Here is a 72,089-nt window from a genome sequence, read left to right as displayed (position 1 = left end):
CATTTTCAAAATTTTATTTTGAATTCTCTGCAGAGCTTTCTTCCTGGTATTACAACAGCTAGTCCATATTGGTACAACATACAACATGGCTGGCCTGAAAAATTGTTTGAATATCAAAAGCTTGTTCTTAAGACAAAGTTTTGATTTTCTATTAATAAGGGGATAGAGACATTTTACATATTTATTACATTTGGCTTGAATGCCCTCAATGTGATTTTTGAAAGTTAAATTCTTATCTAGCATGAGCCCTAGATACTTAACTTCATCTGACCAATTTATTGGAACCCCTCTCATCGTGACAACATGTCTACTTGAAGAGCTTTTGGTTTATGTGGGAATATTATTAGTTGAGTTTTGGAAGCATTAGGAGAAATCTTCCATTTTTGCAAGTATGAAGAAAAAATATCCAAACTTTTTTGCAATCGACTACAGATGACACGCAGGCTTCGTCCTTTGGCGGAGAGGCCTGTGTCATCCGCAAACAAGGATTTTTGACATCCCTGAGGTAACTCAGGTAAGTCAGATGTGAAAATATTGTATAATATTGGTCCCAAAATGCTGCCTTGAGGGACACCAGCTCTTACAGGAAGTCTTTCAGATCTGGAGTTCTGATAATTAACCTGAAGTGTACGATTTGACAGATAACTTTGAATTATTCTAACAATGTATGTTGAAAAATTAAAGTTTTTCAATTTTACAATCAAACCTTCATGCCAAACACTGTCGAATGCTTTTTCCATGTCTAGAAGAGCAAGACCAGTAGAGTAGCCTTCAGATTTGTTGGAACGGATCAAATTTGTTACACGTAAAAGTTGATGAGTGGTCGAATGTCCATGGCGGAATCCGAACTGTTCATTGGCAAAAATTGAATTTTCGTTGATGTGGGCCATCATTCTGTTCAAAATAACCTTTTCAAAAAGTTTACTGATGGAGGAAAGCAATCTGATTGGACGATAGCTAGAAGCTTCTGCAGGATTTTTGTCTGGTTTTAAAATTGGAACAACCTTAGCATTTTTCCATTTGTCAGGAAAATATGCTAATTGAAAACATTTGTTAAATATATCAACTAAAAATGATAAGCTACTTTCTGGAAGTTTCTTGATGAGGATGTAGAAAATTCCATCATCGCCAGGAGCTTTCATGTTTTTGAATTTTTTAATAATAGTTCTCACTTCTTCCAAATCAGTCTCCCAGGCATTTTCGAAAACGTTCTCTTGATTGAGAATATTTTCGAACTCCTGAGTAACTTCATTTTCAATTGGACTAGTAAGTCCTAAATTAAAATTGTGCGCACTTTCAAACTGCATAGCGAGTTTTTGAGCTTTTTCGCAATTAGTTAGTAATAATTTGTTTTCCTTTTTCAATGCCGGTATTGGCTTCTGAGGTTTTTTCAAGATTTTAGATAATTTCCAAAAGGGCTTAGAGCCAGGGTCCAATTGAAAAATTTTATTTTCAAAATTTTTGTTTCTTAATTGAGCAAAACGTTTCTTGATTTCTTTCTGCAAATCCTGCCATATAATTTTCATAGCAGGATCGCGAGTGCGTTGAAATTGCCTTCTCCTCACGTTTTTAAGACGGATCAAGAGTTTAAGATCATCGTCTATAATCACGGATTCAAATTTTACTTCACATTTTGGAATTGCAACGCTCCTGGCTTCAACAATGGAATTTGTTAAAGTTTCAAGAGCATTGTCAATATCAATTTTAGTTTCTAAAGAAATGTTAACATCAAGATTAGAGTCAACATACGTTTCATATATATTCCAGTCGGCTCGTAAATAATTGAAAGTGGAGCTGATAGGATTGAGAATCGCTTCATGCGATATTTGAAATGTAACAGGGACATGATCAGAATCAAAATCAGCATGAGTAACTAATTGGCTACAAAGATGACTAGAGTCGGTTAAGACCAGGTCAATCGTAGATGGATTTCTAGAAGAGGAAAAACATGTAGGGCTATCAGGGTATTGAATTGAGAAATATCCTGAAGAGCACTCATCAAATAAAATTCTGCCGTTGGAATTACTTTGAGAATTATTCCATGACCGATGTTTGGCATTAGAGTCACCAATGACAAAAAATTTTGACTTATTGCGAGTCAATTTACGCAAGTCAGCTTGGATCAAATTACCTTGCTGTCCAGAGCATTGAAAAGGCAAATAGGCAGCTATGAAAGTATATTTACCAAACTGTGTTTCAACAGAAACACCTAAAGTTTCAAAAACTTTAGTTTCAAATGACGAAAACAGTTGATGTTTGATACGACTATGAATGATGATTGCAACTCCCCCACATGCCACATCAAGTAGATCGTTACGATAAACAAAAAAGTTAGGATCTCTTTTGAGTTTAGATCCAGGTTTTAAATACGTTTCGGTAATAACTGCTATATGCACGTTATTAACCGTAAGAAAATTAAACAGCTCGTCCTCTTTACCATTCAGAGAACGAGTATTCCAATTTAAAATATTTAAATTATTATTTGGATCCATTAGAAAAACGTAATCCAATAACAATTTGATTTGTAAATTTTACACCTACTTGGACTGCTTCAGTCATAGTGGTGGCTTTGAACATTGCATCAATCATTAGATTCAATTGTTCAGTTAGAAAATTAAAATCAGAGGCAGACATGTCATGTGATTTCCCATTAGAATTTCCGGTAGACGAAGATGCGGAGTTACCTGTGGCGGTAGGGTTTTTTCCATTTGATTTGAAACAAGTAGAATGGGTACCCATGGATCGAACAGGGGAGGAGTTCAAATTTCCTGCTACGATATCGGCAAAGGATTTACCGTGGGTAGATACATTCGAAATTGAAAGATTCGAACGGCTACCCGACGGATTAAAATTAGTTTGTGAATGAGCATGATTATGATCTTCCTGGTGGGTATGATTCATGATCAAGAGATCGTTAACTGAAAAATGAGCATTGTTCGATACTCTACCAGGCAAATTCCGGAAACGACCGTTATCGTAACGGATATTATCTTTCATCTGCCTGGCACGAGCCTCAATGACCCTTTTGCGTGAAGGACAATTCCAAAAATTGGACTTATGGTTAGCCCCGCAATTACAGCATATGAATTTGGCGGTATCTTCCTTCACTGGACAGACGTCTTTGGCGTGAGAAGAACCTCCGCAAATCATGCATTTAGCATCCATGCGACAATTTTTTGTACCATGACCCCACTTTTGGCACCGACGGCACTGAGTGGGGTTCTGGTAATTTCCTCCAGGTTTCTGGAAATGTTCCCATGTCACACGGACATCAAACAAAAGTTTTGCTTTTTCTAAAGCTTTAATATTATTTAGTTCTTTTTTGTTAAAGTGAACTAAATAAAATTCTTGAGAAAGCCCTTTCCGAACAATGCCAGATTGGGTTCTCTTTTTCATAATGATTACTTGAACTGGGGAAAATCCAAGTAAATCATTTATTCCATTTTTGATCTCTTCAGGTGACTTATAGTCACTTGAGAGACCTTTCAAGACAACTTTGAACAAACGTTCAGTTTTGTCGTCATAAGTAAAAAATTTGTGCTTCTTCTCTTCAAGATGTTTGAGAAGAAGTTCGCGATCTTTAAGAGTTTCCGGCAAAACGCGACAGTCTCCTTTCTTTGCGATTTGGAAGGAAACCTTGATTCCCCTAATGGAGTTCAAGATCTCCTGTCTAAATCCCGCAAATTCGGAACAACTGACCACGATAGGCGGCACTCTTTGCTTCCTCACTTGAATCAAAGAGCCTGGGCTAGAGGCTGCTTCGATTTGGTGTTCGGAAAATTTGTCTAGTGCATCGAACTGATTGCTCATTTCAATACAATTATTCATTTCACCCTTGGAAGAAAGTTCGCATTCCGGAGAAACGTCCTTTCTTCCATTCTTGCCACGTTTAGTGACAGTTTTAAATCCCACATTTTTGGAAGGAAGTTGAGAATTCAGAGATTCACCCTTCCTTTTATTTGTTGTTGCAACCATGTTTAGTGAATAAGAATACGTGACCTTCGAGAGGTTTTTTCCCAAGACGGTGTCCAAGAAGGATTACCACCGTTAGCTTTCGCCAACGGGTCCAACGAAAAATCGAAGGCACGGGTCCAAACAAGGATCGTAAAGGGATCAATAGTAGATAGTAGTGTTTTATTGCTTTAGGTAGTTTTTAAGAAAACTTCCAAGAGCAGAGAGAATTCGTGTACGCACAGCACGAAGGTACGATGCGCACTGATGTAACAGAAATAATGTTAACACTTGTCCGCCTAAGACATTCGCCACTTACACGGACGACGAAGCCTCAAAATCAGTTGGAACGCTAAATTCAACCCGCTATATCTCGGCTGTCCTAAGCCCGATTTCAAAAATTTTAGCACCAATACAAATGTATGGGCTTCTAGATTCATGTCAGATTTTTGAAATATTTTTAGGATCTACTGTTTGATTTGTAGTACTAAAAACACCGGAGCAAGTCCTAAAAAAATTGAAATTTTGCCATTGTTTGTACACAATTTGAAATTTATCGCAATAACCTATAGATTTTTTGGTTGAATGATGATCGTTTTGGTGTAACCAAACAATTTACATTCAAATTTTGGTTGTTAGCCCTTTAAAGAACTACAATATATTCACAAAACTGCGTAAAATACAGAAAAAATACATTTTCTACTAAAACTTGAAATTTATCGCGATGACCCATAAATTTTATGAATTTAAAATATTCTCATATTTAGGCTAACAAATTTGCAGAACACAGATAATATCTTTCTGTTGGAAAAACTACAATATTTTCACAAAATTGTGAAAAATACAGAAAAAATACACTTTTTCTACAGTAATTTTATATTTATCACAATGACTTATCAATTTTATAACTTTAAACTCTTTGTATGTTCATGAGAAACAAATTTGCTGAACATTGTTGATAGTTGATTGTTTAAAGAACTACAATACTTTCACAAAATCTTGTATAATACAGAAAATTCTTAAATTCCTTCTGCAATTTATTGATTGCTTTCTAGATCAAATAAAAAAATTTAAGTATTTTTAGTTATAAAAATAAATATATTTACAGAACATTTTTGATGTTTTTCAAAGAAAAATAACAGTTTCACAAAACTATGAATAATACAGGCAAATTACGATCCTAACAACAGTTTGAAATTTATTGCAATCATCCATGAATTTTGTGATTTTAAAATATTCTCATATATAGGGTTGTCAAGTTTGCACAACATAATCGATAAAACTTTATTGAAAGAACTAAAATATATTCATAAATTACCGTATAATACAAAAATATTCTGTTGCTACCGAAGTTTGAAAATTTTATCACCTATATAATTTTTTAAATCGTTGTGTATTTTCAAGAAAAATAAGTGTGCTCAAAATTACTAGAAGCTGTTTGTTCCAAAAACTACAATATTTCCACAAAATCATGTATAATACAAAAAAGAAAAAAACATCGAATTATTTATTCTCTCGGAAGAGAATCATTCTTCAAAGAGCTTTTCGTTCCCTGTAAATTCTCACCTTTCGACGTTTTGTCACTCAACTACAAAAGACGATGATGAATCCAACCAGTTTTTGCTGAATCAAAAATGAAAGTTTTTCGCCTAAGTAATTCGCTCAAGGGAAAAATGGTGGGAAGAAATTTATCATTTCAGTTACACCATTTTTAAACAAAACACGAGATGTGTTTTTTTGCTTAATAAATTAAATGGTTTCAAGTGAATATTTTGTAGTGAAAACTAGATATATACATTAGGTTCCAAAGTGTATTAACATGTAAACATGTTTACATATTTTTGCTTGGACATATTCTAGCAATATTAACAACTTTCAATTGAAGTCGTCCGACTTTTTTTTTATGTGATAAAATTATTTTTCATATTAAAAACACAAGGCATTATGTATACTAATTCTGAATCTGAGATATTATGTATACTAATTCTGAATTGCTGAAGTAGGTATAATTTGACCATATAAAATAGTAGGATAAATAACAAAATTCTAATTATGTAATGCTTTTAATTCAGTATGTTCGTCACGAAATCTGTTTACCGTGAGCGGAAATAGGAATACTTAGATGCAGTAAACATTGGTGTTAAACATTAAAATATCTGTAAGTTTTCCATAGCAATAGGAAAAAAAGTTTTTTCACTGTATTCAACATTCTATCGTGATTGTAGTTCTTTTAAGTATAAAATGGTAGCAGATTAAGTTCTTTTAAGAATAAAATGAAGCAGAATTTTAAAGATGTGTCATGTTCAAACATTTATTAAAGCAACGCTGGTTGAATCAATTCTTACAGTTAAACTTACTACATAGTATTTCAAAGTATATGCTATTAGTACAAAATAAAAATGGATTTGAAAAATTGGCATGAATATGGTTTTTCAATCAAGCCCTAGCTGAGACAGTGATTAGGGAAACTGCATATTTGAAATATTTACCTTTATATTTTTATTCTTAATTCTTATTATAGGTTATTAGACAGATGGCATCAAAAATGTCCTTGTTTTTTTATGAGAAAGTTTTCATTGTCATTGCGAAAATTGTTAAATTACAAAAGAGTTCTTAGTTTTGAATAAATTATTTATTGAAAATATTTTAGTTCTTTGAACTAACACGTATCATTTTTCATTTATATTCTTTTCTCGTGAACATGGAAATGGTTTGAATTATTAAAATCAATGCGTCATCGCAATGAATATCAAAATACACTAGATATGAGAAAATTTATAAATTGTAAAATTCATGGGTAATAGCGATTATTTTAAACTATAGCTGAAACTATTTTTTTCTGCCATATGCTACGCAGTTTAATATATATGTTGTAATTCGTTAAATATACAAATTACAATGAAAAATGTTTGGTAATATAAATTCGAACTTCATTGTTAGATAAGTTCCAAGTTGTGTACAAACAAACGCTAATTTTTTTTAGACTAGCTCCAGTGCTTGTAGTACTACAAATCAAACAATAGATTCCAAGCACATTTCAATAACCGCACATGAATCTACAAATAAGGACAAACTAGGATTGAAGCGATCCACTTTTTTTTAACACCGTCATCCATGTAAGTAAAATATCATTAATTGCGTTATTATTAGTAAATTAAAAAATGATGTCATTGTGACAATAATGGATTAGCTACAACTTGTAGTTGTAAGTCAATTTATGGTTTATATGTAATATGAAAAAATATAAAAAACGTGAAAATGATAACTCTTTGCCACAATTATTATACTGCAACGGAGATCTGATATATTTCTATTATAATACATAATAATACATACAGTGCTGTTCTGAATAATAGCAGCGCATGTCGATTTTCATACAAAATGCTCAACTTTGACATGCTGTAGTTTTGTTCCCTTTCAAGCAATCGAGTTGAAATTTTCTCCACAGAACTACAAATATGCCCAATTTTGTAAACACAAAATTTCAAAATTTTCTAAGCCCCTGCTGGAAAGTGGGATACTAGGTGAAATTGTTCGAAAAAATAGCAGTTTTAAAAATTTGAATTGACATTATAGTTTTAAATTGTATATCACTTACCATTGGAACAATCTCCTCCTACTCATCAAACCTACACCTAAACCGAAAATGTTTAAAATATTTGTAAAAAAAAAATTAAAATGAAAAACTGCTATTTTTTCGAAAAATTTCACCTAGTGTCTCACTTTTCGGCAGGGACTCAGAAAAAACTGAAATTTTTTAGTTACAAAATTGATCATATTTGTAGTTCTGTGGAGAAAATTTCAGCTCGATAGCTTGAAAGGGAACAAAACTACAGCATGCCAAAGTTGAGCATTTTGTATGAAAATCTACATGCGCTGCTATTATTCAAAACAGCACTGTAGATATGATTTGTGCAAATATTATCAATAAATAGAAATTGTTATATTACCAATTTTGTAAACTGTTTGTCGTGCTCAGAAAACAGAATTAATAACTGCTCTATTTTTTACATTTATTGCGTTGAGAAAATTTCAAATCGTATACACAACTACTATGAAAACGCAACCATAGACAGAGACTGTTCTGTATTATTCGTGATTTTGTGAAAATATTGTAGTTCTAAGAGCAAATAGCCATTATAACTGTTGAGAAAGTTTGTTTGTTTTTTTTTCAAAACTTTATAACGGTTTTGAAAAATAAAATCTATTAGTTATCTTGATAAATATGAAACAAGAGCAGAAATAGTATATTTTTGTATTACATGGTATTTTGTGAAAATATTTAAGTTTTCTAACGAAACTTCATAGGTTAATTTATACAAGCTTGCCAACTCTAAATGATAACATGTTATTAAACATTTTCAAATCATAAAATCCATGGAACACTGTGGTCAATTTCAGGTTGTTATTACGATATAACTTTTCTGGTGTTTTCAACAGTTTTGTGTAGATGTATTAGTTCTTTAGAAATCACCAAAAATGTTCTGTAGATATATTTACTTTTAGGAAAAGGGGTGGTAAAATGAACACCGTAAGGAAATCATCTTGTTTCTGATAGAAAAAACGAGGAATTCGTATAGTTCTATCGCACAACCTCAAAAATAGGGATGTAATCTATAGCAGCGACATGGATTCAGACTAAAATAGCTAAATTTTCACATATTTTCATCGCTATCAAAAAGCGATGCAAATGTTCATTTTACCTGCACTGTGTGGGTAAAATGAACAGCGATTGGTGGTAAAATGAACATCACGCAAAAAACGTGAGCAAAACAAATGTTTCTGAAAATTGTCATTGCCCCGCCGAAAATACATCCATTAATGATTGTAACCCATTCAAAAAGAATTCTAGAGGTATCAGATTTGACATCATATCATAACGATATTCACCTCACTGAAAAACCTCAAGTCTTCCGAGCTAAATGTTACGTCAGTTCTAATTTTCACGTGGTTTTCTAAAATCTAAGTTTTCATTTCAATTGACCTACGTATCAACTCGAACATCAGAGTTATGCTCTAAATCATCAGTGCGTGTTAAAAATTCATCGAAATTTGTTTTTTCTCGGTAAAAGGCACGGTGTTCATTTTACCATCCCTGTTCATTTTACCACCACTTCCCCTATATATAAGTATGATCCAAACCCTTAAAATGATATGGTCTGGAGGCAACCAGTGATTTGCAGTTGGCTGACAAAACGTCGAAGGGACAAAACGTCGAAAGGTGGGAATTGGAATAGAACGAAATGATCTTTGAAGAATAATTCTCTTCCGAAAGAATAAATAATTTAATATTTTTTTTCTTTTCGATGTGTTATTCCTTTCGACGTTATGTCATTCAACGGTTGTTGTGTTTTGATACGTTCTGTCAATTTATATGTGAATCTGAAAAATTTCAAACTGTGGAGATTATAAGCCAATGCGGCAATTTCGAAATTACAGGAGAAATTTTAAATGTTTCTGTATTATACATGATTTTTGAGCACACTTATTTTTCTTGAAAATTTACAACAATTTAGAAAATTATACAGATGATAAAATGTTCAAACTTCGGTAGCAACAGAATATTTTAGTATTATACGGTAATCACAAAACCCATGGATCATTGCAAAAAAAAATTCAAACTGTTGTTAGGATCGTATTGCTTCTGTATTTTTCACAGTTTTGTGCAAATGTTGTAGTTCTTTGAAAAACATAAAAAATATGTTTATTTTTATATCTAACAATTGAAGCATTGTCTTTAAATTGATAAGGTCTAGAGACAATCAATAAATTGCAGAAGAAATTTCAGAATTTTCTGTATTGTACAAGATTTTGTGAAAGTATTGCATTTCTTTGAACAAACAGCGATCAACGATGTTCAGGAATTTTGTTTCTCATGAACATACAAAGAGTTTAAAATTATAATACTGATGAGTCATTGCGATAAATAAGAAATTACTGTAGAAAACCTGTATTTTCCTGTATTTTTCAGTATTTTGTGAAAATATTGTAGTTTTTCCAACAGAAATTTATTATCAGTGTTCTGAAAATTTGATGGCCTTAAATATGAGTATATTTTAAGATCATAAAATGTTTGGATCATCGCGATAAATTTCAAGTAATAGTTGAAAATGTATTTTTTCTGTATTCTACGCAGTTTTGTGAATATATTGTAGTTCTTGGAACAAACAACGATCAACGATGTTTAGGAAATTTGTTTCTCATGAACATACAAAGAGTTTAAAATTATAAAACTGATGAGTCATTGCGATATATAAGAAATTACTGTAGAAAACCTGTATTTTCCTGTATTTTTCAGTATTTTGTGAAAATATTGTAGTTTTTCCAACAGAAATTTATTATCAGTGTTCTGCAAATTTGATGGCCTTAAATATGAGTATATTTCAAGATCATAAAATGTTTGGGTCATCGCAATAATTTTCAAGTTATAGTTGAAAATGTATTTTTTTTCTGTATTCTACGCAGTTTTGTGAATATATTGTAGTTCTTTGAACAAACAACGATCAACGATGTTTAGGAAATTTGTTTCTCATGAACATACAAAGAGTTTAAAATTATAAAACTGATGAGTCATTGCGATAAATAAGAAATTACTGTAGAAAACCTGTATTTTCCTGTATTTTTCAGTATTTTGTGAAAATATTGTAGTTTTTCCAACAGAAATTTATTATCAGTGTTCTGAAAGTTTGATGGCCTTAAATGTGAGTATATTTTGAGATCATAAAATGTTTGGGTCATCGCGATAAATTTCAAGTAATAGTTGAAAATGTATTTTTTCTGTATCCTACGCAGTTTTGTAAATATATTGTAGTTCTTTGAACAAACAACGATCAACGATGTTTAGGAAATTTGTTTCTCATGAACATACAAAGAGTTTAAAATTATAAAACTGATGAGTCATTGCGATAAATAAGACATTACTGTGGAAAACCTGTATTTTCCTGTACTTTTCAGTATTTTGTGAAAATATTGTAGTTTTTCCAACAGAAATTTACTATCAGTGTTCTGAAAATTGGATGGCCTTAAATATGAGTATATTTTGAGATCATAAAATGTTTGGGTCATCGCGATAAATTTCAAGTTATAGTTGAAAATGTATTTTTTCTGTATTCTATGCAGTTCTGTGAATATATTGTAGTTCTTTGAACAAACAGCAATCAACGATATTCTGGAAATTTGTTTCTCATGAATATACAAAGAGTTTAAAATTATAAAACTGATGAGTCATTGCGATATATAAGAAATTACTGTAGAAAACCTGTATTTTCCTGTATTTTTCAGTATTTTGTGAAAATATTGTAGTTTTTTCAACAGAAATTTACTATCAGTGCTCTGAAGATTGGATGGCCTTAAATATGAGTATATTTTAAGATCATAAAATGTTTGGGTCATCGCGATAAATTTCAAGTTATAGTTGAAAATGCATTTTTTCTGTATTCTACGCAGTTTTGTGAATATATTGTAGTTCTTTGAACGGCTAACAATCAAAAATTCAATGCCAATTGTTTGGTTACACTAATACGATCACCATACAATAAAAAAATCTGTAGGATATCGCGATAAATTATAAGTTATCTACAAATTACTGCCGGTTAGAAATTTTTTTAGGACTTGCTCCGGCGTTTTAAGTACTACAAATCAAACAGTAGTTCCCAAAAATATTTCAAAAATTTGACATGAATCTAGAAGCCCATACATTTCTGGAGGTGCCAAAATTTTAAAAATCGGACTTAGGACAGCTGAGATATAGTGGGTTGAATTTAGCGTTCCAACTGATTTGGAGGCTTCGTCCTCGGTGTGTTAAACAATCGTCCACGGTGTTGAGTGCTTTTATTTAGCAACCTTTCTATCTGAATTTCCATAAAAATCAAATAACATAAAAACTTTAGTCTTAACCGTTTAACATTTGGCGATTTACCCTACAGGGAATTTATCCTGATTATTGCATAGGGATCGTTCAAATATTACGTAACGCAACAGGAGGAGAGAGGGGGTCTTAGATAGTGTTACGGTCCATACAAAAATTTAAAATTTTCCAAACAAAATCTGTTACATGGGGGTGGGAGGGGGTCTTAAATTGACAAGTTTGGCATTACGTAATATTTGAATGAACCCATAGTATCATGCAAGACTATGCTGAACGAGGTGTGATCAAATCCTTGATCGGTCGACGATTTTTTCTGGTATGTTACATTTCGACTTCCCAGGGCCTCTAGTACCTTAGTGGTACAAATTTTTGCTATAACTTCATTCATTTTGGAGAAATATTTGAAACCTGATGAATCTATCCACTCTCAACTGTTGATTCAAAAACTACTTTGAGAATACTTAAATATTTGTTTAAGGATTTCCTTACAAATAAATCTACAAATCACTGCATACTCAAATTCAATTTTATCAGATTTTTAGAATAAAACATCCAAGGAAAATTTTGAAATTCAAGAATTTTCCGAAGAATTACTGAAACTTTATGACGAAATTTCTGACGGTATACCTAACAGTAAAGCTTAACTGGTTTTTGTAGGATTTACTACAAAGTGACTGGTTCTTTTTTCTTCATATTTTATAATGATGGCAGATGGGGCGGGGAAGAAAGGGGATTTTTCATTGAGGGCATTTGTATCTAACATCTTAGAAAATGTATTGCTAAATTCCAAAGCTTCATGATGTTGTGGCGAGCAGATTGATGTAGAAACCATTTTCCCTTCTTGCGGTATTCCATACAAGCTTAATTGGTAGGATTATTTTTATCTATTCTGGTTAATTTTAACGTTAAAATATTGGTGATATTTTTATAAAACATTACCAACGATGTCTTATGTTAAAATTCGTAATGTGAAATTATACTGAATTTCAATCTGGAAGGAACTTTTGGCAATAATTTGAAAATTTGTTAAGAAATGCCTTATGGACTTTAAGAAAGCAGGAACCATCATTATCAAAAGTCTGCAATTTTTTGGAATACAGTCAATCCTCTATGTGTCTCTATGTGATATCTGAAGGTGGATGATTACAGGATAATTTAAAATACTGAAATGAGTTGGGGACCTTCCTTAGCCGAGTGGTTTGAGTCCGCGGCTACCAAGCAAAGCCATGCTGAAGGTGTCTGGGTTCGATTCCCGGTCAGTCCAGGATCATTTCGTAAAGGAAATTTCCTTGACTTCCCTGGGCATAGAGTATAATCGTACCTGCCACACGATATACGAATGCAAAAATGGCAACTTTGGCAAAGAAAACTCTCAGTTAATAACTCAGTGGAAGTGCTCATAAGAACACTACGCTGAGAAGCAGGCTCTGTCCCAGTAAGGACGTTATGCCAAGAAGAAGAAGAAGAGTTAAAAAAAACTAATTTCTCAATAAGTTCTATCAGAATCTTCTTTAGAAATTATCCTGGAAACAAGCCTTGCTTCGATTTGACATATGAACTAGCAAAAGCTCATCTTCGGCTAGGTTTTCATTTGTAGCATCGACTCGTGATCACGCTCATAGAATGTGACCACGTACATTATTCGATAGTCTTGGTGACTCACCAGTGAGTCCAGTGGACTCGTAGATATTGGTAATCTGGTAGTAACTATGAACGCAGTTTTCACATTAGGTAAAGGCTCATGAGCCATTAACTTCAATTCAATGCACTAGTCAAATTGCACTGTTGATAATCAAGTTACAGCATAGTATTATAATAATTGTACTTAGTCATTGTAGAATGGGCTGTAACCCAAAGTTGATACAGGCTGGTAATTTATGTTTCGTTTAACCATCATAAGATATTAGAAAGGAAGGGTTCATGAGGAGATTTGATGTTTTGAATTCTTACGCACCTGTTATATAAAAAATGTTACTTTGTGGAGAGGTGAGAGTTGTTGAAAATCAAGAAAATTGTTCGCATTTTCATCGGATAGCTCCTAGTACAAGTTTTAAAGACGGTTAATTAATTTCCAGATTTCTTTTCGTTTCTGAGAGCAAGTAATGGCGTTTAAGCCTAGGCTCTATAACCAGGACACACGGGAGAAATCCCTGTATCCCATCCCAAGAAGTGGACCACAAACAACAATGGAGTGCGCATTAACATTCTAAGCTTCGCCACTCTCAACGATTTTGCCTATCTACCTATATGGAACGGTTGGTACGGTTGTCCTCGTTTCTTTTTTCACATAATTCTGTATCTGATATGCTACCAATATTAATTCTGGCAAGAAAATGCTGGAAAAAATTAGGTATTTCCAGGATGCTTTTCAATAGTGGAAGTGGAAGCACTAAGATTAGATTATATTAGATTAGATCAACTTTCAGCTGATATGACAGACATTGCGCAACTCTGGTAATGTCTAAAAAAAATCTTGATAATATCTCAAAGAAAAGACGAAATTTGACAAAATTCCTTGGAAAAATATGACATTGATTTCAGAAGATACATTGGCAGTATTCTTGATTCAATTCATAGAGAAATTACGAGTCTAATTCCTGTAAGAATTCGAGTGGAAGCATTTCATAACATCTGTAGATACAAAGCATATTGTTCAGAGGGTAAAATACAAAACAAATCCTGGAAAAATCTCTAAAAGAATCCCTGGATTTTTTCTGTAGGGTTTTCTGTTGAGTTCCTTAGACTAATACTTTCTGAGTTTGTGGAGAAACTCTGGAGTTTTTCCTGAAAAAAATACAAGTGGAATTTGTGGGAAGGCTTAGACCACGGAGACCCACCAGGTACACAGTGGTACCGACAAAACCACCGGGGGAATTTCGGTAACGTTAACGGGAAGAACACGGAAGGCACACAAAGTACTTTTGCTCGTCGCGGCGGTCGGTTTATTACTAATATTTACAACATAAACAACAAACAACATACATACGAATCACAGGGTCGGCGCAAGGCAATGATGATAAACATCCTCAACATAAACTAGACTGGTCCAAATTTACAAGAGAATTAATCTTAAGGAATTCTTGAAAGGACTGTATAGAATCCTTATAAATAATTTGGTGAAGTTTTCTGTCAATACGAATTCTATTATTCGAGTTTTCAAACTTTTTCATTCTGTAATTTTCCAAGCCATTGAATGGAGTGGGACTCCGCTTGGCTCACTGTGAAATCAAAAGGAGAGAAGATGTTCTTGATTGTTAAATGTTTCCAGTAAAAATCAATGGGTTACGTGATTGTGCGTTATCGCTTAAATCACTCACCCTTACCAAACAAAGTCTACTGAAAACAAAAATGTATGAAGCGGTTTTAGATGTTAAACATATTGTAATAGATTGTCTGAATTTAAAGTGGCAAGAAACAAATTCAAAAGTGAAATATTAAGCAATGGTAGATGAGAAGAAAATAAGTTTATTTCGTACACGACACTGAAGACGGCCTTACAGTTCAGGTCGAAATATGCGTATCTGTCAAATGATACAAACTCTAGTGGAATTAAATGGTATAGTACTAAATTCGGTTTTTTCATCTACTTATAGGTATTCTTCTAAACAGCTCGAAGATTTATTATCAATAAGTTAATTTTGACTGAGAGATAGTACAAATGTTTCTCTAATGAGCGGTTCCACGGAAAATGACAACTTTTTTTTTCCAAAATTTTATGTTTACTTATTTTTATTTGGATGAAATTTTGCACATGCTTTCTTTATACCCATAAATGCCTTTTTGCATCATCGGTTCGCCATTTTGACTCTAGCCTTACTTTTGAGAAGGGCCTAAGAAAAAAATCCTTAATAATTTTCAAAAAATTATAACTTAGAAACGGTTTGTCCGATCAGTTTGGTGTCTTCCGCAAAGTTTTAGGTTATTGTTGGGACTATCTGAAAAAAAAAATACACTGTAAAAAAATTGTTGTTATTTTTTATATTTCGAAAATAAAGCTTAAAAATCAATTTTCTCAAAAATCGTATGGTTAGTTTTTTTTATTTTTTTATATGTTAAAGTAGACAAAAAATGAAGTCTTTTGCACAGTGGGTCAAGATGGAGAAATCATGGACAAAAAAGTTATGATTTTTTTTTTAAAAGGTGAATTTTTAAAAATGGTCATAATAAACTTTTTAAATGTTTTTCAATCCGATTTTATGAAAGTACGCAAAATTTACAACAAAAAAGGTAATTGGGAAAATCAGGCTAACTTTTACCGTTTTAAAGATACAGCGATTTTAATACAAAATATGATATAATTTTCAATTTTCGTTCATTTTAGAATGTTTTTAGAGGCTCAAAAGCCTAGAAATTTGTTCGAAAACAAAAGCTTTATGGGTAGACGAGTAACGTGCCCAGTTGTCTCACACAAATATACCCGATGTTTTCTTAAAGTACAGCACGTTGGTATATTTTTGTGGTCAGACAGAAACGTACCTAATAGTTGATTCAAGTACCCATGTTAGTATAAAAAAGAGTTTATGCAGGAAAGACACAAGCAAGTGATAAACAAGCAAGTGATAGTCAAGTGAAAAGTAAAAGATAGTGTTGGGGACTAACCTCCTCTGGCTGGCGTTGATGTAGGGTGAACGAACTCTTGTTGCCGTTTGTGTAGGTTGAAAGGGAAACCCTTGTGATCCTTGGGTTCCAAAAGGGGTGCCAATTCCTTCCTGGGTTAGGATAATTTATCCACAATAGTCCACTTTTCTTTGGTAATTCAATACGCGACACTTATCACTACACAAAATCGTCTTTATTTGTTACACAAGACATTTATTCTTCTTACGACTACACATTTATTCTTCTTAAAAAACTAGGAGCAATTTGTCTTATTTGGTAGCTCTTATTGGATTCACGACCGTCCAGGTCAACGATCAGTTGGTGACTAGTCCTCTCTAATCCCCAATGGTTCCTCTCCGAAATTATGTGATGGCTCCATGTATATCCCACAGAAAACCCATGTAGGTAGTGTTATATCGATGCCCGCTTTGGCTCATTTTAAATCCGACAATTGACCACAGTTGATAAACCATGGGCTGCGTACGATTCGCCTCATTATTTTCTACCTAAACAGATAGCTTAGAACAATGAAGTATAAAATGAACACCATCAACAAAGGTTGTGTAAATGTGTATTTAAAAAAGTGTTCAAAAAGTTACCGAAATCTCACGGAAAGTAATGTTGCCAAATTAGTTGAACTAGGATTTGCAGATGAAAATCAGCTTAATAAACAATTTAAAATTTGCGATTCGTGTCGTTTACAATTGGCCAAAAGAACAGCATTATCAAGCAGTGATGACTTATCAAGTAGTGAAGAGGAAGCTGTTTGCATGGAAGAGGAAACAATAGAAACATCAGCATCAGCAACTTCAATACAGTCAACGGATTCCAATATGAATATTCTTAGTCAGGAGTCATTGGAAGCAACGTTAGCAACTTCAATAGAATCAACGAACTCCAACTTGAATGTTTCTAGTAAGGAGACATTAGAAGCAGCGTCAGCAACATCGATTGAGACAACGGATTCCAACGTCCCTGAATACATCCAAAAAGTGAATATCGATATTTTCAATGAGTCAATATCAAGTATACTCGTAGCGCAGCAAGCAACTAGTCATCCTTTTGCGATTTATTTTAAGGAAAATGGCATGCTCAGTCATTTAAGCTTTGTAGTAATTTCCGAAGATTTGCGGCATAATTTTATATCCGTTAACTTATTAATCTCAAAAATGATTAATTTTATACGCCAAGAAAAGCACTTGGCTTGAACAAAATTTATTTCATGTCCGATGGAGCTGCATCACAATATTAAAAAAGAACTTTTCTAGTCTTTGCCAATTTAAGAAAAACTATGATATAGATGTTGAATGGCATTTTTTCCAGTTTCCGCAGATAAAATATAAGTTAGGCAATTTTCAAACATCCGAAAAGAACCCAAAGTTGTGAATTTTCAGTAAATTTAATTTTAAAATCGCTGTATCTCGGAAACGGTAGCAGTTAGCAAAATTTTCTCATAAACCTTTTTTGTTGCAAATTTTGCGTACTTTCATAAAATCGGGTCGAAAAGCATTCAAAAAGTTTATTTAGACCATATTGAAAAAACAACCTTTTTTTAAATCATAACTTTTTTGTCCATGATTTCTCCATCTTCACCCACTGTGCAGAAGACTCCATTTTTTGTCTACTTTAAAATATAAAGAATAAAAAAAAATCAAAAAAAAGATTTTTGAGAAAATGGATTTTTAAGCTTTATTTGCGAAATAAAAAAAAAATTCAACATTTATTTTTACAGTGTATATTTTTCCAGATTGTTCCAACAATAACCTAAAACTTTGCGGAAGACACCAAACCGATCAGACAAATAGTTTCTGAGTTTTTATTTTTTGAAATTTGTTAAGGCTTTTTTTCTTAGGCCCTTCTCAAAAGTAACGCAATTTTGGGTATAAAGAAAGCATATGCCAAATTTCAGCCAAATCAAAAAATACAAAAGTAAACCACAACATTCGAATTCAAATGGAACGCTCCGTTGCTATAATTAGAAATATTTACAACTGACTTAACCCTCTAATACCCAACCCCGCCTTTAGACGGGGTACACTTTGGAATTTTGTGTATTTTTTTGTAGCTCGGAAATTAAAATGACTTTTTTTTTTTGCTTAAACCTTGACTCATAACACGCATATAAGAAAAGTTTTTCATGATTTTTGAAACTTTTTTGTATTATTGAAAATTGTTTGAAAAATTGCACTCTTATATAACCTACAAATGCCTGGGATTCATTTAACGTTTATTATAAAAAATCGTACTTTTTGTATTTTTCTACGATCAACCTATCACAGAAGAAGAGCCTGATGGTATTGAAATGATTTCAAATCTGTTTTTCCGTTAATTACACGGAAAATAAAAAATGTTCCAGAAAAAAATAAAAAAAAAACATTTTCAAAAGTATAGTAAAAACTCAAATTTTTATTATTGTCAAAAATCAGTAACCAGAAGAGGCTTCAAGAAAAAATTGAAAAGGATAGGGATTTTCAAAAATAAAAATAATGAAAATCAAAAACTAAAATTCATAAATTTGCGAAGAAAAATAAATCATTGCCCAAACCGTGTTTAGAATGATTTTAGATAGCGAAGCAGCCAGTAAGCATAATTCAATAGGATAAAATCTAAGAAATAAATTCTTATATACAATTGATGTTACGTCCAATAAACGGGAAACATTCAATGCAGAATATTATTAATTTACAGCTTGTTTTTTGACGTTAATACTAAGTGACCAGCCCACCACAGTCTGCCGTAATTATTTTACTTAATAAAATTTGTTTCTTTGTACATCTTGACATGTTGTACATACTCTTGATGTTTACGTTTAGTTTTACACCGAATATCGCCCTAAGCATTTTGCGTAAAAAATATCCTCTTCATCATTACAGCTACAACAGGATTATAACTACACGGGAAACATTATTGTCATATGTCACAAGTGTTCGAAGATTAACAAGGTTTTTAACAACTTCCAACAAATCCCCAATAAATACTACCTAAGTATGAAAATCACTAGAAATTCGAGTCACAACACTGAAAAGATTTTTTTAAAACTAAATCAGTTTTAAACAATAATGTAAAGAGAGCAATGATGAATGCTAGCATGCCTAAATGAAACACCATTGTCAATTTTCCCTGTATAAAACGCTTATTCTTGGCTCTCTAGGCACATATGTTTGACAACAGGTTCGAAAAATAAATGAGGCAAACTTCAATGAGCTGGTCATTTAGTGAGAATGCCGAAAGAAAAAGTTGCATCATTCAGGTGGAGGTCAGCGGCCCCGTGGAAGACATCCGCGTATGTTCATTCTGATATTGACGTGAGCTTACCAGAGCTACCAAATCATTCCAGATTTGAAACAAACTGTTGATACCTGGGAGGGTGAAACCGATACAAAATTTCTCTACGTCAAAGTGAGTCGAGATTTCGCTGTCACGAACCGTCACTGAAAATGTATGTGGTTCTTATTTTCGGCAGCCTCGAACGTACTTTGTTCCTAAAACAACCAGCTAGATCTAGCTATGAGCTAGAGGGGGAGGAGGGTTTGTGGCAGTTTTGGTATAAATTCCGTAGAACCACAAGGGGAAATGAGGGGTAATCGCGATGTTTTTATGTGGACAAAAGGACCCGTACTGATGTAGCTTCAAATTTCAGCTTCTTTGAAGTTCCAACAAAAGCTCCCTTCATCTCATTGAAAGCTTTCGGAAATGCAAGCAATCTTAAATTTCTGCCTAAAACTTTATATTGGTTGGTGCTAACTACAACATTTATTTTCGTCGTCGGTAGCACCAACTTTGGCAAATTAGTTTCAATGTCAGTTGCATCACAGCCATACTAACCAATGCCCTGAAAATTCCCATCCATATTAAATTATTCCAAAAACCCAAAACTCGTGAAGCACGCCTTGTTTGCGTCCAACCCCATTGCATATGGCACTAGGTTGTCCACCGCACCATAACTATTTTTTGACCATCCACTTCTGTGGCAAACAATGGAAGGGCGCTTATTAGCGGTCTCTCGCCCTGACTTAATCAACATTCGATGTATAAATACCGATAACGGTATTATTTACTTATTATTCACTAATTGTCCGCTAAGCGTTACAGTCCCTCACTCGCTCACAAATTGGTTCCACAATGTTCGCCAAGGTGGTAAGTTACCTAATCGCTTGATTTTGTCCACCCGATAGCCCTAATTGATTGACACCTTATTGATTTATTGCAGTCCATCGTAACTATTTGCTTTCTGGTAGCTGCGGTCAGTGCTAAACCACATGTTCTAACTCCGGTGGTAGGACCCGCATTCGTGACCGCACAAAGTTCTCAGGTGTTTGCCCGTACCTACAATGGAATAGTCCCCGTGGCGGTGGCCGCTCCTCCTGCAGCAGTTGTTCCACCACATTTCCACGTCCCGGCAGCGTCCTTTGCCGCATTCTATGTTCCACATGCTCCGGCAGTGTTCTCTTATCCTGTGTACGCTCATGCTCCAGCGGTTGCAGCAGCGGTTCCAGCAGTTCCGGCCACCCCAGCTGTAGTGGCCACTCCGGCCGCTGCCAAACTAGTGGCCGCAGCTCCGGTGGCGAAAGTGGTGGCACCAGTGCGGACAGCACCCTACCTGACGACCATTCGCTATCGCTCGGTTGTAGCCTAGAAAACTAGGTCTTGTGAAGTGATGGGATGGTGCGGAAGTGTAGGATTAAGACAGTACCTTACTAGTCCATAATACAATTAGTAAAATACAATTCGTGAACCAAAGGGTGAACAGATGTGAACTTCAATGTAGAGCGACTTGTTTAACATTATATGTGATGACAAATGACAGCTTTGAAGTCAGATTCAGTAGTGTGCCAGAACTTGAAAGGAACCAATCTCTCGAAGGAGACATCACACATTAGTGCAATTTGTATTTTCACTTCATGCACTAGCAGAAAGTTTAAAAAGATAAGATCAATATTTATTGAAATTGTGAGTAGGGGCCCAAATCGGCAATTGTGACAATACTCTTTGGATTACAAGATGTCACCTGAACCAAGTCAGACTGAACCAAGAAACACTTCTCATATTTCAGAAAAAAAATGAGTTTGAGCATAGATGGCCGTACAATTCGTAGTTGCTACTCCGTGATTGACTAGTACAATCAAAGCTGCACAGAGATTCAATGAATGGGGTTTGGGATAAGCTTACCGTTCGCAACGTGCACAAATCGCATTGTGCTACTTCTTCCCGAATGCCATTTTCCCGAATGACCCGTTTCCCCGAAAAGTGATGCAGTTCAAAAAGGATGAAGAATATTCTAGTAAGAAAGACAAGCAATCAAAAAAAGGAGCTTTTGGGTTATTCTCGACTACACACTTATTGCCAAAAATGCTGAGGATGGTTAAACTCGAAAGAACCGTCGATAAAATAAAGAAGGCTGCATACCGGATGAATGGTTCGTTCACCGCCTGGAAACTCATTAGGTTCTGACAATTATGAGTACCAAGATCTTTTCGAGGAAATGGACTATTCGGGGAAACGGAGAAGTCACATTCGGGGAACTGGCGTTCCAGCGAAAGTAGCTCAACCCACAAATCGAAAGCTCAAAATTTAAAAGTCAATAACGGCGCCGGCCACGTCCTCACGGTTACCGGGAAAAAAAGAAATGTTAGTTAGACAACCAATGTTGAAGACCGAAGAATCTTCCGCATTTTCACAATTATAATGAAAAGGATATTGGGTGAGTGGGATAAGGTAAGGATCTGGGAGCACCTGTGGTTGATGAGGCAATCCTTGATATATTCACGCCTGAATTTCAACCACATTTAACGCCAAACAAGTGTTCATCGCTCACTTCTAGTGTTGTTCGACACTCACTTCTAGCGTTGATAGATTCACATGCAAAATCTCAATCAATACGCTCTCCCGTGAGATCAAACTCATTTTAGATCTGCTTCGCAAATCTCACTCTTGAGATTTTGATGCAGAATCAACTCATTCAACTCAAACCGTAAAAAATGATTCAGTCGCAAAACCCGGCAAAAACTCGTGAAATCTGAATGTTGTTGTTTACGTTAGAAAGGATTAACATAATTTTACCAGACTAACAAGAAATTATTGCCGTGTGTGAGTAAACTGTGGAAATACGAGACAATGAGTTAAAAAGATGAGCCAACTCATCCATGATTCTTTGACTGTTGAGTTGCATAATTGACAACTCACGCATGAAAAATCTCAAGCGTGAGTTGTGAGAAATTGAGTTTTTCACAACACTGCTCACTTCTCGTATTTTGGGAAAATAATGTTCAAAGTTTAACACTGCAATTTTTCAACTTTTGTATATTTTTGTTCAATATCTTCAAAACTGTTATCGTAAAACGGGGTATCTTTGATAATGCTAGTAACTTTGATATTGAGAGAGTCACATCATATTAAACGACGTAACATAATTTCTGTTAATCAGTTAAAAAACAGAATGGAAAAGTAGTTTTACACTTCATGTCACGTTTTTTTCTTTATAAATCCAGAAAAGTTGACCCTGTGTATTCAAATAGAGAAATTATCGAAATTTTAGCATTTTTGAAACGCTTACAAGCAATCTGTTCTACGTTCATTGTATGATGAAGCTTTTGAAAGTTCGGAACGTATTTATCCTTGACAGTCTAGTTATAGAAGAACTTGAAAAATCTCATATTTCTCAACGAAACGATTAATTTATGTTGAATTTCATGTCTAAACATGTGAATTATTCAAAGTTCATCCTGACATCTTATTTTATACAAACTATTCAACTGAAACCCCTTTTAAAGGAGACTTTTCAGTTCTCTATTCACTAATCCAGTTCCAACTTCAGGGAGTGAAATTATCTGTCACGGCGATAATCATAAGCCTATCGCTCAAGCCGATTTTCCGGAGCAAACAAACTGCGAGAGTGTGCTCTCACGAGATCTGCAGCAGCGAATTTATATTATCACCAGCAACGAGAAGCTGGTTTCTTTCTTTTCTACTCTTGTTTCGTCGTTTTTACAGTCCTTCGCATCCTCATGTAGCTTTTATATACCAAATTTCTCTCTCTTTTCGTTCAGCTGGCGTGGTCGAGTGGTTATGGTGCGTGCGCGTGTGGGAAACGTTTTTGCTCACGGACATGGGTTCGAACCCCGTCAGCGGCAAACATTTTTATTATTTTTCGATCTCTTGTGACATATCGCGATAAGTTTAGAGCCGATAAAAGTGGATCAGTGCATATGATCGGATCGATCTTAGCTTTTCGGCAGTACAATGATCAACAATTATAGCAGTTCACGAAATCTGTTTCTCGCAGATAAAGGCGGCAACTTATTGTGGAATTGCTTGAAAAATGCCTATGTTCATCTCATTTCCGCGATAATTTCATTCACTGGTTCCAACTGCAATGATGTCAAGCAGAAGTTTGGTTGTGGATTTTCATGTGTTTAAATACCCATTATCAAAATCACCCCAAAACCGAAAATCGGCTTCAGATTACATGAAAAATTGAAGGTCCACTCAAAGTTGAACGTTAAGCAATCGTTCAACTACAATCGACTGTGACTGAATTATAGAACACCGTTCAGAGATTCGGTTAGCACTAACTAAACAGTGCGTATCGTTCTCTCGTGCTATGCGTACTTACACATTTTTTTTCTGCTGACAGAAGTTTTGAAACTACAGTGAAGTCCATGAGTCGATATCGACTCATGGAACCATACTAAGAACAAAATTCCATGGTTACTATGATGGTCCCTTGAAACAGCTTTTCGAAGGATTTGTGTTCCAAGACTCGATATTTCAATGATGCGATGGTTCCTTCAATATCGACTCATGGAGCTTTCACTGAACTTAGAGTAGAGAGGGCGTATTCAAGCGAGGAAACAAAGAGTGCCGCCAATCGTGATCAGTTGTTTCGAACTTGGAGGATTTAGGCAGGAGATCTTGAACTCCATTAAGGGATTCAAGGTTTCCTTCCAAATCGCAAGGAAAAGAACATTGGCGTAGCTAGATTTTTTTTTCTGGAGGGAGCCAAGGGGGGCCTAGAACATTGTTTTTTTTACAGAAGTAATGTTGCTCGCAATAATCTCAATTTTCACAAATTTTATAGTATGTATAGATTTGATCTTATATGTTTGTGATTTTGTCTCATATTATCGCACATCAGTGAAATTTGTAAGTTAGAATGATCACTACGTTAAATATTCATCCATTGTCTAATTCAGTAAAAATCCTTCAAAAATTCTTTGAAAGAACTCACGAAGAATTTTCTTTGTGATTCATCCACGAACTTTTCAGGTACTCAACCACGCGCTTTAAAGAGATTCCTCTCCGAATGTCCTCGAAAATTTCTTTATCTATTTTTTTCGGTCCTTTCACAGTGTGTTCTCTGCTTTACCAGTTTTCACTGAGTTCTTCTTGAGATTTCCATGGAAAATCATCCCCTGATTTATTAATTATTATTCGACAGATTTTTTTCTGAAGTTTCTTTAGAATTTCTGATCTAACCATAGTCTTTTTTAAATTGCTTTGACAAATCTATTGAAGAAATCTGCCAGAGAATGCTATTGTTTTAAACAATTCTTCTGGAAAGTCATTTACGTACTTATAAGATAGCAATTCCAATTGTAAGTTTGAAATATTATCCGATGGTTAATTAATTATTTGATAAGCATTTTCTGGAATAACTGAGGAATTCTCCAGGGCTTTCCATCACAAATTCTTCAGAAAGTTCACAATCAGTTTTTCCAACATTGCCTTCGCGGATGTTCCTAAAGTGTCTCTTCAGATTCCTCTAACAAATCTTTTAGAAAATTTCTCGATATTTCACCAAGGATTTCTTGTAAAATGTTCTTGAAAAAGCAAAAAATATCCAAGACTTTATGCACAAAAACATTAAATGATTCTTCGAGGTGTTAGTCTAAAGATTCGTTCTATTGTTCCATAAGACTTTCATAAGCAATTAAACATGACCTATTTGAGAAAATGTTCTTGGAGAAGTTCACCGCCGATCTATCTGTATTTTTCTAACACAAAATTCAGTTTCTTTAGATTTCTCCGCATTCGTTCAAAACTCCTCGAAAATAATATTTAGAAGTACACCTCAGCCTCTTTTTACGTCCGTTATGTTTTTGAAAAATGCAACGTCTAGATGTGGAAATGCTGATCCAAGATATTCGATAAAGTTGAGGCATGAGTTGAGAAGTTTCCAAAATGGCCGTTCAAGTTTTCATATTTTGGTAATCGATGGCAATACTGCTCGATTGTTATCAAAAGAGTCAATTATATGGTGGTGTGATATACAGATACCAATAAATTTCAAAGGTTCACCACGAATGTTCACCAAAGTTGAAGGAAGTGTTGCGTGCCATCGGTCGAAGTACAAATAATCATGTGGCTGGCAACACTGTTTAGGAAGAATGAAGAAAAGATCAAAACTATAAAACTTGAGCGGAATTGAAAAATAGAATGCTTAGCAACATAGCAATACTCTTCAACTGTAAACCAGTCTTCCATGAAGGGTCGTTGTCGTAGCTGGCAACACTGTTCAAGTAAAATTCCACCACTAGGCAGTGCTAATGTGCATGAAACTTTTGTTTTACGGATATCTCAGGACCACTTAGAAAGATGGCGTCTACGGCAAAGTTGTTCAGTAGCTCAAGGACTATCATTATTTTAGTCAAAACTCTCCCACCAGGTTGCACTAGTGAGCACGTTTTGTTTTTGTTTCGCGGATATCTCAGAATTCGTACCACTTAGAAAGATGGCGTTTTTGAAAAAAATGTTTATTCTTTCCAAGAGGTTCGAGATTATGCCGTGAGATGGTGCAAGTGAGCATAATATTTTTATTTTGCAAATATCTTGGGCTCCTGACTACTTAGAAAAATTACGCTTTTGGAATGCTTGTTCAGTACCACCGTGCGGGGTGACATTGGGCCTAGGGGGTGCCTTTGACCACCCTTTTCGATGCATCGTATGGCTAGTATGGAATTCAAAAAACTAATCCATGACCATCCAGTGTTTATTTACAACGTATTCTTGAAGCTTGCCACACTGTTTTCATTATTCTGGGTTTAGTTTGCTGTAAAAATCTTGACCCAAAGTCATCCTTCTGGACCAATGTCACCCCGCACGACGGAAACTCAAGAGTAATCATTGTTCGAACCATGCAATTCAATAGTTTGCCCCAGACGGCACAATGTTTCATGCTCACTAGACAGCCCTGTCGTCCTGCTTAGTCGCGCTTAGTCGACGACTAAGAAGCTTTTCTCAGATTTTTTTCTCAACGCCCTTTGAGACATCAGTTGAAAATTCAGACTGTATCATCGACTTGAATTAATTTAACTCTGATGCATTTAGATCAGGTGCAACTAAACGCCCTGTGTAACATCAATCGAAATTGTCAAGCTGTATCAACGCCCTAGAGTAAATTGACCTTGCCTCAATTAGATCAGTTGCGTTTAACGCCCTGTAGGATTTTATTTAATAATTTCACGCTATATTAACGCCTTGGAGTAGTTTGACTTTATTCTATGTAGATCAGGTGCATCTTAACGGTCTGAAGACATCAATTCCTAGTTGTATCAACGCCCTGGAGTATTTCGACTTTGCTCTATGCAGATCAGGTGCAACTCAAAGCACTGTATGGCATAAATCGATCCATCCGTGTCGAACCCCTGGAGTTGCTTGACTTTATTTCACACAGATCTTTGCGAGATCTAGAACAACGCCCTGTAGAAAATCAATTGAAATTTTCATGCTGTATTAAAGTCCTGGAGTAATTTGATCTTATTCCATGTAGATCAGGTGCATCTTGACGCTTTGTAGGACATCAATTGAAACTTCCTAGCTTTATTAACGCCCTGGAAAAATTCGGCTTTATTCCACACAGATTTTTGCAAGGTCTAGAGCATCTGAACGCTCTGTAGAAAATCAATCGAAACCTACGTGTTCCAGGGCGTTGATACACCTTAGTAGAGTAATTTTAGCTTATTCCATGTATATCAGATACGACTTAAGGCGAAGTAGCCCGCCATTGAAATTTGTACGCGCTGTTGATGATTGTTGCAAATTCATCTCACGATTTCGAATAAAAGAAAATCAGTTGGTTTTGCACTAACACAACTGAAAAAGTATCAGCATACTATATGTATGTTGGCGCGTACAGTGATACTTTTTCAAGTCAATATACACTACCAGGAATAAGTTTTTTCACGTTGAAATTGCACGCTGTAAAGTCATCATTACTGCCAAAACGAATGACGGGCTACTTCGCCTTAACATTCTGTAGGACATTAATTGTAAACTCTAAGCTAGATCAACGTCCTGGATTAATTTCACCTTTTTCCATGTAGATGAGGTACATGTGACCGCTCTTTAGGACTTAATTTGATAATTCCAAGCTGTATCAACGCCGTGGAGTAAGAGTCCACAAAGATCCTGGCGAGATTTGAAGCATCTTTACGCCCTATAGCAAGTCTTGCTTGTATCAAAACCCTACAGTTATGCGACTTTATCCTATGTAGATCATGCGCACCTCATAGCCTTGTATAACATCAATCGAGATATTCAACGCTCTGAAGTTATTTGATTTTGCCTCAAATAGATGAACTGTATCTTAACGCCCTGTATGACATCATTTAATGAATATATTGCTGTATCAAAGCCCTGGAGTAATTTGTCCTTATCCTATGTCGATTAGGTGCATCGTAACGCCCTGTATAACGTCAATTGACCCAAGAGAAATTTGACAGTATTCCAAATAGATCAGGTGTATTTGAACGTCCTGTATCAAATTGAAATTGGTCCTACATCAATTAAAATTGGTAAGCTATATCAACGCCCTGGAGTTATTTGACTTTATTTCACCTATATCTTTGCAAGATCTGGAGGATCTAAAAACCGCTTTGGAAAATCAATCAAAATTTCCATGCTGCTTCAACACAGTGAAATTATTTGACCTTGTGTTATGTGGATCAGCTGCATCTTAACGCCCTGTTTAAGATCAATTGCAAACTTTAAGTGGTACCTACGACAAATTTGACCTTATACCATGTAGATAAAGTGCGCCTTAACGCCCCAAATCAATTAAAAATTCCAAGCTGTATCGAAGTTCTGGAGTAATTTGATCTTATTTCAAGAAGATTAGGTGCATCTTAACGCCCTGGAGGATATCAATTGTAAAATACAAGCTTCTAAAACGCATTACAGTAATCTGACATTGTCTTATGTAGACCATTTGCATCTAAACACCCTGTATCATTTGAAAATTTCAAGCTGTATCAAGGCCCTGGAGTAATGTGACCTTATCCTATATAGATCAGCTGCATATTAACGCCCTTTATGGCATCAATCAAAATTGTTTAGCTTCATTAACGTCATGGGGTTTGACCATGACTCATTTAGGTCAGACTTGTAGGATATAAGCTGAAAATTCCAAGCAGTATCAACGTTCTGAAGTAATTTGACTTTATTATACGTAGATCGGCTGCATCTCATCGTCCTGTAGGGCATAAATTAAAAATTTCAAACTTTATCAACACTCTGAAGTATACCTAATTCCACGTAGATATATGCATATCAACGCCCTGTATGATATTAATCAAAATTGTCAAGTTGTATGAATGCTTTGGAGTAAATTTTAGTTCAGCTGCATCTTTACACCCTCTATGATATCAATCGAAATTAACCCGAGCTGTATCAACGCACTGTCTCAGATAGCTCATCTAAATTCCTTGTAGAACAATAATTTAAAATTCAAAGCTTCATCAACGCCCTGCAGAAATTTGACCATAGATCAGGCACAACTTTACGCTCTGTATGACACCAATCGATATTGTCAAGCTGTATAAACACTATGGAGTAATCAGGAGCAAATTAACGCCCTGTAGAAAATCAATTGAAATTTCCGAGCTGTACGACCCCTTGTCACCACTGAATTCTGAAATTCTGATATGCCTTTGGTGTGAAAAGAAAAAAATATGTTGAAATTGCGACAGCATGAGACAATATCGATCGAATCATCTCTAGTAACTCTTAAAGTTTGATGAGATACGTGGAATTTTGTAGCAGAAAAAAACATCATTTCGTATTTTTGTTCATTTTGGGTCAATATTTTTCATGCGATAGTGACGAAAATTCATTATCAAGTACTTATCAAAAACGGTATTTGCTGAAATGAGTTTGAAAACCTGCTGTAGTGAATAATTAACATTTCTAAAATCCTTTAATAGATCCAACGCCAATTTATTATAATAAACAATAGCGTGATATTTTGAAATCCAGGGTAATGTTAATTTATTTGCACTTTGGTATCACTTCCAGAGCAATATATTTGGCTGAAGTTCGAACCTCTTGTTTAATCCAAAAATAAGGTTCAAACTTTCTAGATGTCCTGCTTTAAGATACCTTTTTGCATTTGTTCGTGAACCTAATTTTTCGATTATATTTTTTATATAAAGTAATATAAGGGAATTAACGCATTTTAAGTAGTCTAAGCCGATGCCGCGATTCATTTGTTATTTTCTCAGACATACGCAGACAAACTAAATGTTTGTTAAATTTATGCGCTGCTCAATCCTGTCTAATATCCCAGGCTTGTTGAAAACTTTTAAGAAACATTTTTACAATGTTTCAAATATCTCATGTAATTGTGACTATTGCCTGCATCCTCGTTTTCTTCGCCAGCCTTTCCCATAAGAACTGCAGGCAAATCTGTTCGGCAATTCCACATAAGCCGCATTTTGAAGCAGGCATATTAGTGGATCTCTCTTACGCTAGCTTTCAATATTTCAGGTATTTCTTCACTTTTTTTTTTCATGTATCGTAAAACACAAATCAAACTGAGAAAGTATGTAGCTTTCATATGCAATAATTTTGGTCATTTTAAATTTGGTCATCTTGTGTTTCATCAGAAAAAATAATTTCACCATTCATGCACCATTCGTTTTTAATTTTGTGGTCACCATCAAAAAGCTTACTAAGGGGTCACTTAAAAATGACATCCATCATTTGAGGGAAAGGGGTGATCTACGAAAGTGTGACAGTGCATGTATTAGGTATTGGAAAAAGCGTGAGGGGGTGGGGGGTCTAGAAATCTTGAAAAATGATGGACGTCATATTTGAAACATTCCTTAGAAAAAATTAGAACAGCTGCAAAAACTAGGTGAGCAATGGTATTAGCCGTAGGAAATGAACGATTTTCTAAATTTATGAAAACAACATATTTCGTACAACAAAGTAATAAGTAATCTTAATCAATCGCTAGTTCTTTCCTCTAGCAAACTGTAAAATGGGATTATATTTTGTGAAAAAATCTGGTGGTTATATTGTATTATGACGCCATCTTGATATTAAGCAAAAGTATGAGTTATTTAGTATGACGATACTTATCATGTTGAAATGAAATAAAAATTGACTTGAAGCAAATACTCTCCATTTTGAGAATCTGTGTGAATTTTAATCATTTGTCCCTGGTTTTAAAGATATTCCGATATAGGGGGAGATCCCCCAGTACCGGACACTTAAGCCACTAAATTCATAATTCGAAAAATATTGGTTTTATGTGCTCGTGTTACCCATTTATTATAAATATTATCATTTTTATAGTGTACAAAAATTAATTTGAAAATATAAATATGAATTTTGACATTGCATTTGGATGATGTATTTTAGAGCCAAATTGATCGATCTTGAAAGGTGGCACCCAATACCGGACACGATCTGAAAATGTGTCGAATTCTGTAAATTTGAACATCATTGAATGTGTTTACTATAGGAATAGTATACAATTTCCAATTCAATGCATTTGCAACATTTACAAGAACAATTTGAGTTTTTCTTAGTTTACAAGATGTCCATCAAAAACTTCTTTCTTATATGATGAAAAATAGCACATTTTACGATGTTGTTCTGAATGTTCATTTTTATTAATTTTATAGCATGTTTGATACCATGATCGACGGAATCTATGAAAAATGAATGTATTTTGAGACACTCGTGCAATAATTACAAAGATATCATATAACAAATCAGGCTGTCCGAAACTGGGGGACAGGAGGTGCTTAAACAAAATTCTAATGTGCCCATATTTAGTCCAATTATTGTACAAAATACATTCATACTATCAAATTAGGATTATGTTCGAATATGCTTGCGTGATCCAAAGTATTTTTTCATATTTAAAATAATTACTAAATGGGCTCAAAGTCAAGGCAATACGTCAATTTTTTTGAAATTTTCAATCTTTTGTACTTTTCTAAAAAGGCATGCATATTTCAAGGATGTGTTATTCTACGCAAACATTAGTCTCCAGAATAGCTTCCTTTACTACTAATACACCATCTTGATTGGACCATGATTTCTCAATGTTTCGACTTTGTCCGGTATTGGGTGCTGTCCGGTACTGGGGGATCTCCCCCTATCTGGAGGGCTCGACATTATACATTTTTTTTAAATTTATAGTTGTTTCTCGGTTTCACATTTTAATTGGAATGAGCATTGAACACAAACTAAACACGTGCAAATGCATATTATTAATTATATTAATTTGATTCAATTTTCTTGTGAGACTCCCTCATTAACGCCTGGGAGTACAACCGCCCTCTGGACTATAGCAACGCCCTCCTCAAAAGGGGATGACTAAGAAGCTAAAATTTTACGACGACAGGGCTGTCACTAGAATCAGTTAGTGGCAAAACCTGGCATCTCTGTAGAAGAATAAATTTAGATCTAGGCTACTGAGCAACTTTGCCGAAAACGTCGTCTCTCCAAGTGCTCAGGATCCTGAGATATCCAAAAAACAAAAGTTTCATGCTATCTAACGCCACCTGGTGGCTAAATTTTAAATCTCATGGCTTTCATAATGATAGTCCTTGAGCTAATGAACAACTTTGCCGAAGACGCCATCTTTCTAAGTGGTCAGGATCTTGAGATGTCAGAAAAAACAAAATTTCGATGCCCACTAGCGCCTTCCGGTGACAGAATTTCGCATTTAAATGACCATCGCATGTTATCCCTTTATCCACTGAACAATTTTGCCGAACATCATGACTCTCTGTTTTGAATACTTTCATTTATGAAAACGGTCATCAATCTGAATATAAGTCGTAAAAAAGTGGTCGTAAAAAGAAATTGGATATTTTCATTTATGAAAACGGTCATCAATCAGAATTTAAGTCGTAAAAAAGTGGTCGTAAAAAGAATCTGCGTAAAAAAACGGTCGAAAATACATTAAAAATTTCCTGGGAAATTTTGTTCAGGGATTTCTTTAGATTATTATACTATTGCTTCCTCTGTTTTTTTTTTTTTTTTTTTTGTAGAATTCAAGACCAAATTCTTATTCTTCATCCATGATCTTTTACAATGGACGATGATTGGGGTTAAAACATATGAAATTTCTACTGAAGGTAGTTGTATTGAACATCTTAGACTATTTTTGCAAAAACTCCGAGATTCATGATTATCTATTAGACTGGCCCTTAGACAAAAAAAGTTGTAAGACTCAACGGGGCTCCCCCTAGATATGAGCCTTAGGATAAGAGAAACGCTCTCTCAAAATTTCAACTCAATTGGTTGCTCCACCAGCTGGCGCATTCGATTTGAAGTTTGTATGGGATATTCGTCTCAAATATATTGAAAATTGATCCTATGTCACTGTTTCGTTCCGTATACTAATTGTTCACGTTCAAATAAGCCCAGAATGACAAATACACTACTTGATACCCTTATGAACATAATTGCAGAAAATTGTATCTGGATTTGGTTGGTAAATGGCTGGGCATGGCGTACCATTGGTATCTCGCGTACCTGAAGGAATAAAATAGACTCCTTTGTGCGGTCCTTAGCCTCTTGCCCAGCAACTCCTATCCCTACCTCCTCGCGGTACTGGCCGGGGTACGAGTAACCTTAGGGAAGATCGGGTAACCAACCCCCGGTGGGAACTTTGGTCGTATGCTGACAGGGATGGGGGGGTTTGCTTTTGCTTTTGCTTCTGCAAACCTTGAGCGTCTGTACTCCATGTTAGGAGCGGCTCACAACAGCGTCTGTTCCCCATGTCAGGGGCGGCTGATCATCGTCCGAGTGCCAGAGAAGGACTCTAAGCTAAACTGCGCACTATGGTCCTCCGAACATTTAGGGGGAATGGTCCTCCGGAAATCTAGGGGTTTGGTGTCAGGCCCTGCAAGCCAGCCGTAAAAAAATGAAGCAACGAATAATCAACGAGAGAATACGAACCGGGACAATCGGCGAAGACCACAGCGACGTAAAGGGACTAGCGATTGGAAGCTCGGTACGTGGAACTGTAAATCTCTCAACTTCATCGGGAGCACACGCATACTCGCCGACGTGCTGAAGGACCGTGGATTCGGCATCGTAGCGTTGCAGGAAGTGTGTTGGAAGGGATCAATGGTGCGAACGTTTAGAGGTAACCATACCATCTACCAGAGCTGCGGCAATACACATGAGCTGGGAACAGCTTTTATAGTGATGGGTGATATGCAGAGGCGCGTGATCGGGTGGTGGCCGATCAATGAGAGAATGTGCAAGTTGAGGATCAAAGGCCGGCTCTTCAACTTCAGCATAATAAACGTGCACAGCCCTCACTCCGGAAGCATTGATGATGATAAAGACGCTTTTTACGCGCAGCTCGAACGCGAGTACGACAGCTGCCCAAGCCACGACGTCAAAATCATCATAGGAGATCTAAACGCTCAGGTTGGCCAGGAGGAGGAATTTAGACCGACGATTGGAAAGTTCAGCGCCCACCGGCTGACGAACGAAAACGGCCTACGACTAATTGACTTTGCCGCCTCCAAGAATATGGCCATTCGTAGCACCTACTTCCAGCACAGCCTTCCGTACCGATACACCTGGAGATCTCCACAGCAGACAGAATCGCAAATCGACCACGTTCTGATTGATGGTCGGCACTTCTCCGACATTATCGACGTCAGGACCTATCGTGGCGCTAACATCGACTCTGACCACTATCTGGTGATGGTCAAACTGCGCCCAAAACTCTCCGTCGTTAACAACGTACGGTACCGACGGCCGCCCCGGTATGACCTAGAGCGGCTCAAGCAACCGGATGTCGCAGCGGCATACGCGCAGCAACTCGAGGCTGCATTACCGGAAGAGGGTGAGCTGGACGAAGCCCCTCTTGAGGACTGCTGGAGAACAGTAAAAGCAGCCATCAACGATGCAGCTGAGAGCAACGTCGGGTACGTGGGACGGAGTCGAAGGAACGATTGGTTCGACGAGGAGTGCCAGGAGGTTTTGAAGGGGAAGAATGCAGCGCGGGCGGTCATGCTGCAGCAAGGGACCCGGCAGAACGTGGAACGCTATAAACGGAAACGGCAACAGCAGACCCGCCTCTTTCGGGAGAAAAAACGCCGCCTGGAGGAGACGGAGTGCGAGGAGATGGAACAGCTGTGCCGGTCTCAGGAAACGCGTAGGTTCTATCAGAAGCTCAACGCATCCCGCAATGGCTTCGTGCCGCGAGCCGAGATGTGCAGGGATAAGGATGGGAGCATTCTGACGGACGAGCGTGAGGTGATCGAAAGGTGGAAGCAGCACTTCGACGAGCACCTGAATGGTGCTGAGAGCACAGGCAATGAAGGACGGGACAACGGAGGAAATGCCTTCGTCAGTACTGCGGAAGATGGAAACCAACCAGCCCCCACTTTGAGGGAGGTTAAGGATGCCATTCACCAGCTCAAGAACAATAAAGCTGCTGGTAAGGATGGTATCGGAGCTGAACTCATAAAGATGGGTCCGGAAAGGCTGGCCATTTGTCTGCACCGGCTGATAGGCACAATCTGGGAAACAGAACAGCTACCGGAGGAGTGGAAGGAAGGGGTAAGCTGCCCCATCTACAAGAAAGGCGACAAGTTAGACTGTGAGAACTTTCGTGCGATCACCGTTCTAAATGCGGCCTACAAAGTATTATCCCAGATCATCTTCCGTCGTTTGTCACCCGTAGTAAACGAGTTCGTGGGAAGTTATCAAGCCGGCTTCGTTGACGGCCGATCGACAACGGACCAGATCTTTACTGTACGGCAAATCCTCCAAAAATGTCGTGAATACCAGGTCCCAACGCATCACCTTTTCATCGATTTCAAGGCGGCATACGACAGTATCGACCGCGTAGAGCTATGGAAAATCATGGACGAGAACAGCTTTCCCGGGAAGCGCACGAGACTGATAAGAGCGACGATGGAAGGTGTGCAAAATTGTGTGAAGGTTTCAGGCGAACACTCCAGTTCGTTTGGATCCCACCGGGGACTACGACAAGGTGATGGACTTTCGTGCCTGTTGTTCAATATTGCGCTAGAAGGTGTTATGCGGAGAGCCGGGCTTAACAGCCGGGGTACGATTTTTACGAGATCCAGTCAATTTGTTTGCTTCGCGGATGATATGGACATCGTCGGCCGAACATTTGAAAAGGTGGCAGACCTGTACACCCGCCTGAAACGCGAGGCAGCAAAAGTTGGACTGGTGGTGAATGCTGCCAAGACAAAGTACATGCTAGCTGGTGGGGCCGAGCGCGACAGGGCTCGCCTAGGTAGCAGTGTTACGATAGACGGGGATACGTTCGAGGTGGTCGACGAGTTCGTCTACCTTGGATCCTTGCTGACGGCTGACAATAACGTTAGCCGTGAAATACGGAGGCGCATCATCAGTGGAAGTCGGGCCTACTATGGCCTCCAGAAGAAGCTGCGGTCAAAAAAGATTCACGCCCGCACCAAATGTACCATGTACAAAACGCTCATAAGGTCGGTAGTCCTCTACGGGCATGAAACGTGGACGATGCTCGAGGAGGACCTGCAAGCACTTGGAGTCTTCGAACGTCGGGTGCTTAGGACGATCTTCGGCGGTGTGCAGGAGAACGGTGTGTGGCGGCGAAGGATGAACCACGAGCTCGCCCAACTCTACGGCGAACCCAGTATCCAGAAGGTGGCCAAAGCTGGAAGGATACGATGGGCAGGGCATGTTGCAAGAATGCCGGACAGCAACCCTGCAAAGATGGTGTTCGCTTCGGATCCGGTTGGTACAAGAAGGCGTGGAGCGCAGCGAGCTAGGTGGGCGGATCAAGTGCGTATCGATTTGGCGAGCGTGGGGCAGAACCGAGGATGGAGAGATGCGGCCACGAACCGAGTATTGTGGCGTGAAATTGTTGATTCAGTGTTATCTGTGTAGATGTGAACTAAATGAATGAAAAAATGTATCTGGATTTAATCTCATTTTCATTACTCTTTCAGTTGTTGAAAGTTAGGCTTAGATCAGCACTCCCGTACAGTCACTTATATGCATGCGACATGTGCCTCAGCTCGCCCAGCGTCATAGGTGGCTATGATGCGTTTAGTGGCTACCTCCAAGCTATGTTGAAGAAATACAAGCAGTATTGCATGATATACTTCAGATGGTTAAAACACCAACTTTATTAATTTTGATCATGGTACAATCTTCTACAATATTCTTCGCTATTATATCAAATAGTGTTTTTGACATTCTGGGTCCAATTGAACGCGATCATCAATTTTCCTGAACCAAATAGTAGATGATGTGCTGGTGCTCATATGTTTGAGCTGAAAATCCCATATTAACTTCAATTCAAATGCGTCAGCTCATGGAACGACCAAATGAGCTGAATTTTTCAGAAAGGCTTCCTCTAACCCCAAGAAATAATCCTGGGGGGTGCCCCGTGGAATCATACAACTTTATTTTTCTCCCATACTGAGCTGGGCCAGTCTATTATCTATTTGCAAAAATTCTAAACAAATTTTTTTGAGGGTCAATTTTTAATTGTTGTGTAAGATAGAACTGTAGAAGTAAAACGCGATCATTGCCAAGGTTGCCTTATGGTGAAATTCCCAAAAAAAATGAGCTAAATTTAACTCGTGAAGGGCATTTTTATAATACTTTTTAAATTTGTTGAAAAATTCGTAGTCCATTCAGATATAACTCCTAAGCATTTTGAAAAGACAACGGAAAAAAAATATAACTCTCAGAATTTATCTTTTTCTTTAGATACTCTAAAGTGTGCTTTTTGGAGTATGAAAAGTTTTAGTACAAAGGTTGCTAAAGAAGGAGAAACAGGGAGAATCGACAGATGGACAACAGGAAAACGAAAAATAAGTTTTTATTTTTAATGCTTTCTCTACAGGTGATTGATTGCAGCATTATTAAAAAAAAATTTAACGGATTTCCAAATATTATCAATTAAGTCCATCAGAATATTCTTGTATACAACAATGAATTATATTTAAAATCTAGGAGAATTCCTGACTTATGGAATCCTCAAAATTCTGCCAGAGAGTCTCTAGGAATTCCACGCTGGTATTTTACAAGAACCCGATCCCAGATGCGATGTTTGTGTGACATGAAAACATTTCCAGAAACCTGGAGAAAATTTCTATAATCCCACTCTGTGCGGTCAATGCCAAAAGTTGGGTCACGGTACCAAACATTGCCGCATGGATGTTAAATGCATGATTTGCGGAAGATCTTCTCACGCTAAGTACATTTGTCCTGTGAAAAAAGATACCAAGAAGTATGTATGCGCAAACTGCGGAGGCAATAATAAGTTTAACTTTTGGAATTGCCCTTCTCGCAAACGCATCGTTGAGGCTCGCGCCAGGCAGATGTACGGCAACGTTTTCCGTAGCCAGAATTCCCCAGGCAGAATCTCCAAAAATTCTAATTTTTCATTTAACGATAGCCAGGCTTGATAATACTTCTCAACATCATCAGAGTTCAGTGACATACTCTGGACCAGCGTGCTGCCTTTGCCTTTTCGCGACGGAGCGAAAAAATACTAAGCAGAGAGGCAACGAAAAATAAACGAGGAAGATGCAGCACAAAACACAACAGAGTAAAATTCCATCAAAACAGAGTGCCATCACAACTCCCCGAGCACGTTTTTGTTCGGGCGGCACACTCAAAAGTTCTTTTAAAGTGTGAATAATTCTCAGCACCGCTATGGCTTATTCCGTTTTTGGCATGCTTCCGTTTTTGGCATGCTTCGTTTGTGAATTTTCGTTGATGCCACTGTGTTTTTTTTTAATCATTTGAAAAGTAGGCCAGTTCCATTTCTACCGCATTCCAGAGCTCCATCTTTTTCGATATTCAGCCTAATCTCACCAACTGATAGGATTCCCATGCGCGCTTATTTAATTTGAGATGTTCATATGTTCGTTACGTTTCATGTAACCATTAAGTATCTCAACTAGAGTTTCAAATTTTTTCATCAGGCACTCACACTTTGTGACCAGCCCATATGAGACTGCCGGTAAGTGATGCAGTCAATAACCATTTTTCTTCAGATTTGGAGCAGCTCGTTTGTACGATCCACACGTTCTTACACAACAGCTACAAAAAAATTTGATTCAAACAGAGTTTTAATCACACATTTCGTCTCGCCTTTCCAATTCACTGTTCTTGTTATTGCATGGAATTACATACAATGAGTATGGAGAAGCATTCCGCAAGAATAGAAACAAATCAAGCAAAAAATCATGTCTCTTAATTCTATATGGATTTTTAAAAAATGAATTACGTTATTGAAGTATATTTTATTTTTGAAGTATCAACATATAATCCATAACTTTGAGTGTAACCGAGAAATTAATGACCCACTGGTTTCTTTTATACACCTACATTTCTTTTTAATAAGATCATTAATGCGTGCGATGAGTATGATTGAGTGTGTTTTAACCGTTAGTCTGTTGTATGAGCGTGGATGTTGATTACGATGTCCCATATTGATCAATCTACAAAAGTTTCAAGTAACACCCCACAAATTTAATCATATGGATCTCCAGAAGCTACTGTGAAAATGTCAAAATTCCAAGAAGACGGGGCTTAACGAGCTCCAAGTTTGTATGGATGTCGCTGTAGTGTATGAATTTGAATTTGAACATACCTCTATCAATATATAAGAGACTGCAACAAATCGGAAGGTTTTCCGTGAATTATACCTTGGGAAACCATAATTCGGGTTTCACCCTTGGGTGGAACGGTGTTTTTTTAAGAAACGATCCAACATTCTATACAAGGAGTGTTCATGCTGGAGTATACAATTTTAGTCGGATCTGTTAGCCGCATGAAATAATAAAAATGTTCTTAAAGGGATATTGGTGATTTCTATCTAGGTATTGCAGCTTTCTAAGTGAAGCGTGGAGATTTTTTTCAAGATCTTATAGTGGGCTTCTGAGAATTTTCAGAGCGAATTAGTGAATATACTGAGCTAAATCTAAGTATTCCAATCGGTCATTAGAGGATTCTTACGGGTTCCCGAGAGTGTATAGTTAATTATTGCGGATGCTGGCGATTCTCAGTTAACTGCTAAGAATGCTGAGTAAATTGCTTAGAATTTCTAGCGGAATACTGTGGATTTCTAGTGGTATTTTGAGTATTTCCTGTGAAGTGTTGAAGATTCTGAATAGATTTCCAGATGAATTTTGGGATTACCATACTTTGGAGAATTTTCATTGGACACTTGAGAATTTTCAGCAATATCGCAGCGGAATCAGAAAATGTCCCCTAAATTCCTAGCGATCTCTAAGACAGATATCAATTCCTATCTGAATCCTAAGCAGGATCCTGAAAGTTCTAAGCAAGATTCTGTAGATTCCTAGCGGCAAACTACTTCAGTGTACTAGCGGGTCCCTGTGGATTCCTAATGACGACGTAAAGATTCTTATCGGGCTCTTGAGGTATCATAACGAGATCTGGCGGATTTCCGTTGATTTCAAAAATATGGTTGATTTATAACATACAAGCGCAACTTCGAAAATACAGTTAAACGCATTTGAATTTAAAGTGATAAGTGATAAAGATATGCGATAACATCCATATTACTATGGTAAATCCTATTGAAGTATTAGTCATTGTTCGGTGAATTTTAGTGTAGATCAAATAATTTCAGCTGCTTCTGTGCGCCATTTTAACTGCAGTCAATCATTTGATGCCTTACTGTGAAAGAAACATAATTTTGGAGAACCATTTCCAAATAACTACTAGGACTTTAAAGTAAGCGATTTGTTTAGGTTCATAAAATTGATAAAATTGAACAACTACCGAAAAGCTAAACATTACATATAATTTGCAATTGGATTAGATGGACAAATTGATGTGAAGATTTGCGAAAAAGTTACACGTCTTCTCAGTGAGAATCGAACTCACGACTTCCCGATCTCTAGTTGGGGCGCGTTAACCACTACGCCATGAGAGGACTCATGAACGCAGAAGTTAACCTGAATTCGATTTCAGCTCAATAATCACGTGGTTCTTTTTCGCAAAGTGCACCTCTTTCGGAAGAATTAGATGCCCATCCAAACACAACGCTTTATATATAGGGTCAGTGTTCCCTTAGTGGACAGTCCCCTATAGTCGCACTAGTGGCTTTTTACGGCCGTTTTGCTATGAATCTTTTCAAAATATTTTTTGACATGAAGGTCAGGAGCTATTTATCTAAGTACCATTGATACACAGCTTGATTTTGTTCAAAAAATGATCGAAATAATTAGTTTTGCTTAAAATTTGAGCTCCATTGCGCCTATAGTTAACCTATTGTTCCTATAGTAGCACTACTGAAAGAAACTATTTTTTATTATATGAAATAATTAATTAATTAAGTACTTTTTTTACATCAAACGAAAGCTTTTGATCCACACTTTGAAGAAAAAATATGAAAGCTTTGTAAAAATACGGTTTTGACTAGTATTTTGCCAACGCCGTGATGCTAGTGCTACTATAGGAACAGAAATTAGAAATAGTGCTACTATAGGCACATGTATTCCTATAGTGGCACAAGCGATAATAAATGCAAACATATGAATTTTTGCAGTTTTCATATTTTTCCCACAAAACCAAGATAAAAAGCTTTCAGATGATGTAAAAATAATGACGCTAGCGTTATTTTTCGATTTTATACGAATATTTGTTCTTAGCTATGCGGCTATTGGTACATCGACCCTATATCCAATGCCTAGCCCGAGAGCGCATTGTTTTTTAGGTATAGGAATAGCACACTACACTAGCCAGCAACTGCGCTGGCTGAGGTATCTATTGTGTGGGCTTCCAATGGGTCGCGACTAGAGTTTTCATTACCGGGAACATTTCCCGGGAATTGAGATTTCCCGGGATTCCCGTTTTCCGGGAAATGATTTTCTGTTTCCCGGGATTCCCGTATTTCCCGGGATTTTCATATTTCCCGGGTAGCTTTATAAAAAAAGAAATTACTATCTATTTTCAAACAAAAACCATCGCACCATTTACTAATCATATAATTCTAACCAATGAAGTCACTACATCACTAGTTAAATTTCGATGCGGATTTTTTGTTTTTTTTTTGTAATGAAAAAGTTGAAAAAAATAGATATCGTTTTCGACGAATTTTGCTGTATAAAATGAAGGAATTTTCAAGGGATCTTTTCTACGAATTCAGTAGGCTTATAAAGTTTTCATGGATATAACAGTCACAATTTTTAATATAAAGACTCTAGTTGGATCAAGAATAAACTCCACGAGGACTATTGCTTAATGCTATAAGCTTTGTTGTTCTGAAGCTTAGCGTTTGAAATGAAGCTAACATTTCTTTATGAAACACAAATAAATTACTCACAAAGAAGAGAAATAACCAACAAATTTACTGGTATAAATACGTATAGGGTCGATGAAGCTGCATGACTAAGAACAAATATTCGAATAAAATCGAAAAATAAAGCCAGTGGCATTGTTTTTACGTCTGAAAGCTTTTTATCACGGTTTTGTAAAAAAAACACAAAAAATATGATTTTTTTTGTATTTATTGTCGCTTGTGCTACTATAGCCTATAATACAAAGCAATATACAAATGAAAACCGTGTTTTTACAAAACATTTAAATTTTTGATTTAAAAAGTGGATCAAAAGCTTTTGATTGATATAAAAAAGTTCTAATTTAATTTATTATTTTGTTTTATGAAAAATAGTTTTTCTTAGTATTGCTACTATAAGAACAATAGGTTTCCTAGAGATGCAAGGGAGCTTAAATTAAAAGCAAAACTATATTTCGATCATTTTTTTTTAACAAAATCGAGTATCAGTGGTACTTGGGTAAATAATTCCTGAGCTTCATGTTAAAAATATTTTGCAACGATTTAGCAAAACGGCCGTAAAAAGCTACTAGTGCGACAATAGGGGACTGTCTACCAAGGGAACACCGACCCTACACGAAATACAAATCCATCAAATTTGCTTTATTTTCACGTTTTTCAGAATTTCCCGGGATCCCGGGATTTCCCGGGAAATGGTAATTTTATTTCCCGTTTCCCGGGAAATCAAATCCCGGGAAATTTGAAAACTCTAGTCGCGACGTTCTCAAACGACCGGTTACGGAACATGAGTCCGTTGCTCGATAAATACTTGTTTTCAATTATGAATCGTGGTTTACGGCTAACCAGCCGAGTGGAAGTTTAACAACTACCGAAAAGCTACCGTGATTATTGAGCTGAAATCGAATTCAGGTTAACTTCTGCGTTCATGAGTCCTCTCATGGCGTAGTGGTTAACGCGCCCCAACTAGAGATCGGGGAGTCGTGAGTTCGATTCTCACTGAGAAGACGTGTAACTTTTTCGCAAATCTTCACATCATTTTGTCCATCTAATCCAATTGCAAATTATATGTAATGTTTAGCTTTTCGGTAGTTGTTAAACTTCCACTCGGCTGGTTAGCCGTAAACCACGATTCATAATTAAAAACAAGTGATAAAATTGGTAAGTTTTGTAAGGATGATGTAAGATGTAACAACATCTTAATTATATTTTTAAGATTAAATAAAATAAGTTCCGCTTTTGGCAACTGAAAATTTTGAATTTGTATCCAAAAACGGAATCCCACTGTAATTCATTTTTGATTAGATTACGTTTCTCTAATGGATCCAAATATTGAATGTGTATAATTAGAATGCACGTTCTCTGAATGGTTAAGAGGACGAATTGTTTAATTTTCTAACAGCTAATAATATACACGAAGCAGTTAATACTAAAACTTATTTGAAACCTGGATTCATACTCTAAAGAGATCAATTTTTTTTTGTTTCTCGTAATGATCGACTGGATGGAGCATTAGTAGAGTTGCAATCATCATTCATGGGCCTATAAAACATTAACTTCTTTCGACATTTGAAACCAAAGTTATTGAAACTTTGGGTGTTCAATCTTCCTTTTCAATCATATCCCTGTTACATTTCAAATATCCCATGAAGCGATTTTTAATCCTATCAACTACATTTTCAATTATTCACGAGCCGATTGGAATACATTTGAACCATATATCGATAGAAATCTAGATGTTCAAATTTCTTTACAAACAAAACTTGATATTGACACTTCAATCAATTCCATGGTTTAAGCAAGAGACATTGTAATACTGAAATGTGAATTAAAATTAGAATCTTCAACTCCTTATCCGAACTTAAAGCATAGGGAGAAGAAAATTTCAACGCACTCGCGATCCTGTTATGAAAATAGCATGGCAGGATCGAAAAAATATAAAAAAACGTACAAAGGTATCGACCGTGATAATTATATTTTGAATTTGTTTATCGGCATATCGGTATATTTTGCTCGAAGTAAGAGGGAGCATGGAGAAGAAAGCAATGAATACTAGATGGATAGGTACCGCAAGGGAACGGCGAGAGAAATTGGATTAGATGTTGAAGAGCGCATACCATATGAAACAGTATTACTTGAAACGTCCTTCCTTGTGGCTAACGTCCCCTATGGGAACGGCTTGGTGTGTTTTGAGAATGACACTACCAAAACAGCCAAAAGGAAGGAGGTTTCAAGCGCCTTAATACTGTTTGGCGATCAAGCAGGTTCTATCGATCGATGGCTTATATTATTGGGGAATCATTACACAATCATGGATGGTTTGTCCATATCATGTGTATTTCTCCCCGATAAGCCACACACATGACACACACAGCATTTTGGGACCAATATTGTACAATGTTTTCACATCTGACTTACCAGAGTTACCTTAGTGATTTATGTGTTGATGACTCAGGCCTCTCCGCCAAAGGACGAAGTCTGCGTGTCATCTGTAGTCGATTGCAAAAAAGTGTGGGTATGTTTTCTTCTTACTAGCAAAAATGGAAGATTTCTCCTAATGTCTCCAAGGCTCAACTAATAATATTCCCACATAAACTTTATTTAAAACTTTCAAGTAGACATGTTGTCATGATGAGAATTGATCAGATGAAGTTAGGTATCTAGTGCTCATGCTAGATAAAACTTAAACTTTCAAAAATCAAATCTTCAATCATCAAATCAAGCCAAATGTTACACATGTCTTTATTCACATATTAACAGAAAATCAAAACTTTGTCTCAAAAACTAGCTTTTGATCTTAAAAAAAAATTTAGGCCAGCCATGTTGTATGCTGCACCAATATGGACTAGCTGTTGTAATATCAGAAAGAAAGCTCTGCAGAGGATCCAAAATTACATTTTGAAAATAATTCTGAAGCTTCATCCCTGGTATAGTAGGTTTTAATTAGTTACATAGAAAATCCAATGTTGAAACATTGTAACAAATGTCAAGTAAAATTATTATTTATTTTCTACAAAAATCTTTGCAATCTTCTATTGCCACGACTTATGCGTTAAATATCTTGGTTAAGTTAAGTGCAGTTAATTGAAAGGGTTTTTTTCTCTTTTATAAGCAGGTGAAATCAACTCACCTGTGAAAATTATGCTACGGCAAATGAAATGTAATATGTTGTTAACAAAATGTGGATAATATATTAAATTTGCTTTACCAAATTAGGATGATAGAGAACACTTATATATAAGAAATGAATGTAAAGTTTGAAATGATGCTGATAAAGAAATTAAAAAAGTCCATTTCAAGTTAAACAGTGCCTTTATTACTTCTAATGATTCCAAAGCGTATGTCCAATCCGTCTAAGTGTTCAAGCAAAGATCATGTTCCTGTGAGTCCTGTGCTGATTCTCCCCGAACGAGGACGCTTACAGGACAACCGAGCTGTAGGCAGCATAAGGCAGGCCGGTGTACGCCGCAGAATAGGCTGCCGGATATGCAGCGGTGTAAGCGGCGGTCAGCGGGGCAGCAGCAGTGTATCCAGCAGTTTGGGGTGCGCTGTAGGCGACTGCATACGGGGAAGCATAGGCCAGCGATGGACTCGCCACGAGAGGTGCCGAGTAGGTCACCAGCGGCTTGGCGGAAATGCATGCGACGGCCAGGGCGCAGAAGAAGATCTGTTGCAAAACGGGATGGTTAGATGAAGATGAGTCACTCGATGTATTACATTCTTTTAAGACTTACGATTTTGGCGAACATTTCTGTTGGTTGTGATTGGTTTACTGCTTGGTTGACAAACTGTATCGTCTTCTAGCAAACAGCTCGCTATTTATACCCTTCTAGATGAGCAACCACCCACCACAAATTTTGAACGAAATCCTTACCGGTTGATTTTAAAAATTCTTTCGGCAATCCCTCCTATCTAGAAGATATCAAAACCATCATTCGAAAAAGTTCCAACTGTCAACAACCTGACGCATGGAAGAAGATTGATTGACTCCAGACAGCGACGTGTCCGGCGATATTCAAGGATACTCCTGCCAGTCAAGAGCGTACGGCGAGTCGTCTGTCCAGCACCATAGTCAAGGTCGATCCGATTCTTCTGATTCACACACTTAAACACGGCCGATTGCGTAATTGTAACAATACAAATCGAGACCGAAATTAGCATACCACGAAAACGGAGCGACTCATTCCGATGGGAGGGTTGTACCAACTGATCGCAATCGGCAGGCAACGGCGCAACTCCTCGATGCGCTTATTAAGTACTCATACTGTGTACCTTTTCAAAGGTCTGTTTCTTTACTGCGGGGGATCTATTGACAGGTGCATGAATGATTGTTGAGCGTTTAGGGATGTTCGAAAGTACTTGGAGATTTCGGCTTTCAGACACAATTATTTGTGTGCCTTTGTAGAAACAATTCTTCCTGAACTTTCAAAAAATCTTTTAATGATGATTAAAAGATTCATGAAGGAACTTCTCTAATGTTTGTTTTAGGAATTCTTCGAAATCAACGATATTGTCTAGGAGTTACTAACATTCAACAATTCCTTGCAAAAATAACACTGGTATTTGTCTCAAGCACTAAAATACCACTATTTACTAAACTAAGGATTGCTGAATCCATTGCCGTTTTCAATAATAATATAACACGTATAGTTTTAGAAATATTGAATTGAAAATGCAAAATTTTTTTATTTCAGCCAACTTGCAACCAAGTTTGCCAGCTTGTATGACAATTTATTCCATTAATTTATGACATAATTCAATCTTCATGTGTATAACAATTATTATCAAAAAAAAAATCATAATATTTTCGATGCTCAGAAGTTATGTTTTGAAGGATTCGAAAAGTATTTTATTTTGCCATATAAGAGAAACGAAGAGTTTTGTATGGAGATGTTTGGTGATTATGTATGGTGAATTCGATCACAAAAAAGTTTGATAAATCATATTTTAAATTTCATGTTAACAATAATGAAAACAGTGTTTAAAACAACTTTGGCAACCTGTAGCAAAAAATTATGTCGTCAGATACAGCAACCCCAAATCTGCTAGAGACACATAATTTGATCCTTGAGACACGCAAAAATGTCATGTTTGTTACGCTATGTAATCAGAGACGCCGTTTGAAATTCCTCCAGAGGTACTTCCATGGTTTTGGACATTTTTATTAAATCGCCGAGGCATTTGCTTAGAAATTCCCTTCAGATTCCTGAAAAAGTTAAACAATAGTTTTTATTTTTCAATCCCTACGAATTCTCTTTGGCGTTTTCCTTAGGGAATACCCTTAGGATATGTACAAGCTATTCATTCAAAGTTTTTTTCAAGGCATTATCTTAAGATTCCATCAGACTTTAGTCGAGTCTACTGCATGAGACTGAAGTGGCCTTTAATGCTGGCAATGTCAAAATACTCGTATCTGTCAAAAGATTCAATCTTGTTGGAATAGTATGGCACATAATTCTATTACTGAAGATTTCTTTTTAAAGACTGCTGTTTCATCTCAGCTACCGAAATTATTCCAAATAGTCTACCAAATTAGTTCCTGAAATTCTCCCAGTAATTTATTCAAGAATTCATACAAGAATGACTCATGAATTCCTCTATGGGGTTTTTTCAGATCTGTTACAAAAAGTTATTGAAGCAGTACCCTCCGCAAGAGATAAAGGAAATCCTCCAGAAATACTAACAAAACTTCTTATTTCTGTGATTATCTCAATTATTCATGATTTTCTACTAATGGTGGTAAGCTCCATCGAAGTTAATACGCCAATCGCGTATTATCCTCGATTTTACTATAGTGAAATCGAGGATAATACGCGATTAGCGTATTAACTTCTATGGAGCTTACCACCATAAGAGTTATACAAGGTATCAATCATTCTTGAACTTCTTCAGGTATTTATTAGAGATGGTCGGGTTTCACATTTTTCAAACCCGAACCCGACCCGTACCCGACTTATTTTATTCCTTCAAACCCAGACCCGACCCGCAGAGCCGTAGCGTGTTCTCATGGCGCCCTTGGCGAACCGACATTTGAGCGCCCCTTGTTTGAAGCTCAAGTTGTTTTTAAATATTTTAAAAAAGCATTAGATTATTTGTAATACGCGAAATTCTAGCGCGCCTTCTGTAAAAATGGTTCATCAAAATTCTCAAGGATTATGATATTGCTGTTTATTAAAACTTTGTATGGTTCCGGGTCATTTGGCCGAATGCCGTTTGGCCGAAATAGGAAATAATAGTAAATTACAGTTAGCATGTTATTATAGTGAGTTTGGAAGCTGAATTCCAAAAAACTTATTCAACTTATTTTTAAAGAAGGTTAATGATCATTGATATACACATAATTGGCTCTTTGATGTTAGTTCAACTAACAGTCAGTGCTGAAAGAAGAACATCCTTAATGTAAGCAAATATTCACTTTTCTGCTAGCAATAATAGCTGCCAGCAGAAGTTTTTGCATTGTGTTTGTAGTCAGCTTTTGACAGTATTTAAAACGGTTCACGACTTATTAGTCCTGCTGCAGCACAGGATTGCTTCGATCCCTCGAATCGTATTAAGTATATAATCACAGACAAACAGACGCAACACTTAGAACAAATTTCGATGAAAATCATAATCGCGAGAACATATATGCCCAATGCTAAAATCGGTGTGTTTGGCCGATCGGCCAACAGGTGGCGGTAGTGTATAAACGTCAAACACGAACAAAAACGACGCGAGCGCTGCGGGTGGTCAGTTGGCCACCTATCATTTATTCAAATCGACCGTTTAAAAGGTGGTTGACGGACATCGATGAGAGTGTGACGTCTGTTTGTCTGTGATATAATTCTAGTAACCGCAAATTTTGTCTTTTTCTTTTCACAACGGAGAAACTGTGAGCTTTTTCCACGTAATTGTTCACCGAGTCAATCTGTTCACACGTGGCAATCCGAATATTGAAGGAGAAACAGAAAGAACAGCCTATGATCAAAAGAAGGAAAAATCTCTTATGAAAATTTAAGCAAGTGCAAACAATTTTTATATTTGTATAAGTACAAAGAACTGCCGATGATTTAAAGAAGGTAAAATTGCCAATTTAAATATAAACTGAATTATTGCCAATAGTACCGAAACCAGTATAACTCGAAAGAATAGCCTATGCTTAAAAAAGGAAAAACTTGCTATGAAATCATTAAAAACTGGAACCCTATCATACCGTTGGTAGCCCCAGATGAAACAACCATGAGCTTTGAGTCTTGACGTAATGAGTGGAATTCACAACTTAGTGGGCTTTGTGGCCTTGCGGTTAGCGGCGTCAGTCGTTTAGGCATATTGTGTCATGAAGTGTGGGTTCGATTCCCGCTCCGATCGGTGGAAACTTTTCGTCAAACGAAAAATTCATCACTATGCTACTGGGTGTTCTGTGTTGTCCGTTGCCTAATGTTCGTGATTGTTCAGTCTGTGCAGCCTTTGGCTGAAGATGGTGTAAATTGTCTTTCAAATGAACGGGTCAATTTTATCATTCTCTTGGAGCACTTATATAGTGACAAACATGACGTCCCGTCACATCATTAAACTCAATTAATCAGCTGATCAATTATGTGGCAACACCTAAGAATCTAACACATAAGTGTTATAGTAATTTGATATTTTTTTGTTCGTAATTCGGCCAAACGGCATTCGGCCAAATGGCGTTCGGCCAAACGGTATTCGGCCAAACGGCGTTCGGCCAAATGGCCGAAAATGCTTGTTGACAATTGCTCAATTGTCCAATAGACTAAAACTTAGTATTATGGCTTTTCACTACTGTTCTCATTTCAATGTCAAATATTTTTTTAATAACTTGATTTGGAATGTTGTGAGAATTGTTCTGAATATTCGATCTGATTCTTGAATAAGATGCTATTCGATTCAGAATCACGTGAGAACGCCCTCCAAAGCTGACTAGGGATCCTAGTTAAAATTTTGCCAAAAACTCGCATGGTATTCTGTCAAAGTCCCACGTACATGCAGGCCCGGATTTGGGGGATGAGGGGGGGGGGGTGCCGAGGGGGCAAATGCCCCGGGCCCCCCGAGAAGGGAAAAACGTGAAACACAAATTAATAAAATTTTTTCTACATCAATGATTTTAAATTTAAAGACATATCGGAAACGATTTCTAACAGATGTATTATGGCATGAAATTATATTATTGTAAAGTAAGTAGTAAATTAAATCGCATGTATCGAAATTTTTCAGTTTCAATGAAAACATTGCAATTCTCTGTTGAAAATCATCGAAGTTATATCGAAAACATTAAAACTCTTTTTGGTTTATTATACAGCAAACTGTCACAGTTTTCTGGAAACATACTGTCATAATTACAGTACTTTATGTCCCGGAATGATCATTAAAAGACTAAGATACTAAGTAATTCACATTTTTTTGTATTTGATTACCAGGGTACTGAGGCTGTTATTCTATCAAAAACATTCAAAATCCAAACTGTAACTCGATATTTCTTTATTCTACTGTACTCTTGTGATATATTTATAATTTTGTTTTAATATTTTCATAGTTTTGTTTAAATATATCAATATTTTCCAAAGCCCAGAATTTACCAAAATGTTTGACCCAAATCTACATTATTTAAATTTAGTTATATATTTTCCCTGATCCCCAAATTACTAGCCCAAGGTAATTTGGATATGGTGTTTGTAAAATTTCCGCTCGAGGACTTTTACAGAGATTATAACTGTTGTCAATATCTGGGCCTAAAAATTATAAACATGCCTTTTGAGCCGGCCTTCTGAAGACATGAGCCTTGGGGAAGGCTCAAATAGCTGATTCTGAAAGTTGTTAGTTGATCGAAAGTGAAGTTCATGTGCTTTTCTGAAAGCAATTGCTTCCTGTCCGCAAATACTAGTTGTATATCTGATTAAAGCAACGCTAGACAATCGTTTGTTCCTTTACCGTTACGAAAATAAAATTGATTTTTGAAGCGTATAGTTCCAGTCGTGATAGGATCATATTTTTATAACAGTAATGGTGGGAAATCAGATATTTTCTACACAATAAAATAAAATAGCTTATCGATTTTCTCATTGCTTCTATAACGATTGTCGTTCTAGTTCAATAAATGAAAATATCTACATCAAAATTGTTTGATTGAGAACGATTCAGACAATATTCAATCTTATGATTTAGAGTAAAGTGGGGCAAAAGTTCGAGTGGGGTAAGAGTTTCTTTTTAAGATTTCTAGCTCAATTCAAAACAAATCTTATAAATGTCATGGTGGTTCGAATACTATTCAAGTAAGAGACTTTCACTCCAAATATCATAAAAATCGATTGAGATTTGGAAAAGTTATGGCTATTTGTTTTTCGACGTGAATATTGTAATTTTTGGTCAAACTTTCGTTGCATGGAACCAATTGAAGATAAAATCTTTTTCAATATTTTATGTAAGGGCGTTTCTAGGCCTATCATAAGGTTGCTTTGAGGTGTATTAGTTTTTGCATAAATGCTTGAAAACAATTTTTGGCCCATAGTGGGGCAAAAGTTCGAATCAGCGGGGCAAAAGTTCGACCCATGTATAAAATCACGGAAAATTTACAAATTGCCCAAAATCCACATATTATCTTCAAATTTAGTTAAATTTGTCTGATCGTGTGAAAATTGTCACCAAAATTTTACATTTCCGCTTAGTTTTGCGAAAAACTGCTATTTTTGAGTATATCACAATTAACTCGGTTTTGGGCAATTTTTTGATGAAAATTTAGCGTGTATTTTTCGTTAAAACTTAAGTTTACGGCTGGTGTAAGGTATGTCTGTCATAAAAGGATCGATATTTTGTGTTTTAGCCAGCGAACTTTTGCCCCACCGGTGGGACAAAAGTTCGAATAAGACAATCAATTTTGAAACTGTTATAACTAAAAATGAGTAAATATTTTGACACAAGTTTGTTGAGCAAAAATATAGCCAATATGTTGAAGGTTCACTCCATGGTATTTGTTTTGTTTTAACTGCTATTGTTTTCCTGGAAACTTTGATTATACCACTACGGTCGAACTTTTGCCCCACCTTACTCTATCATGTACACTTTTCAAGTATTTTATGCTGATGATTACGACGTGATGTGGGTATAGTCATGTTCGAGTAATTATGCATTTTTTTAGTTTTCCTAATATATCATTTTCAAAATACTAAACTTGCCTATACTAAATGTTTCCTGCTCATTTTGTGTCAATGACCCCCTCAAGAGATCTGACCCGGGCCCCATGAATACCAAATCCGGCACTGCATACTGAACGTATACCTATGTGGAAATTTTAAAAGAGATTTTGTAATGGACATTATGTCCTGGTTTGTGTGATAATATGAGTAATAATTATGTGGAATCCTACTGCTTCGATGTGAATCAGCTCGGAATCCAATTATTGTCGAAATCTATTTACCGTCAAGCTACCATTCACCGTGCATTTAAGAATAATTTGCACTTCAAAAAATTATATAACTTTTCCAAATAATTTGAAGCGTATTATAATACCACTACGTAGCGTACAATTATATAATAATTCAGGGAAAAATCTAAAACTAGTGATGCATAACTGAAGATTACTCAAAAATTATGTTTGAAAATCTCATGTTAAGGTCGCCTCGTACCGTTTTAAGTCACCATTTACCGTGCACACTAGTGCACCATTCGCCGTGCGTATAGATTTAGCCATGATTTTATTTTGTTTCTTGAAGAAATGTTGTTGATGGAGCAACTATGTTGCTAATAGTGAGCGCACTCATTTTTAAGACTGTTCAAATCTTCATTTACAATAAAATCCATAAAAAGTTTAAAAATTGGCTAAATAATTATTTTTTCATTAAAATCTTTATAGGAGGTTTGACTGTATTGTCCGAATCATTCCATATTCACTCAAAAACTAAATATGAAGTAGTTTAATGACGATATAACAATAAATCTAATATTACCGAATGATTTCATGCCTTTTACACTAATGCACGGTAATTGGAACCATACATACTGAGAGGGATCCATTCACCGTGCTTTTGGGTTTCGACTAAAACACAATATAAAATTCTAATTCGCATAAAATCTCATTGCTCATACGATGAAATACATCTTACTAATAGTATCCACAATGAAAACTTGTTGAAATTTTGAAAAAAATCATACTCTATCGTAAAAATGAAAAATGTGAATTTTTGGTGTTTCTACTAAGAGTGTTGAAAAATCTTATTATCAAACAGAATTCACATGATTTTTACTACATAAACTAGGTTTTTCAAAATGCTTTGTGACAAAAACTACTTCATTTCATCAGTTTTATCTTATTTTGCTGACAAAAAAATAATTTGTGAAAATTGTATGAATATTCTGTAGGAATTTGTATATGTGCACGGTGAATGGAGGCCGCACGGTGACTGGTGACTTAACGGTACCCCAATTGCCGTTTTAAAGGCACTTTACTGAAGAAATAGTAAATTAATTGACCAAACTTTTTTTTCTGCTAGTGTACAAAATACTTAAATTAGAATTTCACTGTTGTTCGCGGCTTCTTTCAAAAGATTTGTGCCTTTAAAGTTTTGACTCAATATTTCATGTATCTTCTTAACTGTTTCGCCTTAACTTTGAATTTTTGTGTCGAGATCTCCAAATCATTGCTGGAATTGGAAAGTTTTTATTTAATGTACATTGATAAGTCTGAGATTTGTCACGGGAGTTTTAAATTAACTATATTTTTAATTTTTCTGCATTTTTTCAAGATTTTTCAAAAATATTTTATTGAAATCAATTGAGTAACACTTTTTTCAAATTTTCATTTTTCACCCTGTTTTTCTGGTGTTACGTCTTAACTGGGACAGAGCCTGCTTTTGGATGTATGGTGACTCGTTCTTTGTGAGAGGAATGGTTTATTGGAATGAGCAACCAATAAAGGCAAAAAAATCACTTGGAAGAATGTAGACAATGTCTTCACTAGAATATTTTATCAGAGACTAGTTTTATTTCAACTTGCTAAAAAATCTTTACGTCATGTTCCAATAAAACTAAACTAAGTGGTGTTCTTATGAGCACTTCCGCAGTTTTTACTGAAAGCTATACTTGCCAATTGACCATTTTTTGCATTTGGATTGGATATCGTGTGGCAAGCACGAATATACTCTATGCCCAGGAGAATATAGGTTTTGAACTAACAACCCTCATTGTAGCTGCCCGTTTTTCGCTAGGACTATCTAGGTTCCATAATTTGCATTGTCATGTTTAGAGTTTTTTAACTGTCTCTTTGAGAGACCCCCTAATGAAATATGTCTCTTCTAAAATTTTACAAATTATGGCACACATTTTGGCGCCCTTGGCGAGTGCCATCCTGGCCAATAGCACGCTACGGCACAGCCGACCCGAACCCGAGACAAAAATTGAAAAGCAAACCCGGACCCGACCCGAACCCGAAAAATTTCCGCTGTTCAAACCCGAACCCGACCCGAAACCCGAAAATATTTTCTAAGTACAACCCGAATAGAACCCGAGTTTGAAAAGATGATAAATTCATCGTTTCTGATACATATGGACGCTTTTGGGTTGTTACTTTGTGAACAATTCTCACCAAACCCGACCAAAACCCGACTAAACCCGACTATTTTCAAGCCCGAACCCGACCCGTACCCGATATTTTTTTAGCGTTCAAACCCGACCCGAACCCGAACCCGAAAAAATAAAAACTTTCAAACCCGAACCCGACCATCTCTAGTATTTATAATCTCTCAACTAGCAGTTCTACAATAATTTCGTTAAAGATTCCTACTGGAGTTTTTCTACAGAGTACCTTGAAATGTATTCAAAACATTCTCCAGGAAACACGAATTTCACGATCCTTTTGTAAGTTCTCGTACCTACCTTGTACCTTGATGGCTACAGCGTAGCGTCACACTATTGCCAGATGTATTGTAGAGCTCCATCTTCGTCAGTCTTGGGCAATATATCTACTGTTGCCCCGAACGGTTAAGGTCGCCAGGTCCTCTTCCACTGCCAGCGTATTCGTGGTCTTCCACGATGTCGTCTACCTCTACCTGGTTCCATGCTGAATATTATTTTCAAAATGCTATCTTCAGACATTCGCACTAAGTGACCAGCCTACTGAAGTCTGTCGTATTTCACACGCTCATTACCAGTCGCATCTTTAAACACTTGATCCACACACTTGAACACCACTAGCGCATGAGGGCTTACCATGGTACCATGATCGAAAGAATTTGAAACTATTGAGAACCAGAGCTACAGGTCAGGGGGGTATGTAGCCTTGAGGTTACGCTTTCGCTTCATAAGCGGAAGGTCATGGGTTCGATTCCCAGCCCCTCCACAAAAAACCCGTCCAGCCACCAGAAGACGCCTCACGGAGGACCGTGCTTTGGGGAGCACATCCATCCTCCGTCAGTATCAGATGGTGACTGAGACAAACTGACCCTCTTCGCAGGTAGCTAGCCTCACTAATAGCAGAGCTCTCTCCTACCTGCTCGGTGTGAGAGTAAAAGAGTAGGAGAGAGTGAAACTAGATGTAAATATAGATAATGAATGAATGAATTTTCTTTATTAACGAGACTTTCAGCCCTTGGCTGGTAAATATAGATAAGTTGAAAATAGATCTGTATCGATAAAGAAGCTACAGATCAACTGAGTCCGGCACAGTAGTGGCCACGAGCACGGAGTGCCTATGAAAAAAAAAAGAGCTACAGGTCCAAAAGTGGATGGTTGTGATGGCTATGACCGTGGTCATCATGTAAGAAACAAACGGACAATGCTGTATCTTGTCAGCACGAGGAGGCAGCCCCTCTAGCACGATGTAGGTAGCGCAGCCCTGATTAGGTGGCATATCAAAGACTCTACATCAACCAAGAATAGCTAAAGTAGAGCAAACGTAAGTTGTCGTAAAGGGGTGATAACCGTGACTACCATATTATATCAATGCGATATCATTGACGTTTGAATCTATGACAAAAGGTCGAAAGAAAAAAGGTCGAAGAACAAAAATGAAGGAACAAAAGGTCGAAAATCTTTTTTCAAAGAAGGAAAAATTTCCGCCAAACAAATCATTTTAGACGTTTTGTCTTTCGAGCATATGTCCATAAACCGAATCGCCATAGTCTTGGATAGAATTTGCTAAAAATCTTAAAAAAGATTAGCTTATTTCTTGTTTGGAATTCATCACAGATCTCTTCAAATAGTCAGTAACGTACCATTGCAATTTGTTAAGAATCTAGGTCTATCATCGATTTCATCTCTCAAATGCATCTGTTCAAAATTTTGGATAAAATTCATCAAAAAGACCTTATTCTAGGAAAAAATATATTCAAGTATTTGAAGAATTTACCAAATAGCGTAGAGATGTTCATCTAGGTTTAACCCAAGAAGGATTTTTTTTCTGCTAAGGGACTTGCTTCTGCAAACCTGGAGCGTCTGTACTTCATGTTAGGAGCGGCTGATCATCGTCCGAGTACCAGAGAAGGTCTCAAAACTAAACTGCGCACTATTGTTCTCCGAACATTTAGGGGGAATGGTCCTCCGAAAATCTAGAGGGTTGGTGTCAGGCCCTGCAAGCCAGCCGTAAAATTACACCAGCACAGGAACGTCAACGAAAGAATACGGACCAGAACAATCGGCATAGACCACAGTGATGGAAATGGACTAGCGATCAAGAAACATGGTATGTGGAACTGCAAATCTCTCAACTACATCGGAAACACGCGCATAATCTCTAATGTACTGAAGACCCGCGGTTTCGGCATTGTAGCGCTGCAGGAGGTGTGCTGGACAGGAGCAATAGTGCGAACGTTTAGAGGTAACTATAGCATCTACCAGAGCTGCGGCAACACACGTGAGCTGGGAACAGCTTTTGTAGTGATGGGCAATACGCAAAGGCGTGACCGATCAATGAACGAATGTGCAAGTTAAGAATCAAAGGCCGATTCTTTAACTTCAGCATAATCAACGTGCACAGCCCACACTCCGGAAGCACTAATGATGACAAGGACATCTCGAACGCGAATACGACTGCTGCCCAAACCACGACGTCAAGATCATCATAGAAGATTTGAACGCTCAGGTTGGCCAGGAGGAGGAGTTCAGACCGACAATTGGAAAGTTCAGCGCCCACCGGCTGACAAACGAGAATGGCCTACGACTGATAGAGTTTACCGCCTCCAAGAACATGAATATTATTGAGAGAAAATTTGAAACGGTAGCAAATTTGTTCACCCGCCTGAAACGTGAAGCAACAAGAGCGCGACAGGACCCGCTTAGGAAGCAGTGTCACGATAGACGAGATACCTTCGAAGTGGTAGACTAGTCGACTACCTCGGATCCTTGCTAACGACATACAACAATATGTGTCGGGAAATACAAAGGCGCATCATCAGTGGAAGTCGTGCCTACTATTGGCTCCACAAGAAACTGTGGTCGAGAAAGATTCACCCCCGCACCAAATGCACGATGTACAAAACGCTCATTGGACCGGTAGTCCTCTACAGGCATGAGACATGGACTATGCTCGAGGATGAGTCGCAAGCTCTTGGGGTTTTCGAACGCCGAGTCCTAAGGACGATTTGCAGCGACGTGCAGGAGAACTGTTCGACGCCGATCACTGTGTGTCACCACTTGTTACATTCGCTGACACACTCTTATTCGAATCAAGAAACAGCAGCGAATATTTTCCATTTTCGGTGTTATGTTTGCAACAAATGGAGTGTCATCCAATATATTATAATGAAGATGTTTAAAGTTGCATTACTGGAAGATATGAAAGTTATTACCAATTTTATGCGAAATATAAATCACCCGAATGGCTCGATACCGTTATAGTCTGTGAGAGTTGCTGCTATTGAACGCTCTCTCGTCACGTACCGAACGAGGGAGTTAATAAAAACATTCATACGGCTCTTCGATTGCAATGCGCCACGAACTGTTACACTCTCCGAATGTGGTTCGATCGGCTTATTCGGATCGAAATCCAAACATTGGTTTTGAGCCTATCTCCCCACGACTTTGATCGACAATTTTTCTACGAAAAAAGTGTTTCTAAGGAATATACTTGACCAAACGGCTTAGGGACAAAATGTCGAAAGACAAAACGACGAATCCCAAAACGACGAAAAAAACAAAACGTCGAAAGTAAAAAAAATTCAATATTGTTTTCCACACTTCGGTTTTCACATGGAAATTGTTTAAATATGTTCTGATTAACGTTTGGCACATAACGAATTATCTATTCTTTCGGAAAAAAATCATTCTTCCAAGAAATTTCGTGTCCTTCAATTTCTTTCTTTTCGAAGTTTTGTTCTTTTGACGTTTTGCCCCTTCGACGTTTTGTCTTTTCGACGTTTTATCTTTCAACGTTTTGTCACCCAACCTGACCAAACAATGTTACAAATGGAATACACTTTTCGAAATGAGTCTTAAAAAAATAGTTGATTTTCAATTGTAAATTGTTTGTTTATCGACTGGATTTATATTATTTATCCCAACTTCTTTACGGATAAAACATGAAATTGGTAAAGTTTCCAAAAATGTTACATAAGATTGAATAATACCTTTTCTGTTGAAGTTAAGTCAACGTGTTTTTCGAAAAAAAAGCTGTCGACCTCAAATTCGTACGATTACAGCTGTTCGAAGTAAGCAAAACAGAAAATACCTTTTTCGTGAATTTAATAAAACACTTTTTTTGGGAAAGGTAAAATTCCACCAACCACACAAAATTTAAAAAAAAAAATCCTAATTGAAGTAAAACTATACGACTGAGCAATACATACCTATTAAAAACACATGAGCTAAGCCACCAGATTTCAACCAGGAAACTGAAAAAGATGTAGAACTAAGAAACAAGAAAAAAATTTAAACTATTTTATGATTTTACATGTTGAGACTATTGAGACTTTGAAAAAAATCATTGTATTTAGTCTTTGGAGATTTTCTCAAACTTGCTTTAAAATTGCAGAGAGAAATGTGAGAGTTTTAAATATAATTCCGAACCTTCACGAACCTATACATTATGGATAAATGCTAGTTTAATCTATTATTCTCAAATAACGACATGTCTTGAAATAACAGACAGTTTACATAAATCAGAACTATCAATGAGACAGTTCATTTCAAACAAATATTTGAACAGAGTTGATATAAATTGTCTATAATTCTTATACACTAGATATTAGAATCGTTAAGAAGGTATACCGCAGGCTTGGAAATCATTATATCACAGAAGCAACAATCCAATCATAGCATGTTTGAGGAGAGAACGCGTTGAATACCGTTTTGCCTCAAATTCCGAACACACGGTTTTTGTATGGCGATTTGGTTGTTCAAAATGTTTCGCTGATTTATGGCATCGAATTTCCTGAAAATGTCAGTCGATTGCAATTTTATTTTGCGTCTTTCAATTTATTTAATATTTCGGGAGTAGTGTTGATTCTCTAGTTTGAGATCAGTAAAACTAGCTCAGATAAATTTGTTTGCGAAATTTTTCATTTGAATACGATTTATTCGTGGTGTTCTGCATAAGAGACAGAATGAACACAGTGTTCGACACATGAATCAAAAAGTTATTCCAGACTTTTACGAAACCCAACACTAGACAAGATTAAATAAACAATTTTATAGACATACTCAACAGCGAACAGTTACACATTGCGACGAAATTCAAATTTTTACAAATATCAGCTAAATTATGACTATTAGATGCATTTGAAGTCACTGTTGGCCTTAAGTGTTCGGAATATGAATCAAAACGGTACTCACAATATACAACGATTCTCAGAGAGGAGTCATTAAAACCAATTGATGATTCGCCGGTGCAAATCAATTCTAAACAGTTGTACCGTAAAGCTCCGTTGACTGTTTTCCACAAGAAAAGTAAAGAAATTTCTTGACCGAATGATTTAACAAATTAGCTACAGAATTTCATTTCAAATTACATTTCTCCTCAAATGCGAACTGCGATTAAAAAAGAAGATCTTCGACCATTTTAGACAAGTAAATTCTTACATCATCAAGATAGACGATTACTTTTTCTTTTCATCAGCAAATCAGCGGAAAATTTTGTCTATTAGACAATAATTGATTCCAAAATCTCAAAACTTGTTAAAAAATTGGTAGTAATATAAGCTGTTTGTTTTCTAATTAACAATAGGACTACAAATGGATCAAGAGAATTCAACCAATTGTAAAACGTGTTTCGGTGAATTTCATCATCAAGATCATAGATGATAAAAACGGGTTTGACAGTAGACATGAGACGTTTTAAAACTACATATTGCATATTGCATTCCAAATAATGATCATCCAGGAATTTTTAAACTACATATTTATCATGCAGATTGATTATCTCACCATCTATTTTTCAAAATTTTTCAGGAGGGGGGGCAAGTCCACGTTTCGGGAGGGCCCCTCCCTAATTACGCCATGCCAAAGCTGGGGAAACCATGGAGACAGCTGAGAAGCAGAAAATGAGAGGAAACCGTTATAGGGCGGGTAACATGCTATATATGAAGAACGCATTCAACAGCGATAGCTGGAAAGCAATCGCCGATTCTTTGCATAGCATGAGAGTACCCGAATACATCTGTTGGATTCTGAAGAGCAACTGTCAGAACCGGTAACTAATACACGAAACAGGCCAAGGATTTGAAAGTACCCCAATTACGGCGGGAGTTCCTCAGGGCTCAATTCTCGGCCCGACTCTGTGGAAAATTATGTACGATGGTGTCGTAAATCTGTGGTCCCGATGGGGTGCTATTGGTAGTCGGTGAATCAAGAGTGAAGGTGGAGGTATTCGCTACCAAGACGATCGGGGGAGGGGCTATGCATCTGCACTTACTCTCTTGACGTTTTCCCGCTCTGTGTTCTTGCACTCTGTGCAGTCTGTCAGTTGCATGTTGGGCAGATTGCCTCTTTATCTTCCTCGGCTTCTCTGTGTCCTTCTGTCGTTCATAATCTTCTATCCTTCTCACTTCCTTCTCCTCCCAGCTTCCCCCGGTGTCGGAAGTTGTCACCAGTACTGGTTGGGGAAACGTCCGCACTGAAGGTACCCCGACCATCGGCGGCTATCGCAGGGGAGATCTTCGTCTTCTTTCTTCGTCAAGCTGACTCGAGTACCGAGGTTGGTCAAACGATTCGGGTTTGGGGTTGACTTCCGATTGATTAGCGTCCGACGACCCGATGCCAGGCACTGCTCTCAGCCTCTCGTTCCGTTGCTCTTCCCACCTGTTTCTCTGCAAGATAGACGTTATCTCCACTACCATATTGTTCGCCAGATTCCAAAGGTTAGGATCGCTTACCATTTTGCTTACAATTCTGTCTACAGCAGCGCTTCGTTCCATGTTGAACCTCTGGCAGTCAAAGACAACGTGTTCCGGCGTTTCCTCTCTCTCTCTCTCACACTATACACGGGACAGAACGGTGACAGCGCGTGGTCGAACTGATGTAAATACTGCTTGAAGCAACAGTGACCTGACAGGAATTGTGTCAGGTGAAAGTTCACTTCGCCATGCTCCCTATTTACCCAGGTCGACTTCCTCACCTGTTTAGTGACTCTCCGCTGATAACACACGATGTCTTCTATCATCACGCCCAGATGTCTGAGCGACCGCTGTGATGCTATGACTTGTCCCCCGACAGTAATCTCAGCATGTTGAACCGCTTTGCGATTGCTGACTAGTAGCACCTCCGTTTTGTGGTGGACTATCTTAAGCTTGACTGTGACTCTGATTCATCCAGTTCTCGGCCGTGCCCATAGCCTCCATGGCTAGCACTTCAACTTCCTCCAGTGTTTCGTCTATTACTGTTAGGATGACGTCATCAGCAAAACCGACGATCTTGACGCCCATGGGTAACTTCACTGATAGGACTCCGTCATACATCCCACCAGCTGGTGAAGCGTCGGACCCAGTATGGACCCTTGCAGAACTTTCGCCGTTACTCTTAACTCCTTTCCGCTGGCGTCGGTTGCATACTCCAACGCCCAATTCTCGAAGTATCTCTGCAGAATCCGATACAGATAGTCAGGAACCCGCATTCCATGTGGCGCTAAGGCGATAGCCTCCCAACTGGCGCTATTGAACACGTTCTTAACGTCAATCGTAACTACGGCGCAGTAACGATTTCCTCTACTTTTGTGCTTCGATGCTTTCTCGGACCTTTCCAGGACCGTCCGAATTGCGTATACCAGTAGCGCAACCAGGATTTGGCTCTAGGGGGGGTTTTGTAAACTTGAAGATAATGTGTTTTTTGGAAAATTAAACGGTTGTAAAAAATTTCGCAAAATTAGGCTTTTCTCTTCCTACTTCCTACTCAGGGTATTCATTTTTATAAAGATTAACAACAAATTTTCCATTTTTTTTCCGAAATACGTTTGTTGGGTACGGAAAAACCTTCGGGTTTCAAATTACATTTCGTTCTTTACAAACATTGTTTTAAATTCTACTTTTTAGATATGAATGGCTAAGAGATGGTACACAAATTATGTCACGCTAAATTTCAACTTTTTTAACCACCCCACCTTTATTACGTTTTTTGTATAAATTTTGTAAAACTTGTCACGCTTAGCTTGACCCACCCCCTCCCTCTGAGCGTGACGTAACTTACTCTCTGGAAAATAAAATTGCTGGCTCGAAAAATCGGATTTTGAGATAATATGCAGCTTTTTAAGCGGGGCTGCTGATATGCATACATATCTGCATGTTTGACAAACTTCTTTTCAAAAACCTGTAGCATAAGAAAAAAAAGCGAGAAAGTTTCGTTGTTTTAAAACTCTTTGAAGGTCTTCGAATATGGAAAGCATCATCTTATAATTTTAGTATTGAAATTCAAAAATATATTTGACAATTCAAAACAAAATTTTTGCTTTGGGGGGGGTGGGGGGGTGGGGGTTGACCCCCAAAACCCCCCCTTGGTTGCGCCACTGGCGTATACCGTGGACTCTCCCTTCCGGAATCCAAACTGCCTTTCTGATAGTCCGTTCTCGCTCTCCGTACATTTAGCTACCCTGTTCAGGATGACCCATTCCAAGAGTTTTACAGCAAGCATATAAGCCTGTATGATGATGGATTAGACTGGCCCTTAAACAAAAAAGTTGTAAAACTCAACGGGGCACCCCCTAGATATAAGCCTTAGGGTAAGAAAAACACTCTCTCAAAATTTCAACTCAATTGGTTGCTTCACCAGCTGGCGCATTCGATTTGAAGTTTGTGTGGGATATTCGTCTCAAATATATTGAAAATTGATCCTATGTCACTGTTTCGTTCCGTATACTAATTGTTCACGTTCAAATAAACCCAGAATGACAAATACACTAGTTGATACCCTAATGAACATAATCGCAGAAGGTTGTATCTGGTTTTAATCTAATTTCCATTACTCTTTCAGTTGTTGAAAGTTAGACTTAGATCAGCACTCCCGTACAGTCACTTATATGCATGCGACATGTGCCTCAGCTCGCCCAGCGTCATAGGTGGCTATGATGCGCTTAGTGGCTACCTCCAAGCTATGTTGAATAAATACAAGCAGTATCGTATGATATACTTCAGATGGTTAAAACACCAACTTTATTAATTTTAATCATGGAACAATCTTCAACAATATTCTTCGCTATTACATCAAGTAGTGTTTTTGACATTCTGGGTCCAATTGAACGCGATCATCATTTTTCCTGAACCAAACAGTAGATGATGTGCTGTTGCTCATATGTTTGAGCCTAAAATCCCATATTAACTTCAATTCAATTGCGCCAGCTCATGGAACGACCAAATGAGCTGAATTTTTCAGTAAGGCTTCGTCTAACCCCAAGAAATAATCCTGGAGGGTGCCCCGTGGAATCATACAACTTTATTTTTCTCCCATACTGAGCTAGGCCAGTCTAATGATGGATCACCGGGACCGCCACAAAGAGGAGTCCGAGAAAGAATACGTGCTAACACCATCAGAAAATGGCAACACCGCGGTTCTTTATGAAACGAGAGGAGATGAAAGCCATTCTTGGTGACGATGCATTCAACGGATGTGCAACAATGCGGATAATAGGAATGCGATGAACAGAACAGTGGCACAGATAACATTGGCACTACAGCGGAAGTTTAGAGCACCGACATAAAGCGTAGAGATCAGTGCTTGGCTTCGGGTCGTCGGAACGCCGACTGAAGTCGTCGGAGCGCCGACTGAAGTCGTCGGAGCGCCGACTGAAGTCGTCGGAGCGCCGACTGAAGTCGTCGGAGCGCCGACTGAAGTCGTCGGAGCGCCGACTGAAGTCGTCGGACCGACTTCGGCACTTGAACGCCAGCCTGACGAGGAAAAAAGACGAAATGAATGTGGCCTTGGGATGTCAGAGTATCGATGAACCGGAAGTCATTCCCTAACCGAAATCGTCGGATCAATGTCGGCACCTGACAAGCCAGCCGACGAAGAATGAAGAGCAGCATTGGGTATGTAGAGCACCTACAGTGCGGACGTCATCCCCAAACTGGAACTGTCGGACCACCTGAACTAGTGAACAACAGGAGGACCAAAGAGAGCGAACGGGAGCCAGCAATCAGCCGAAGCGCAGAGCTTAAAGTATGGCGGTGGTTAAAATAAAAGCCCCAGTCTCCCGAAGTGATACCATGAGATAGTTCCGGGGGATACATAGGGGAAGGGGTGGTAAAATGAACACCTTAAGGATATCATCTTGTTTTTGATAGAAACATGAGGAATTTGTATAGTTCTATAGCACAACATCAAAAATAGGGATTTTATCTATAGCAGCGACATGGATTCAGACTAAAATAGCTAAATTTTCACATATTTTCATCGCTATCAAAAAGCGATGCAAATGTTCATTTTACCTGCACTATGTGGGTAAAATGAACAGCGGTTGGTGGTAAAATGAACACCACGCAAAAAACGTGAGCAAAACAAATATTTCTGATTGCCCTACCGAAAATACATCCATTAATGATTGTAACCCATTCAAAAAGAATTCTCAAGGTATCATATTTGACATCATATCATAACGATATTCACCTCACTGAAAAACCTCAAGTCTTCTGAGCCAAAAGTTACGTCAGTTCTAATTTTCAAACGTGATTTCCTAAAATCTTAGTTTTCGTTGATATTTTCACTTCAATTGACCTACGTACCAACTCAAACACGCAGATTTATGCTCTGAATCTTCCGTGCGTGATAAAAATTAATCGAAATTTGTTTTTTCTCGGTAAAAGGCACGGTGTTCATTTTACCACCACTTCCCCTAGGCATGTTTCCAAAGCCTAATATATGTGGTGTAATAGAGTTTTTTTTCCTCTTTCATAACAACTCAAGCCAACCGGAGTAGTCATAGTAGACATAAGAATGGGAACCACAGCGCCAAACCCCTTTCGGCACCAATACAGGATGATGATGGTTTCTAGCTTTTGCTAGAAGTGCGAGAAATCTATTAAAAACTGTACCAAGGTTTTTTAACATCTCTTAATAGAAATAAAATTTCACGCATATGGGTTTAACATTAATTGGTGTGTCTACTTTATAGGATGTTTGTAGCAATCTTTCAAAAATCATAACCAGAATCATTCGTTAGATTTTAGTTATCTTGCAAGGAATATGTGGGTGAGTTCAATTATCCATTGGAAAGTATTCAGCACTGTTGGGAATAAAATGACCACAGTATATGTTTTCAGCATTGTTTAAAGTTGCAGACTTCAGAAGGCGATGAAAGGATTTCGTCATGAATGGACCGAAGATTTGGTAAGAGATTCCCAAGTAATAGTCTGCTAATTCTCCATTCTGGGCTTGTATTATAGGACTATTATAGAGCATGTCAGCTGTAAATTGGCTCAAAATTAGCACACAAGACGTATTAAAGTGCTTTTCGATAACACGGGTTTGTATTGTTTCATGTAATAGATATTCCGAAAATTTGAATTACAATCAATTGAATATGTTGTAGTAATATGCAAACAAATCAAAAAATGAATTTTGCCATGACAAAAGAATAATTTTTTTGCAACTTCTTGTCTTTTTCAAGGGATTGATTTGCTATTGTGTTGTTATCAAGATGATCCTTCATAAAGTAAAATTTCATATTAAGTTTCATGCTATAACTGCTTCTTGAAAAGTAATAGTGGAAGATAGCAAAGTGCTCCAATTCAGATATGTAACACTATAGCAATTTAAAATAAGAATAATTTTAAAATTTGCATAACTATTGAATACTTTAAACACCATATTCTCTCTGAGCTAATAAAATAATCATCCCTAAGTCATCATATCACGCTACCCAATTTGCTCACGGTTGACCGTCTGTATCCTAATTGTCATTCGTATTGCGTGTGCTTGATTTTTCAATGAATATTCCTTTAGTCTTGCGGCCGGCGGTCGAAAGGAAATCCAACTCTAGCGGTACAACGTAATAATCACACAATACAAGCTCGTCCCAAACGGTGTGGAATGTCATTATCACATATGTACAATATGTCGTATGTTGAGTTGCACTTTTGTGGGGACCAAATCGAATTAATCGTTCCCAGTGCTATAAAAACGAATTATTTCATCGATTGAAGCATCAGTAACGCATCATCGTTTGCTAAATTCACTTGAATTCCATTCAATACCAATCCCCCCATAAGCATCATGTCTGCCAAATTTGTGGTAAGTTCTTGTTATGAACCATGTTCTTGTAGACAAAAGTTAATCAACGAAATTTCCTCTCTTCCGCACAGATCTGCCTGGCCCTCTGCGCCCTGAGCACCGTTTCGGCTGGAGTTCTGCCCCTGGCTGCAGCCCCACTTGCGGCAACTGGAGTCGTAGCCCCATATGCGACCTCGTACAACGCACACACCATCAACCATGCCATTGCTGCTCCTTATGTCGCCGCTGCCGCCCCCTATGTTGCTGCCCCAGCTGCCAAGCTCCTGGCTGCCCCAGCCCCGCTTGCCTACTCCGCCTATGGTGCAGCTCTGCCAGCCTTCAGCCCGTACACCGCTCTGCCAGCTAGCTATGTGCTGTAAATCGTAAAAACCGTTCTTCCACAATGGAATACACTAGTTCAAATATCTATCCAGAAGAAAACGTGATATTCAAGGCGCTACGTTGGCAAGGCAACGCTGCGCTGCTCAGTAGTGACCTCTAGACCAATGCTGTCCTGTGTGCTGTCCAATGGCTGCCGAACGATTTTGGCAGGCATTCTTTTGTAAATAGCTTTTTCCCTGTTGCTTAAATGTTTATATCAAACTGCAATACATTCTGAAATCAGAAACAAGTGAGATTTAAGTCTCGTAGAAGAATATCACAAGAAGTGCATGGAACTAGTAATGTATCAAATTTGGTTAAACATTAACCTTATGGTCCATTCTTGAACATTTGATTCTTGTGATGTCTGGACCGAAAAAGATCATTTTGACTCCAACAAACACTTGGCTTTTTCCCTTGTTGGAGTACACTGGAATGAACAAATAAAAATGAAATTATATTGGTAAAGCACTCTGCTGGCATAATAGTCGTGGTTGCGAATCCCACCAGACACGTGGATTTTTCTCATAATTTAAATAATTTGTTCCTGTTTATCACGTGCATTGAGTAAATTAATTTATAGTTTCAAACATACTATTCTTTTTTAACTCAATAATTTGAATTTTTAGTAGGGATAAAACATCATTTCCAGATATATATTTTTTCTTTTCGTGAATAGATTGCCATTTCCAAAAGATTTGGCCTGTATTTTACTCAGTAATTCACGAAATTCAATTAAAAAAAATATTGACTTATTAACCAGTTGCAAAATTTTTGGGACTATGTTTGGATTCAGTGACCACAAATTAAGTGCGTATCATATCTTTTTATTCTTGGACATGTATCTTGATAATTGCTAACTTTTGCCAAGAACTAAAACCCTCATTACTTGATTTCTAGATAAAGTTTTTGTGATTATTATTATTATTAAATTTCGTTTACATTCCAATCTTCACACTATTTTATGATATTCATCAAGTCTAAATCATACTAGATAGGGGAGATTTGGTAAATTTGATCCCCTAAGAGACTCGGTTGTGCCCGACTATCGTCATATAACTGTGCACTTGATCTGCCCACCTAGCTTGCTGCGCTCCACGCCTTCTTATATCAACCGGATCTGAGGCGAACACCAACTCGGCAGGGATGATGTCCGGCATTCTTGCAGCATGCCCTGCCTATAATAGGTAGACAAATTCGTCGACCACCTCGTATGTATCCTCGTCTATTGTAACACTGTTTCGTAGGCGAGCCCTGTTGCGCTTGGCTCCACCTATTAGCATGTACGCATTCAACATCAGTCAAACTTTTGCTGCCCACGTTTCAGGCGTCTGCCTCTTTTCAAACAAACTGGAATGTTCGCCTGAAACCTTCACACAATTTTGCACGCTTTCATCGTTGCTCTCATTAGTCTTGTGAGCTTCCCGAGAAAGCTGTTCTCGTCCATAATTTTCCATAGCTCTACGCGGTCGATACTACAGTATGCCGTCTTGAAATCGATGAAAAGGTGATGCGTTTGGACCTGGTTTTCACGACATTTTTGGAGGATTTGCCGTACAGTAAAGATCTGGTCCGTTGTCGATCGGCCGTCAACGAAGCCGGCTTGATAACTTCCCATGAACTCGCTTACTATAGGTGATAGACGACGGAAGATGATGTGGGAAAATACTTTGTAGGCCGCATTTAGAATGGTGATCGCTCGAAAGTTCTCACAATCTAACTTGTCGCCTTTCTTGTAGATGGGGCAGATTACCCCTTCCTTCCACTCCTCCGGTAGCTGTTCTGCTTCCCAGATTGTGCCTATCAGCCGGTGCAGACAAATAGCCAGCCTTTCCGGACCCATATTTATGAGTTCAGCTCCGATACCATCCTTACCAGCAGTTTTATTGTTCTTGAGCTGGTGAATGACATCCTTAACCTCCCTCAAAGTGGGGGCTGGTTGGTTTCCATCTTCCGCAGTACTGACGAAGGCATTTCCTCCGTTGTCCCGACCTTCATTGCCTGAGCTCTCAACGCAATTCAGATGTTCGTCGAAGTGCTGCTTCCATCTTTCAATAACCTCACGCTCGTCCGTCAAAATGCTTCCATCCTTATCCCTGCACATCTCGGCTCGCGGCACGAAGCCATTGCGAGATGCGTTGAGCTTCTGATAGAACTTGCGTATTTCTTGAGACCGGCACAGCTGTTCCATCTCCTCGCACTCCGTCTCCTCCAGGCGGCGTTTTTTCTCCCGAAAGAGGCGGGTCTGCTGTTGCCGTTTCCGTCTATAACGCTCCCCGTTCTGCCGGGTTCCTTGCTGCAGCATGACCACCCGCGCTGCGTTCTTCTCCTGCAAAATCTGCCTACATTCCTCGTCAAACCTCCGTCCCACGTACCCGACGTTGCTCTCAGCTGCATCGTTGATGGCTGCTTTCACTGTTCTCCAGTAGTCCTCAAGAGGGGCTTTATCCAGCTCACCCTCTTCTGGTAATGCAGCCTCGAGGTGCTGCGCGTATGCAGCTGCGACATCCGGTTGCTTAAGCCGCTCTAGGTCATAACGGGGCGGTCGTCGGTACCGCACGTTGCTAACGACGGAGAGTTTTGGGCGCAGTTTGACCATCACCAGATAGTGGTCAGAGTCGATGTTAGCGCCACGATAGGTCCTGACGTCGATAATGTCGGAGAAGTGCCGTCCATCAATCAGAACTTGGTCGATTTGTGATTCTGTCTGGTATGGTGATCTCCAGGCTGTGCTGGAAGTAGGTGCTACGAATGGCCATATTCTTGGAGGCGGCGAAATCAATTAGTCGTAGGCCGTTTTCGTTCGTCAGTCATATCACCTATCACTATAAATGCTGTTCCCAGCTCGTGTGTGTTGCCCAGGGGGGGGAGGTGGGGGTATTACGCAACGAGGTTCGCCTACCGTTCATGTTTTGTGGGTGTATTCGTTTGGCTCACAACGCTGCTAGGCATCCCGCTGTTTGAGTGTTGAAATGCATCAGCATTTGCTGTCTGTCATGGCCCGCATTTCGACCTGTGCTGTTTGGGTCGGCCCGCGTGAGAGATGATGCTGTTTGGGAAGGCCCGCCCGAGAGATGATTGTTAGGCGAGCTTTGTTTGTAGTTGACAGCCGTACACCCACCCTGGTGTTGCCGCAGCTTTGGTAGATGGTATGGTTACCTCTAAACGTTCGCACCATTGATCCCTTCCAACACACTTCCTGCAGCGCTACGATGCCGAATCCGCGGTCCTTCAGCACGTCGGCGAGTATGCGTGTGCAAGGGTATGCGATATGGATTTTTTCCATGTCGATACGAAACGAAACGATACGCGGAATATCTTGCGCTAATAATGACGAAACGAAACGAAATTTAAAAATGTTTCGTGTAACTCGATACGAAATCAAATATCTCACGGAATTTTTCGAAACGAAACGAAATTTTTGAATTTGTTTCGCGGAATACACGTTTAAGTTTTTTTTTCTTGTCAAAAGCTGGAAATTTGACCATAGGCATGAAAAACGTATTTTTAAATCCTCTACCATATGGAAACCTTAGTGTTGCTCAGCGGAATCCTTACATGTTTTGGTAATACTCTTTTCTGTTTGTTTGAAATTTTCTTAATAATTTTATAAGGTTTCATTTCAACATACAGTTAACTCTCCCTTACTCGATATTCCGTATCTCGATATCGAGATAGAGAACCATAGTAAAAGTTGGTTTTCATGGCTAACTCGATGGTCCCTTGGAACGCAGTTGCACTGCTTTTGTGTTCTGTAACTCGATACCTCTCTAACTCGATGGTCCCTTCAATATCGAGTAAGGGAGAGATGACTGTATCTTAAATTCACACAAGGCAATGAGTGGGTTTCATTTAAGGCGAAGTAGGCCGTCATTGAAATTTGTACGCATCGTTGATGATTGTTGCTGATTCGTCTCACGATTTCGAATCAAAGAAAACCAGTTGGTTTTGAACTGACACAGCTGAAAAAGTATCAGAATACTTTATACATGTTAGCGCGTACAGTGATACTTTTTCAAGTCGATATAAACTATCAAGACTTAGTTATTTCATTTTGAAAGGCAAGCTGAAAAGGCATCTTTGTTGCCAAAACGAATGACGGGCTACTTAGCCTTCAATGTTACAACTAAGAAGTGGGTCGAAAAGCAATTACAAACATTTAAAACAATCTCAAAAATATTGAGAGGAGACCAAAATTAATTTGATTTTTAGAAATGCCTTACAATTTTTTTAATCATGTGGATGTGATGTTATGCTGATTCTTCTTCTTTCTGGCATTACGTCCACACTGGGACAGAGCATGCTTCTCAGCTTAGTGCTCTTATGAGCACTTTCACAGTTATTAACTGAGAGCTTACTGTGCCAATAACCATTTTTACATGCGTATATCGTGTGGCAGGTACGATGATACTCTATTCCCTGGGAAGACGAGAAAATTTCCAACCCGAAAAGATCCTCGACCGGTGGGATTCGAACCCACGACCCTCAGCTTGGTCTTGCTGAATAGCTGCGCGTTTACCGCTACGGCTATCTGGGCCCCCTATGTATGCTTATATATACCATAAAACATGGAATAATGATATTCATTTTTTTTGCTGTCCTTTATGCTTTGTGGCATGAATGAATAAGATTGGGGACACAAGTCGATAAGTGATCATGAAAACACTAAACTGAGAAGCAGACTCTGTCACATTTGGAACATAACGCCAGAAAAAAGAAGAAACATAAGTAGAACAGAGGAATCACTGGAATATTTACTTTAGTATTTGCTGAAGTATTGAATTAAATTAAATTTTAAAGAATCCATCAACACATACCGAAGAAATCAATCAAGATTAATTAAAATGAACTGCAAAAGTAATAAACTCCAAGAGATATTGTGGCAGCAACTTAACCAGGATTGCCTATTGGGGTTAGTTTAGAAGTTCCTAATAAATTTTCTGGAAAAGCCTTGCATAAACTGTGAATTAATTCTTGGAGGGATCAAATCTGGACGAAAGCAAACTTTTAGAGTAAACCTTGTAGAAAATACTGAAGGTATTTCTATTATTTTGAAGAACAAATACTGGAGAAATGATCCTATTCCAAAATCTGTGAAGTAATTTCTGGATGATTTCTGGA

At 37.5% G+C, this 72,089-nt stretch overlaps 3 protein-coding genes and 1 non-coding gene across 4 annotated transcripts; 2 read left to right on the top strand and 2 right to left on the bottom strand.

Moving 5' to 3' along the window:
• Nucleotides 1–20,351: 20,351 nt before the first annotated feature.
• On the top strand, nucleotides 20,352–21,184 carry LOC5571815 (cuticle protein 63). Its single transcript, XM_001659897.2, has 2 exons — nucleotides 20,352–20,554; nucleotides 20,628–21,184. The coding sequence occupies exons 1-2, from the start codon at nucleotides 20,540–20,542 to the stop codon at nucleotides 21,051–21,053; spliced, it is 441 nt and encodes a 146-aa protein (XP_001659947.1). The 5' UTR covers nucleotides 20,352–20,539; the 3' UTR covers nucleotides 21,054–21,184.
• A 19,358-nt stretch (nucleotides 21,185–40,542) lies between these two features.
• Nucleotides 40,543–40,616, bottom strand: Trnas-aga. The gene has a single exon. It is a non-coding gene; the product is annotated as a tRNA-Ser (tRNA).
• Nucleotides 40,617–45,271: 4,655 nt separating this feature from the next.
• LOC110675720 (cuticle protein 16.5-like) lies at nucleotides 45,272–46,150 on the bottom strand. Its single transcript, XM_021841430.1, has 2 exons — nucleotides 45,713–46,150; nucleotides 45,272–45,645 (listed from the first exon to the last, which is right to left on the bottom strand). Exons 1-2 carry the CDS (start codon nucleotides 45,725–45,727, stop codon nucleotides 45,397–45,399), a joined length of 264 nt encoding a protein of 87 aa, XP_021697122.1. The 5' UTR covers nucleotides 45,728–46,150; the 3' UTR covers nucleotides 45,272–45,396.
• Nucleotides 46,151–66,502: 20,352 nt separating this feature from the next.
• Nucleotides 66,503–67,215, top strand: LOC23687817 (cuticle protein 16.5). The gene is made up of 2 exons (XM_011494662.2): nucleotides 66,503–66,608; nucleotides 66,680–67,215. Exons 1-2 carry the CDS (start codon nucleotides 66,591–66,593, stop codon nucleotides 66,965–66,967), a joined length of 306 nt encoding a protein of 101 aa, XP_011492964.1. The 5' UTR covers nucleotides 66,503–66,590; the 3' UTR covers nucleotides 66,968–67,215.
• The last annotated feature ends 4,874 nt before the right edge of the window (nucleotides 67,216–72,089 follow it).

Source organism: Aedes aegypti, chromosome 2 (genome assembly GCF_002204515.2).
Source record: "Aedes aegypti strain LVP_AGWG chromosome 2, AaegL5.0 Primary Assembly, whole genome shotgun sequence".
Taxonomy (NCBI): Eukaryota; Metazoa; Arthropoda; class Insecta; order Diptera; family Culicidae; genus Aedes; species Aedes aegypti.
This window is presented reverse-complemented; position numbering and strand designations above follow the sequence as displayed.